Genomic DNA, 72,089 nt, shown 5'->3' on the forward strand with positions numbered 1-72,089 from the left:
CCACCCCACCCCCTGCAGATGGAGAACCACCCTACAAACAGTTGAGAAAAGAATTTGGGTGTATAGATAAGGGACTGATGGCGCTCAGGAAGCTAATTGGCCACAAATCTCATTAGGGGTTGCCTACACTAGGGAAAACACCCTTCCCTTAAAGGTTCAAAGAAACCCAAACAAATGATAAACATACAGTGAGGTCCCCCCTCGTATTTCTTTGTTAAATAACAAATTTCACACAGTTAATCAGTTATAGCGATCAAACAGGTCAAAATTCAAGTGAGTAAGGTTCAAGTGAACGCAATCTTAAATATCACATCAGTCTTTATAAAGTCCAGTTCCATCCAGGATTTATTGGATCACATCTTCCAATAATCAATATGTTTCATGAAGATATATCTTGAGCCATACACATTGAGCCAACACGTGTTTCGTCTTGGGATAATCCTTTTGTCCCCAACGACTTCTTCAGGGCTCTAAATTATGAATACATATTTTATATTAGAAACCAAAATACTCAAACCATATGTTACTTGGTGTTAAATTTTGACATATGTCCTATAGAGAAGAAAAAGACAGTGTACACCAAAGGGTGTGAGAGGAAAAGTGATTTACCTAATTTACAAGCCTTATAACCCCATGCCTAATGACAAAAAACCAAAATATCATCACCTAATGCACCTTCACATTGGTGCTCTATCAATTTAACCTATAACAGTGATCACGGTGCTGACAAACACCAGGAAGTTAGATGCAATGTGATCAGTACGAAGTAAAGAATATAACCTAGTGATTTGTGTACACTCAAGTAAATATGACAAATAAACTTACTTACTCAAATAAACGTGAGTTACTTTAAAGTGTCCTTATTTTGACTATGCAACACATCCGATCGGTATATCTAATGGATCAAAATAACACCCAATACGACCAAATCAGTAAACCAATGCCCGAATTAAAGGTCCCAAATCAGTTCAGAAATTTAGTCCTACTAACCTCGAGTTATAGTAGTTTACGAGTAATTTGAGGTCCGTATATTCCAAGGCTACAAAGAGATATAAGTATTCATTTAATGTGATCCCTAAGAAATACACTTAAGTCAATGCTTATGATTAACACCTGATCAATCCAAATAAAGTCTCTGCAGAATCTTACCTCCTACAGTTCTGAACAGATCACAAGAGGTGTTCCCCTTGTATGGGTACGCTTTCAAGCGAGTGCGCGAGGACGCGTTCCGCTTTGACTGCCAAATAAATACCTTCCCGGCGTTCCTATTGCCGAACGACATAGGAACGTTGTAAAATGGAGTTAGATACGGAAACGAGTACGCGAATACGCGTCTCGTGTCCGCAGTCATGCGAGGTGTTTCCGGAGCGCGAGTTTAGCACGCAAGTAAAAATAGACGATGGACCACAAGCTAATGTTTGCAACTACGTAAATGACAATAGCGTAGTTAGCAAACGAGTAAACTCAACTATTTCACGTGTAACAAACTGCATCCAACAAAGATTGAGACAAAATCGCGGAGGCCAAAAAAACACAAGTTTGTGCATCTGAAGATTAAAACTCAAAACATCATTTAGTTTACTCATAAAGTTGCACTGTTAGGTATATATCCAGGTTAATGAATGGAGCCTATTTTTAATTTTTAAATGCCAATCCATATATAAAGGGGAAGTAATAGAATTATTTTGAAGATGAAAGAGATCTAAGGAAAAGAAAAGAGAGTTACTACTTTGCCGAATTCACTTTGAACAGAGGTTCATCAATGTTTTCACACTATGTAGACATTGGTGCGAGGATTTTGGTTTGAAATGACATAATTAAACATATGAAAGTATTAAAACAGTGAAAAAAAACCAACAAGTTTTTTGTTTAACTCTTTGACAATATGATCCTAAAGTTTATCCAAATGTATCTATTAATGAGAAATGGTGTAGGGAACAAAGTTTATATTGTCAAATTAGACCAAATGGATCTAGAGCTATACACAAATCTCTGTATCTTACGTATCGTCCGTAGTTGGCATGTTCAGTTCTCAATGATCTCCCAAAAAGAACTCTAGCTCCCTGTCAGAGTTGAGGCCTATTTCAACAGCTTTAAGCTTCATTATCCACATTGCCTCTTTTCTACGTAACATTAGTTCACGATTACCTCCCCTATGGTCACGGGGAACATGCTCAAGTCCAAAAAATTCGAAATTCTTATACAATGATTGTGAATTGCATGATAAGATATGTGCAACTAAAGGATATTTTACATCCCCGTTTTTTAGCGAACGGATATGTTCTCCAATCCTTGCCTTCAGTGGGCGTATTGTACTACCCACATAAATGCGAGCACATTTACATTGTATTACATAAATGACATGAGTAGTGTTACAGTTTATCATAGTACAAATTTTGTAGACTTTCCCTTCAAAGGAGAATTCTTTGATCTTATGGCGAGCCCATCTACAGACTCCACAGTTGCCGCATTTAAAGAAACCATTCATCTTTGCAGGTAGCCAGGTTTTAACAGGAGACGCAGTAGTAAAGCTGGGACTCAACATATTCCGTAAAGTGATACCTCTTCGGTAAGTGGTAGGCACCCTTGCTGGTACTAGTTTGCTAATTGATTCATCCTGAGTTAACAAGTGCCAGTGTTTAGCAACAATTTTTCCCATGATTAGAGATGCATCATTAAAATCTGTTATTAAACGTACATTGTTAGATTCCTCTACCAGTTTCTTAGGGTTTATGGTTTTTAGGGTGTCTTCCCTGTTGATTTTTTTACTTCTTAATTGTGCCTTTTTGATCACTTTGTTGGAGTAACCCCGTGCTTTAAATCTTTTACCCATGTCATTTATCTGCAGCAAAAATTCATTGTCAACACTACAATTTCGTCGTGCCCTTACCATTTCACCATAAGGAATAGACGCGATTTGGTGTCGTGGGTGTGCGCTCCCGGCATGCAAAATTGCGTTACAAGCCGTAGTCTTTCTGTAAAGTCTACTTTGGATCTTTTTGTCTGTAATGAACACCTCAACGTCCAGGAAAACAATTCTTTCCGTACTGTACTGATATGTAAATTCCACATTCATGGCGTTTGAGTTTAGGAAAGCACAAAATTCCAATAACTTGTGCTCTCCTCCAGTCCAAATCAAGAAACAGTCATCTATAAATCTGCCCCAATAGAGAATATCTGTTTGCCAACCAATAGATTCAGAGCCCCAAACCCATTTGTGCTCAAACCACCCCATGAATAAATTAGCGTAGGAGGGAGAGAATTTGGAGCCCATAGCAACACCTCGTTTTTGCCTGTACCACCCATTATTAAATAGGAAAAAGTTGTTGTCAATAATCAAGTGAATCATTTCCAATACCATCACAGTGTGCTGCCAGAGGCTTGCTGATCTTTTGGTCAGAAAAAAACGAGTGGCTTCTAGTCCCAATTCATGTTCAATACAAGTGTAGAGGGAAACTACATCCAGTGTTACTAACAACATATTACTGTCCCATTCAATATCATTCAAGATGCTTAGGATGTGGGTAGTGTCTTTGATGAAAGATGGAAGATTGCACACTAATGGTTTTAAAAAACAATCAACAAATTCCGAAAGTCTTTCCGTTGGTCCTTGTATACCTGACACAATTGGTCTTCCAGGTGGAAAAGGCAGTCCTTTATGGACCTTCGGTAGTGTATATAGACATGGATATCTTGGATGCGTCACCTGTAAGTATAAGTATTCATCTCTACTTAGTAGCCCTTCCTGCTGCCATGTGTATAATTTGCTATTTATCACATCCACTAAGTGGGGAATCGGGTTACCTGTAACAATCTCATAGCATGCCAAGTCATTAAGTTGGGACAATATTTCATTGTCATAATCCACCTTATTCATCAGAACCACATTCCCACCCTTGTCAGCTTGTCTAATAATGATTTCTTTTTCTTGTCTAAGTCTTTCAAGTGAAACCAATTCATCAGGACTAAGGTTTTTTGAGAGGTGCCTGAATTTATTTTTTGCCATGTATTTGTCAAAGTCTTGACACACCAGGTCAAAAAATGTGTCAAAAATACCCATACCACATGATTTTGGAGTCCACCGGGATTTATTTTTCAAACCACTCGAAATGCTTTTATTGAAATCCACCTCTAGGTCATTTAATATCCTAGAAAAAATATCTGGATCATCATCCTGTTCTGCTAGGGAGAGTATAAGTGCTGTATCCTGTACTTCCTCAATTGACAGAGTACTAAGTGGAGAAGCTGTTTCCAACAGAGCTCTATTTTCCATTTGATTCATTTGGAAATACCTTTTGATTTTAAGTTTACGGATAAACCTGAACAGGTCAATTTTAGATTTACAAGGGTCCCCAAAGGATTTTGGGCAGAAGTTTAGTCCTTTAGCCAAAAGACTAATATCACTTGTTGTTAATTTCACTTTTGACAAATTGATGACATTAATGATTGAATCTGCCTCGCTTTCTAGTTCTTTTTGTCCCGAGATCTTGTTATGATCCCCCCCTGGTTCCTTGTTTTGACTTCCTGATCCTCGGTTGCCCCTTCTCGTCTTTTTATAGGAGGTGTTCCCTTGTTCTGGATGATTTTGCCCTGTTTCATTCTTATTAACTCTCGTAAAAAAGTTCTACCCTCAGCACAGTCACTATTAAGGGCCGATGTACTTGGACCGCTTTCCCCTTCACTTTCACTAGTGACCGAGGTGCTAATCGATGTTGAATCTGATATATTGGACGTGCTTGCCCTTCTTGGGGCTACATTGGTGTGTACTAGGTGATCATATTTACTTGAGAAGGTGAAGATTCTCCCTGTCAAGTAGTCCTTTTCATCCCGTTTGAGTTTCCGGGCTTTTCTCTGAGTAATCTCTTCCTGATACTTAAGTAAAATTTCCTCCAGGATTTTATAATTTTTTTCAGTTGCTTCTTTGAGATTTAAGTTAACAATTTCCTTTTCTAGAGTTACAATATCTCTTTGTAGCTGTGTCACTTTCCTCTCTGCATTAATGATTAAAATATCCATCAATTTCATTGAGCTAGTAGTCAGCTCATTATCCCACAGAGCTAGCAAATCCATATCCAGGTCATCATATGTGGGAAAGATCTGTGATCTTAAACCACGGGGGATGCGGTTCAATTTCTTATATTGTTTAAGTGTCGCCCCGTCCCACCATTTGGACAGTTCACTCTTTTTCAATCTCTCTAGCCTAATAAATTTGCTCCTTAAACCTTCATTAGATGTATTTAAGCTGCTTCGTGCTGAGCTTTGAACTCTACCCCCCTTGGCTAGGTTTTCAAAAAGTTCTTCAGCTAGTTTATCTCTATCCATGTTGTACAAATGTAATGAAGTCCAGGCCTCTATCCAAGCTGCCCCCCTCAAATTAATTGAGAAAAGAATTTGGGTGTATAGATAAGGGACTGATGGCGCTCAGGAAGCTAATTGGCCACAAATCTCATTAGGGGTTGCCTACACTAGGGAAAACACCCTTCCCTTAAAGGTTCAAAGAAACCCAAACAAATGATAAACATACAGTGAGGTCCCCCCTCGTATTTCTTTGTTAAATAACAAATTTCACACAGTTAATCAGTTATAGCGATCAAACAGGTCAAAATTCAAGAGAGTAAGGTTCAAGTGAACGCAATCTTAAATATCACATCAGTCTTTATAAAGTCCAGTTCCATCCAGGATTTATTGGATCACATCTTCCAATAATCAATATGTTTCATGAAGATACATCTTGAGCCATACACATTGAGCCAACACGTGTTTCGTCTTGGGATAATCCTTTTGTCCCCAACGACTTCTTCAGGGCTCTAAATTATGAATACATATTTTATATTAGAAACCAAAATACTCAAACCATATGTTACTTGGTGTTAAATTTTGACATATGTCCTATAGAGAAGAAAAAGACAGTGTACACCAAAGGGTGTGAGAGGAAAAGTGATTTACCTAATTTACAAGCCTTATAACCCCATGCCTAATGACAAAAAACCAAAATATCATCACCTAATGCACCTTCACATTGGTGCTCTATCAATTTAACCTATAACAGTGATCACGGTGCTGACAAACACCAGGAAGTTAGATGCAATGTGATCAGTACGAAGTAAAGAATATAACCTAGTGATTTGTGTACACTCAAGTAAATATGACAAATAAACTTACTTACTCAAATAAACGTGAGTTACTTTAAAGTGTCCTTATTTTGACTATGCAACACATCCGATCGGTATATCTAATGGATCAAAATAACACCCAATACGACCAAATCAGTAAACCAATGCCCGAATTAAAGGTCCCAAATCAGTTCAGAAATTTAGTCCTACTAACCTCGAGTTATAGTAGTTTACGAGTAATTTGAGGTCCGTATATTCCAAGGCTACAAAGAGATATAAGTATTCATTTAATGTGATCCCTAAGAAATACACTTAAGTCAATGCTTATGATTAACACCTGATCAATCCAAATAAAGTCTCTGCAGAATCTTACCTCCTACAGTTCTGAACAGATCACAAGAGGTGTTCCCCTTGTATGGGTACGCTTTCAAGCGAGTGCGCGAGGACGCGTTCCGCTTTGACTGCCAAATAAATACCTTCCCGGCGTTCCTATTGCCGAACGACACAGGAACGTTGTAAAATGGAGTTAGATACGGAAACGAGTACGCGAATACGCGTCTCGTGTCCGCAGTCATGCGAGGTGTTTCCGGAGCGCGAGTTTAGCACGCAAGTAAAAATAGACGATGGACCACAAGCTAATGTTTGCAACTACGTAAATGACAATAGCGTAGTTAGCAAACGAGTAAACTCAACTATTTCACGTGTAACAAACTGCATCCAACAAAGATTGAGACAAAATCGCGGAGGCCAAAAAAACACAAGTTTGTGCATCTGAAGATTAAAACTCAAAACATCATTTAGTTTACTCATAAAGTTGCACTGTTAGGTATATATCCAGGTTAATGAATGGAGCCTATTTTTAATTTTTAAATGCCAATCCATATATAAAGGGGAAGTAATAGAATTATTTTGAAGATGAAAGAGATCTAAGGAAAAGAAAAGAGAGTTACTACTTTGCCGAATTCACTTTGAACAGAGGTTCATCAATGTTTTCACACTATGTAGACATTGGTGCGAGGATTTTGGTTTGAAATGACATAATTAAACATATGAAAGTATTAAAACAGTGAAAAAAAACCAACAAGTTTTTTGTTTAACTCTTTGACAATATGATCCTAAAGTTTATCCAAATGTATCTATTAATGAGAAATGGTGTAGGGAACAAAGTTTATATTGTCAAATTAGACCAAATGGATCTAGAGCTATACACAAATCTCTGTATTTTACGTATCGTCCGTAGTTGGCATGTTCAGTTCTCAATGATCTCCCAAAAAGAACTCTAGCTCCCTGTCAGAGTTGAGGCCTATTTCAACAGCTTTAAGCTTCATTATCCACATTGCCTCTTTTCTACGTAACATTAGTTCACGATTACCTCCCCTAGGGTCACGGGGAACATGCTCAAGTCCAAAAAATTCGAAATTCTTATACAATGATTGTGAATTGCATGATAAGATATGTGCAACTAAAGGATATTTTACATCCCCGTTTTTTAGCGAACGGATATGTTCTCCAATCCTTGCCTTCAGTGGGCGTATTGTACTACCCACATAAATGCGAGCACATTTACATTGTATTACATAAATGACATGAGTAGTGTTACAGTTTATCATAGTACAAATTTTGTAGACTTTCCCTTCAAAGGAGAATTCTTTGATCTTATGGCGAGCCCATCTACAGACTCCACAGTTGCCGCATTTAAAGAAACCATTCATCTTTGCAGGTAGCCAGGTTTTAACAGGAGACGCAGTAGTAAAGCTGGGACTCAACATATTCCGTAAAGTAATACCTCTTCGGTAAGTGGTAGGCACCCTTGCTGGTACTAGTTTGCTAATTGATTCATCCTGAGTTAACAAGTGCCAGTGTTTAGCAACAATTATTCCCATGATTAGAGATGCATCATTAAAATCTGTTATTAAACGTACATTGTTAGATTCCTCTACCAGTTTCTTAGGGTTTATGGTTTTTAGGGTGTCTTCCCTGTTGATTTTTTTACTTCTTAATTGTGCCTTTTTGATCACTTTGTTGGAGTAACCCCGTGCTTTAAATCTTTTACCCATGTCATTTATCTGCAGCAAAAATTCATTGTCAACACTACAATTTCGTCGTGCCCTTACCATTTCACCATAAGGAATAGACGCGATTTGGTGTCGTGGGTGTGCGCTCCCGGCATGCAAAATTGCGTTACAAGCCGTAGTCTTTCTGTAAAGTCTACTTTGGATCTTTTTGTCTGTAATGAACACCTCAACGTCCAGGAAAACAATTCTTTCCGTACTGTACTGATATGTAAATTCCACATTCATGGCGTTTGAGTTTAGGAAAGCACAAAATTCCAATAACTTGTGCTCTCCTCCAGTCCAAATCAAGAAACAGTCATCTATAAATCTGCCCCAATAGAGAATATCTGTTTGCCAACCAATAGATTCAGAGCCCCAAACCCATTTGTGCTCAAACCACCCCATGAATAAATTAGCGTAGGAGGGAGAGAATTTGGAGCCCATAGCAACACCTCGTTTTTGCCTGTACCACCCATTATTAAATAGGAAAAAGTTGTTGTCAATAATCAAGTGAATCATTTCCAATACCATCACAGTGTGCTGCCAGAGGCTTGCTGATCTTTTGGTCAGAAAAAAACGAGTGGCTTCTAGTCCCAATTCATGTTCAATACAAGTGTAGAGGGAAACTACATCCAGTGTTACTAACAACATATTACTGTCCCATTCAATATCATTCAAGATGCTTAGGATGTGGGTAGTGTCTTTGATGAAAGATGGAAGATTGCACACTAATGGTTTTAAAAAACAATCAACAAATTCCGAAAGTCTTTCCGTTGGTCCTTGTATACCTGACACAATTGGTCTTCCAGGTGGAAAAGGAAGTCCTTTATGGACCTTCAGTAGTGTATATAGACATGGATATCTTGGATGCGTCACCTGTAAGTATAAGTATTCATCTCTACTTAGTAGCCCTTCCTGCTGCCATGTGTATAATTTGCTATTTATCACATCCACTAAGTGGGGAATCGGGTTACCTGTAACAATCTCATAGCATGCCAAGTCATTAAGTTGGGACAATATTTCATTGTCATAATCCACCTTATTCATCAGAACCACATTCCCACCCTTGTCAGCTTGTCTAATAATGATTTCTTTTTCTTGTCTAAGTCTTTCAAGTGAAACCAATTTATCAGGACTAAGGTTTTTTGAGAGGTGCCTGAATTTATTTTTTGCCATGTATTTGTCAAAGTCTTGACACACCAGGTCAAAAAATGTGTCAAATATACCCATACCACATGATTTTGGAGTCCACCGGGATTTATTTTTCAAACCACTCGAAATGCTTTTATTGAAATCCACCTCTAGGTCATTTAATATCCTAGAAAAAATATCTGGATCATCATCCTGTTCTGCTAGGGAGAGTATAAGTGCTGTATCCTGTACTTCCTCAATTGACAGAGTACTAAGTGGAGAAGCTGTTTCCAACAGAGCTCTATTTTCCATTTGATTCATTTGGAAATACCTTTTGATTTTAAGTTTACGGATAAACCTGAACAGGTCAATTTTAGATTTACAAGGGTCCCCAAAGGATTTTGGGCAGAAGTTTAGTCCTTTAGCCAAAAGACTAATATCACTTGTTGTTAATTTCACTTTTGACAAATTGATGACATTAATGATTGAATCTGCCTCGCTTTCTAGTTCTTTTTGTCCCGAGATCTTGTTATGATCCCCCCCGGTTCCTTGTTTTGACTTCCTGATCCTCGGTTGCCCCTTCTCGTCTTTTTATAGGTCCCTTGTTCTGGATGATTTTGCCCTGTTTCATTCTTATTAACTCTCGTAAAAAAGTTCTACCCTCAGCACAGTCACTATTAAGGGCCGATGTACTTGGACCGCTTTCCCCTTCACTTTCACTAGTGACCGAGGTGCTAATCGATGTTGAATCTGATATATTGGACGTGCTTGCCCTTCTTGGGGCTACATTGGTGTGTACTAGGTGATCATATTTACTTGAGAAGGTGAAGATTCTCCCTGTCAAGTAGTCCTTTTCATCCCGTTTGAGTTTCCGGGCTTTTCTCTGAGTAATCTCTTCCTGATACTTAAGTAAAATTTCCTCCAGGATTTTATAATTTTTTTCAGTTGCTTCTTTGAGATTTAAGTTAACAATTTCCTTTTCTAGAGTTACAATATCTCTTTGTAGCTGTGTCACTTTCCTCTCTGCATTAATGATTAAAATATCCATCAATTTCATTGAGCTAGTAGTCAGCTCATTATCCCACAGAGCTAGCAAATCCATATCCAGGTCATCATATGTGGGAAAGATCTGTGATCTTAAACCACGGGGGATGCGGTTCAATTTCTTATATTGTTTAAGTGTCGCCCCGTCCCACCATTTGGACAGTTCACTCTTTTTCAATCTCTCTAGCCTAATAAATTTGCTCCTTAAACCTTCATTAGATGTATTTAAGCTGCTTCGTGCTGAGCTTTGAACTGTACCCCCCTTGGCTAGGTTTTCAAAAAGTTCTTCAGCTAGTTTATCTCTATCCATGTTGTACAAATGTAATGAAGTCCAGGCCTCTATCCAAGCTGCCCCCCTCAAATTAATTGAGAAAAGAATTTGGGTGTATAGATAAGGGACTGATGGCGCTCAGGAAGCTAATTGGCCACAAATCTCATTAGGGGTTGCCTACACTAGGGAAAACACCCTTCCCTTAAAGGTTCAAAGAAACCCAAACAAATGATAAACAAACAGTGAGGTCCCCCCTCATATTTCTTTGTTAAATAACAAATTTCACACAGTTAATCAGTTATAGCGATCAAACAGGTCAAAATTCAAGTGAGTAAGGTTCAAGTGAACGCAATCTTAAATATCACATCAGTCTTTATAAAGTCCAGTTCCATCCAGGATTTATTGGATCACATCTTCCAATAATCAATATGTTTCATGAAGATACATCTTGAGCCATACACATTGAGCCAACACGTGTTTCGTCTTGGGATAATCCTTTTGTCCCCAACGACTTCTTCAGGGCTCTAAATTATGAATACATATTTTATATTAGAAACCAAAATACTCAAACCATATGTTACTTGGTGTTAAATTTTGACATATGTCCTATAGAGAAGAAAAAGACAGTGTACACCAAAGGGTGTGAGAGGAAAAGTGATTTACCTAATTTACAAGCCTTATAACCCCATGCCTAATGACAAAAAACCAAAATATCATCACCTAATGCACCTTCACATTGGTGCTCTATCAATTTAACCTATAACAGTGATCACGGTGCTGACAAACACCAGGAAGTTAGATGCAATGTGATCAGTACGAAGTAAAGAATATAACCTAGTGATTTGTGTACACTCAAGTAAATATGACAAATAAACTTACTTACTCAAATAAACGTGAGTTACTTTAAAGTGTCCTTATTTTGACTATGCAACACATCCGATCGGTATATCTAATGGATCAAAATAACACCCAATACGACCAAATCAGTAAACCAATGCCCGAATTAAAGGTCCCAAATCAGTTCAGAAATTTAGTCCTACTAACCTCGAGTTATAGTAGTTTACGAGTAATTTGAGGTCCGTATATTCCAAGGCTACAAAGAGATATAAGTATTCATTTAATGTGATCCCTAAGAAATACACTTAAGTCAATGCTTATGATTAACACCTGATCAATCCAAATAAAGTCTCTGCCGAATCTTACCTCCTACAGTTCTGAACAGATCACAAGAGGTGTTCCCCTTGTATGGGTACGCTTTCAAGCGAGTGCGCGAGGACGCGTTCCGCTTTGACTGCCAAATAAATACCTTCCCGGCGTTCCTATTGCCGAACGACACAGGAACGTTGTAAAATGGAGTTAGATACGGAAACGAGTACGCGAATACGCGTCTCGTGTCCGCAGTCATGCGAGGTGTTTCCGGAGCGCGAGTTTAGCACGCAAGTAAAAATAGACGATGGACCACAAGCTAATGTTTGCAACTACGTAAATGACAATAGCGTAGTTAGCAAACGAGTAAACTCAACTATTTCACGTGTAACAAACTGCATCCAACAAAGATTGAGACAAAATCGCGGAGGCCAAAAAAACACAAGTTTGTGCATCTGAAGATTAAAACTCAAAACATCATTTAGTTTACTCATAAAGTTGCACTGTTAGGTATATATCCAGGTTAATGAATGGAGCCTATTTTTAATTTTTAAATGCCAATCCATATATAAAGGGGAAGTAATAGAATTATTTTGAAGATGAAAGAGATCTAAGGAAAAGAAAAGAGAGTTACTACTTTGCCGAATTCACTTTGAACAGAGGTTCATCAATGTTTTCACACTATGTAGACATTGGTGCGAGGATTTTGGTTTGAAATGACATAATTAAACATATGAAAGTATTAAAACAGTGAAAAAAAACCAACAAGTTTTTTGTTTAACTCTTTGACAATATGATCCTAAAGTTTATCCAAATGTATCTATTAATGAGAAATGGTGTAGGGAACAAAGTTTATATTGTCAAATTAGACCAAATGGATCTAGAGCTATACACAAATCTCTGTATCTTACGTATCGTCCGTAGTTGGCATGTTCAGTTCTCAATGTTCCCTACACCATTTCTCATTAATAGATACATTTGGATAAACTTTAGGATCATATTGTCAAAGAGTTAAACAAAAAACTTGTTGTTTTTTTTTCACTGTTTTAATACTTTCATATGTTTAATTATGTCATTTCAAACCAAAATCCTCCACCAATGTCTACATAGTGTGAAAACATTGATGAACCTCTGTTCAAAGTGAATTCGGCAAAGTAGTAACTCTCTTTTCTTTTCCTTAGATCTCTTTCATCTTCAAAATAATTCTATTACTTCCCCTTTATATATGGATTGGCATTTAAAAATTAAAAATAGGCTCCATTCATTAACCTGGATATATACCTAACAGTGCAACTTTATGAGTAAACTAAATGATGTTTTGAGTTTTAATCTTCAGATGCACAAACTTGTGTTTTTTTGGCCTCCGCGATTTTGTCTCAATCTTTGTTGGATGCAGTTTGTTACACGTGAAATAGTTGAGTTTACTCGTTTGCTAACTACGCTATTGTCATTTACGTAGTTGCAAACATTAGCTTGTTGTCCATCGTCTATTTTTACTTGCGTGCTAAACTCGCGCTCCGGAAACACCTCGCATGACTGCGGACACGAGACGCGTATTCGCGTACTCGTTTCCGTATCTAACTCCATTTTACAACGTTCCTGTGTCGTTCGGCAATAGGAACGCCGGGAAGGTATTTATTTGGCAGTCAAAGCGGAACGCGTCCTCGCGCACTCGCTTGAAAGCGTACCCATACAAGGGGAACACCTCTTGTGATCTGTTCAGAATTGTAGGAGGTAAGATTCTGCAGAGACTTTATTTGGATTGATCAGGTGTTAATCATAAGCATTGACTTAAGTGTATTTCTTAGGGATCACATTAAATGAATACTTATATCTCTTTGTAGCCTTGGAATATACGGACCTCAAATTACTCGTAAACTACTATAACTCGAGGTTAGTAGGACTAAATTTCTGAACTGATTTGGGACCTTTAATTCGGGCATTAGTTTACTGATTTGGTCGTATTGGGTGTTATTTTGATCCATTAGATATACCGATCGGATGTGTTGCATAGTCAAAATAAGGACACTTTAAAGTAACTCACGTTTATTTGAGTAAGTAAGTTTATTTGTCATATTTACTTGAGTGTACACAAATCACTAGGTTATATTCTTTACTTCGTACTGATCACATTGCATCTAACTTCCTGGTGTTTGTCAGCACCGTGATCACTGTTATAGGTTAAATTGATAGAGCACCAATGTGAAGGTGCATTAGGTGATGATATTTTGGTTTTTTGTCATTAGGCATGGGGTTATAAGGCTTGTAAATTAGGTAAATCACTTTTCCTCTCACACCCTTTGGTGTACACTGTCTTTTTCTTCTCTATAGGACATATGTCAAAATTTAACACCAAGTAACATATGGTTTGAGTATTTTGGTTTCTAATATAAAATATGTATTCATAATTTAGAGCCCTGAAGAAGTCGTTGGGGACAAAAGGATTATCCCAAGACGAAACACGTGTTGGCTCAATGTGTATGGCTCAAGATGTATCTTCATGAAACATATTGATTATTGGAAGATGTGATCCAATAAATCCTGGATGGAACTGGACTTTATAAAGACTGATGTGATATTTAAGATTGCGTTCACTTGAACCTTACTCACTTGAATTTTGACCTGTTTGATCGCTATAACTGATTAACTGTGTGAAATTTGTTATTTAACAAAGAAATACGAGGGGGGACCTCACTGTATGTTTATCACCCTACAAACGGTCCCTGAGATCCAGGACAAAGACAGAGAATGATGCCAAGACCTCCGCCAAGAAATGAGACCGCCCTGAATGTCATCCTTTTGTCCCACCTTGTCACCATGCCAATCCTCAAACTGCCCCAGCTCCACTTCCTATGTCCCTTTGGACAATGCACCTGTGAAACAAATAGACTGGACTCTGCCATGGACATTCCTCCACCATCACCCCTCCCCATTTTACAGCACCCTTCAATATTGAGCACTTGAATAAACACCCTTGAAGCACAAAACAATCTGGAGTCTGTCTGTGATTTTGAAATAGTGTATTAGCAATTACAGTGACAAAATGCTCTTTCAATTGTAATGTCAACATACCTATGTCACACAGCTCTAGTCCATGAGGAAACAAAGCAGATGTCACACAGTGGGACCCACATCTGTGAAATCGTAAGGAGAAAGTGAAAACTCAGTGACCATACACTGGGTGAAAAGGACAGACAGTAGAGAGGTAGTAGTGTTAAATTACATGTAGTAGGCAGGTTTGTCTTCTTACCTGTGTCTCACTGGAAGTATTGCAGGATAACCGAGTTCCTGTTGTCGATGTCCTCTTCTTCTGCTTCCTCGTCTTCACTGTCCACAGGCTCCACAGCTGCCACAACACCTCCATCTGGACCATCCTCCTGCAGAAAGGGCACCTATTGTCGCAAAGCTAAGTTATGAAGCATACAGCAGGCCACGATGATCTGGCATACCTTCTTTGGTGAGTAGAATAGGGAACCACCTGTCAAATGGAGGCACCTGAACCTGGCCTTCAGGAGGCCAAAGGTCCTCTCTATAATCCTCCTAGTTCACCCCTGGGCCTCATTGTAGCGTTCCTCTGCCCTTGTCCTGGGATTCCTCACTGGGGTCCGTAGCCATGACAGGTTGGGGTAACCAGAGTTACCTGAAAAAGGCGAGGGACAACCGTTAGACACACAGTAACCTGTAGGGATATCCCCAGACCCAGACAACTATTCCCACTGATTTGGTTCCAGGTGCTCACCTAATAGCCACACACAGTGCCTCTGGAGTTGCCCCATCACATAAGGGATGCTGCTATTCCGCAGGATGTAAGCGTCAGGCACTGAGCAAGGGAATTTGGCATTCACATGGGAGATGTACTGGTCTGCCAAACACACCATCTGCACATTCATCGAATGATAACTCTTCTGGTTTCTGTACACCTGTTCACTCCTGTGGGGGGGACCAAGGCCACATGTGTCCCATCAATGGCACCTATGATGTTGGGGATATGTCCCAGGGCATAGAAGTCACCTTTCGCAGTAGGCAAATCCTCCACCTAAGGGAAAACGATGTAGCTCTGCATGTGTTTCAGCAGGGCAGACAACACTCTGGACAACACGTTGGAAAACATAGGTTGGTACATCCCTGATGCTATGGCCACTGTTGTTTGAAATGACCCACTTGCAAGGAAATGGAGTACTGACAGCACCTGCACTTGAGGGGGAATTCCTGTGGGATGGCGGATAGCTGACATCAGGTCTGGCTCCAACTGGGCACACAGTTACAGAATTGTGGCACGATCCAGCCTGTAGGTGATGATTACATGTCTTTCCTCCATTGTTGACAGGTCCACCAGCGGTCTGTACACCGGAGGATGCTGCCATCTCCTTACATGTCCCAGCGGACGGTGCCTATGAAGGACAACAGGGAGCACAGAGTCAACCAACTCAGAGGTACGTACACGCAGCTTACACAGAACACGATTCATAATCCGAAATTAGCATGTATGAGTGTTGAGGCAAGGCCTAGTTATGTGTGACGCAGTTAAAAATAGAGCCATGTGGGCCCCTGAAATGGCAGCTGCCTGACCTGTAAAGTGGGACAATGGGATATGAGGTAACTGCGCTGGCGTTGTACTCCGTCGCGGTAGGCGGTTGAAGACCGCAGCGCAATTCTGCATTGGTTAACATTGGACCCTATGGGTCCCAGGAGCCAATGACGATGTACGCCGGCGGTGACGGTACGCACCGCCGCGGATGTAACCGCCATTTTCTATCTGTTCAATCACTCGATACCTGATCTTCGACAGGAGAAGACCTACACTGCAAGTGCTGCTGTGACCTCAGTCTTGAAGAGACAATGGCTTGTGCGTCTGGGGAAAGGGCCCCTGCCTTCACATCAGAGGAGTTGGAGAAACTCGTGGATGGGGTCCTCCCCCAGTACACACTACTCTACGGTCCTCCAGACAAACAGGTAAGTACACTGGGAGCATGCTGTATGGGCTATGCCTCTGTGGAGGTGGGTGGATGAAAGATAGGGGGGGGGAGAATGAGGCGTGCATGAAACGACGTTGAGTGCATGTGCCACATGGCAAGGGTAGGGATGCGGGCCAATGACTGTGACAGTGCAGTTGGTAATAACTTCTCTTTTTCCCCATGTACAATTCCTGTAGGTCAGCGCCCACCAGAAGAAGGATATTTGGCGTGCCATCGCCAAGGACGTCCGGACCCTGGGGGTCTATCACAGACGGAGCACCCACTGCCGTAAGAGATGGGAGGACATTAGCCGCTGGAGCAAGAAGACGGAGGAGGCCCAGCTGGGGATGGCCTCCCAACGTGGGAGGGGTGCCCGTTGCACCATGACCCCCCTGATGTTCAGGATCCTGGCTGTGGCATACCCAGAGTTGGATGGGCGCTTGAAGGCATCACAGCAGCAACAAGGGGATGAGTGCACTCTCATTCTGCTGATTCAGCACGCAGTGGAGGTGTCTGGGTGGGGGAGGTGGGCTGTGGGTTCCCCTAGGCCAGGGCGAGTGTTCTAGTTAGGTCCTCTTTTTCAGGCAGGCCCTTTGTCACCCCACCCCACCTGGGTACAGTGCCAACTACACCTAGTCAGGCTCCTGTGACATCCATGTGTGCAGATGTTGGCCATAGACTTGTAGGCCATGTCCCAGGGATTGAATAGTGGACCCCAAGTGCGCGGTGTAGTGCAGGGGGCTTCTGTGTCTGTTGTGTCCACCAACGGTAGCGGTAATGCATGCACTCAACATGTCTTTCTTCTGTCGTCCCCCCCCTTTTTGTGGTCTCCCTGTTCTTGTGTGCATTAGCATCATCAGGCGTAGGAGCAGTGGCACCGGAGCAGGAGGGAGCTGCATCCCACATGGCCCTGGAGGGCAACACTACGGAGTCGGATTTCACCAGTGGGACGGAGGGCGAGGGGAGCTCCACTGCGGAGACAGGAGCTGAGACCAGTGATACAGACTCGTCCTCTGATGGGAGCTCCCTTGTTGTGGCGGCAACATCTGTGCCCCCACCATCTACAGGTACAGCCGCCAGCCCACCTTCCAGCACCGCCCTCCCAGCAGCTCCTCAGCCTTTGCCCCGTGCCTGCTCACCCAGGAGGGTGGGTATCTCCTTCTCCCCAGGCACGTCATGGCCTGCCCCAGTCACCCCTGCTGCCCTCAGTGAGGAGGCCATTGACCTCCTCAGGTCCCTCACTGTTGGGCAGTCTACCATTTTGAATGCCATCCAGGGTGTAGAGAGGCAGTTGCAACAAACCAATGCATTCCTGGAGGGCATTCATTCTGGTCAGGCAGCCCTTCAGCGAGCTTTTCAGACTCTGGCCTCAGCACTGATGGCAGCCATTGTCTCTGTCTCTAGCCTCCCCCCTCCAACTTCCTCCACCCAGATCCACACTCCTGTACCTGAGCCTACCCCAAGCACACCATCAGACCAGCATGCACACACCCCAACACACAAAGGAAGCTCAGGCAAACATAAGCACCACACATCCCACAGGCACTCACGCAAACATCACACACATGCAGACATACCAACATCCACTGCCACCACTGTGTCCCCCTCCTCCTCATTTCCCTCCTCTCTCCCAGTTTCGTCACCACTCACACCTGCATGCACTACATCTACAGCCCCTACTTCCATCACCAGCACATCCCGCTCACGTGCATTCACCACCCCCACTACCATTCACACATCCCCTGTGTCCTCTCCCAGTGTGTCTGTGACGCCACCTCCCAAGGTACACAAACGCCGGCACACACCCACCCAACATCCATCCACCTCACGACAGCCTCCAGCACATGCACCTTCACCCAAAATCACCAAACGTACACCTCCTACAACCACAACCTCTTCCTCCACTCCCAAACCCCCTCCAGCTACCCATCCCAGTGTTCCCAAGAAACTTTTCCTGTCCACCCTTGACCTCTTTCCCTCACCTCCCCCACCCCGTCAGTCTCCTAGGGTCCGACTCTCTAGGTCCCAACCTAGCACCTCAGCCACGACATCGGCGGGATCAGTGGTGCCAGTAGTCACCGGATTCTGGAGTGCACAGGGCAGCCAGTGTGGGAAGGAGCCACAGCACGGACAGTCCCCCACCTGTCAAGCATCAAAAGTTGGTCAGTGCCCGGCGGGAGAGGGGGAAGACACCAGCCACCAAAGCCGTTCCCAGGGGTATAGGTGGGAGTGTGGAGTCAGCTGCGACACCTTCCAAGGTGGGGAAGGGACACAAGAAACCCAGCAAGTCTTGGAAGATCGGCACGGCGGAGAAGACCACCATCAGCCCCACAGCCCAGGAGGCGACCGCCATCAGCCCCGATGCCCAGGAGGCGACCGCCATCAGCCCCGTTGCCCAGGAGGCGACCGCCATCAGCCCCGCTGCCCAGTAGGTGACTGCCAGCACCAGCCCCGCTGGCCCAGACAGGACCGCCAGCACCAGCCCCGCTGGCCCAGACAGGACCGCCAGTACCAGCCCCACTGGCCAGGAGGCGACCGCCAGCAGCAGCCCCGCAGGCCCAGACAGGACCGCCAGCAGCTGAGTCGCTGCCAAGGACACCGCTGCCACAAGCACAGCTGCCAAGGACACCGCCGCCACAAGCACCGCTGCAAAGGACACCGCCGCCACAAGCACCACTGCAAAGGACACTGCCGCCACAAGCACCGCTGCCAAGGACACCGCCGCAACAAGCACCGCTGGCCCATGAGCGCCAAGAGCACTGGCGCTACTGAGTCCGCCACGAGCAGGATGAAGCACTCTGGGCACAAAGCCCCCTCCAGAACCAGTGGAGATTTACATACACTACCTCAGTCCTTGGCAGGATGAAGCACTCTGGGCACAAAGCCCCCTCCAGAACCAGTGGAGAAAGGCATCCACTACCTCAGCCCTTGACAGGATGAAGCACTCTGGGCACAAAGCCCCCTCCAGAACCAGTGGAGAAAGGCATCCACTACCTCAGTCCTTGGCAGGATGAAGCACTCTGGGCACCAAGCCCCCTCCAGAACCAGTGGAGACTGTTATCTACTTGAGAGACTGTGGCTTTGCACTCCCCAGGATTGAACAGTGGGCAAACCACCCACTGTAGAGACTTGAGAGACTGTGGCTTTGCACTCCCCAGGATTGAACACTGGGCATGTGGCCCCCTCGTGGATTTGGCATCATGCACTCATCCGGCTGAGGTGTCCCCCTTTCCCTTCCCCCTGAGGTGCCTGTTTTATTTCTATCTGATGCCCTGCAGTGTTCCCTCCGTCATGTTTGGGAACCTTGTGTGGGCCTCGATCATTAAGTGTGGGCCCAGTGTTCCACGGACTTAAATGGAGCAATACCTGGACTTCTATTCTTGGTGTATATATTTGTTAATAGTGTATATATATTTTTGCGTACTGGATTTTAATAGATTACAATGGTTACACTCATTTCCTTTTGTCTTTGCATTCTTCCGGTGGGGTTGGGGGTGTAACTGTGATGCATCAATATGTATTAGTGTGTGTGTTGTCGTAGGTGAGGGTGGGGGTGTTCCTTGTTGCTTGTGTGTCCCCCTGTTTTTTCCCTCCCCTCTCCCCTGTGTCATAGGTGCAGTACTCACCATGGTCTTTGCCGCCGGCGTTCGTGCTCCTGGTAGAGGAGCAAGAAGATAAGGCTGGGAAAATGTGAAGCTCTGGTTCCATGGCGTCCTGGTTCCTCGTAGGGTGTGTAGAGGTGAGCGTTTTCCCTTCGAAGTCCTGTTTCCGCCATGTTTTTGTTCGCAGTGAATCTGCCCCGGAAAAGGTGGCTGATTGGTAGGTAGTGATACTGTGGGCGTTACATTGTCCTCCGCATGTCTGTTGGCGGTGACCACCGCGCTGTTTGTTTGTACCGCCGTGGAGGTCGGAGTGTCAAAGTGGCTGTCTTTGTTGGCGGTTTCCGCCACGGTTGTAATTCCATTTTTTTTGCCGCCGGCCTGTTGGCGGTCTTACCGCCGCTTTAACACCGACCGCCAGGGTTGTAATGAGGGCCTAAGTATACTTGTAAAAAGAGAAAAGTGGGCTCTATAGATCTATATACATTTACTTTTGTACTACTCAATAGGTTATACAATGCAATTCACTAATCTCACACTTCCCCTATAAAGTGGTTATACTGGGCCCTCACCCAATGTTCCGACTGATTGCTCCAACTCTAATTAAACAATTTTTCAATAAAAGCCGTCGCTAATACTTAGGAATGACCCTGTGTTTACAGAATATGAGACACTCTCACATCGAGTTCGCATACCTTCCTTCAAGGTCCCATTGACACGGGTAGTTGTTGTTAGGGGGGTGGCCCTGCCTGGCCTCCTTCGGGCTACGACGGGCGTGGACGGGCCTGCCCTTGGCCAGGGCTTTGCCCAGGCGCGGCCTGTGCGCGTCCCGCGATGCGGGAGACTGGCAGCGCTTTTGAAACACTCAGGGCAATGTCCAGCTCTGCCCCCTGGCCTCCTCAGTGGTTCCTGGGACTTGGAGTCCCTCCCAGCAGCAGCACAAGCGTCCCACGATGCGGGAGACCGGCAGCGCTTTTGAAGTGTTCAGGGCAATGTCCAGCTCCGCCCCATGCCGTCCTCGGTGGTTCCTGGGACTTGGAGTCCCTCCCAGTGGCAGCACAAGCGTCCCGTGATGCTGGAGACCGGCAGCACGCTTGAAGCGCTCAGGGCAATGTCCAGCTCCGCCCCCTGGCCTCCTCGGTAGTTCCTGGGACTTGGAGTCCCTCCCAGTGGCAGCACAAGCGTCCCGCAATGCGGGAGACCGGCAGCACATTAGAAGCGCTCAGGGCAATGTCCAGCTCCGCCCCCTGGCCTGCTCGGTGGTTCCTGGGACTTGGAGTCCCTCCCAGCAGCAGCACAAGCGTCCCGCGATGCAGGAGACCGGCAGCGCTTTTGAAGCGCTCAGGGCAATGTCCAGCTCCGCCCCCTGGCCTCCTCAGTGGTTCCTGGGACTTGGAGTTCCTCCCAGCGGCAGCACAAGCGTCCCCTGAATGTGAATGTGAAATGGCCCTAACACAGCAGATCACTTTGATGCTGTGCATCAATAATATAGATTTCACTTGGGGCAAGATGTATCAAAAGATTTTGCTTTGCAAACGGTGCAAATCGGTACATTTCACCGTCTGCAAATAGAAAATAGCCTTTAAAAATTAATGAAAGGCATTGCAGGCCCATTTTAGGGAACCACAATTTTTTGCGATTCTCTAAAATTGCAACTCCAAACAGGGAATCGCAATTTGCGATTCCCTAAATAGGAAATCACATATAGGGAATTTCTATTTGCAATTCCCAATGCACATGGAACAAGCATTTCCTAAATACAACCTGGGCATTTAGGAAATGCTATTACCATAAACTCCAAGTTGATGGTAGCCACGTGCAATTTTCAAAAAGCATTCAATCATCATCCAACACTTTATTCGGTTTAAAAATTTGAACCATAAAAACATATAAATATGTATTACATTACTTAGCAATCACAATAATTTTGGAAAAAGCCACTAAAAATGCACTTTCAAAGTACCATGGTTTCACACATCCGCCAGGGCATGTGTCCCCTTTATTTGTGCTTAGTTTTTTTGGGGGGGGGGTGCATCAAAGGGGGCTATAGGTCCCGGCACCCTGGTTTTGCATCTCCTAATTTGAGATTTCCTAACAGGAAATCGCAAATTAGGAGATGCAAAACCATTAGCACCTATGGGCCATATGTACGAACACTTTTTCCAATAGACACAGAATGGGTAAAAACCTTTGCTACATCTGACCCTATGTGCCTTTAGGCCCATAGGAATGAATGGAGTCACAATCTCTAATAGCAATTCCCTAATAACAATTGTGATTCTGTAGGAATTGCTATTAGGGAATAGTTATTTTGTTACATAGCATTTTACATTCCCTAAATAAAGATTTCTTAAAATTCGCTATTTAAGGAATGCAAAATGTGATTTTGATACATCTGGCACTTGGTCTGGTATGATAAGGTATACCAGCCTTGCAGTGAAGAAAACAGGCACGTGTCCAATGACACCTTCCTCTGGTCATACTACGGGAAGAGATCATATTGCGACAAACCATCCGTCCTGCCAAAAGTTTGCAGTGAATTTCCTTCAATCCAGCTCATTAGTTAGCACACATACGTGGCAGATAGATTTGTTGGTTATACATCTTAATCGCATACTAACATAGTACAGAATGCATGCAGAAAAAAACAATACCGAAGTACACAATAATATCTACAACAGCAAACATGCAGAAAACAAACAAGTTGGTGAAACAAGCATTGTATGTTTTCTCTATAGCAGAACCCTTAATAGTTAGGTGCAAGTAATCTGCCATTCTGAGACGTGTGGTATAGAATCTGCGCATCTGTGCAAAGGCTGAGTACATTGTAAGAGAGTCACAGTCCTTTAATTGTACCAAATAATTTGTACACAAAACAGGAGTGTTATCAAACATCCAAATGGTAGTGATATGATACTTTCCATTTATGTAAGGTATATGTGTTACAAATTAGTTCATACCATTCCACACGAGTTATGTGTATGCAACGAGTTGAATGAAAACTGCACATGGGTGGACAAATTTTGCATGCACCAACCAGGCAATGCAAGGGTCTCTGGCTGATGGTAAAGCAGTACACTCCAAGTTTAGCACCAGGGATAGCATGCAGACAATATACTTTCTGGTTTAAGGCTCAGGCATGCTGCAAGGTTGTATGCAACAAAATATAACACTTAATTAGGAAGTGCCTCTGGTACAATATGTGATATAATGGTTTGCAGCTCCCATTGAAATTGAATGATTGCTCATGTCTGAACCTGCCCCTGTCAGAAAAATGATACAGCATGTCTGAGTACCAATAGAGCTGAAGATGTAAGTTTCACACAGAATATACTTTTTTAGACAAATCGTTCACACCATCGTCTACGAGGGAAAAGGTACAACCTGGAGGAGCTTCGTTATCAAGCTTGCGTGAGCAAAACACAGGTTTATTTGGAAAATAAGTTCTACACTATTGTAACAGCGCATGCACCAGAAATGAAAATGAGCCATGTTTATTCATAGTTGGACCTAAAAAAATTCTGTGAAATTCGTGTAATTATTGAAGATTTGCATATGAAATTAACTGAGGTAAGTTTGGAAGAAGACTCCCATAACTGACAAAATGATGTTGTTATCATCTAGTGTAGTAACACAGTACATACTGCATGTCTATAGTTCCCTCAAAGAAAATGTGTCTTCATTTGTATTCCGCAACTGGCTATAGTGCCAGTGTGAACTGTTGGCTTAACTTTATCTCTTCTGTTTTGCCAGCAAACCTTGTCCAGAAAGCTTGTTGAACTGGCAGCACATTTCTCCTCCTTTCCAAAATAATTAAATTTGATATCCCTTCAGTTATAAAATAATACCGGTTATAAGAGTTTTATTCAAACACTCTAGACCAAGAACTGTGCTTTTAACATAATATAGTTTTAGTTGGACCCTACTCATCTTTGAGTGATGCACTGCTAACATTTTGATTTCGTAGAAAATACTGCAAAAAATATGATCTGCTAAAGAAGCAAATGAATGATCATGTTTGAAAACGTCCTTACCTTACAGGGATTCAGATTATGTCGACTTTTGATCTTTCGAATTACAATCAAAGGGGATTTTGTTTTTCTGAGAAATTGTCTTGGTTTGTGTATGGTGTTTTGCCTGATGTTATGGAGGTATGCACACTTCCACTTATGTACTGCTTCAAGATGGCGTTTCTGTGCCAGATTGGGAGGGAGCAGTGGTTGTATATCTCTTGATACACGTTCTTCTTTGGGTATGTTTTGCCCTTTCAGGTGATATCATGAAAACTGAAAAATGACTACCCTTTCAGAGCTCTCCTAAATGTAGTACATATCTACAATGGAAGTGTGTACCCACTCTCTGTGAAATACTTTATTAAAATTGCTCTGACCATTTTTTCTTTTCCTCTCATTTTCACCCAAAAGCTTTACCTATGTATTCAATATTTTCAACCTGTTGAGGAACTGAATGAAAATTTCATTTTTCATCTGAAAGCACTGACAACGATCACTTATCTTACTTCCAATGTACTTGAGCACTTCTTTGTCTCTTTAAAAAAAAAAATGTTATTAATTTCATTGTTAAACAATAGGTATAACTAAGAGGGCCGACTATACAATTAACAATAGAAAAGAAAAATACAAAGAAAATCAAAAAGGTCTGCAAGCACAATTCCCTCTGCCCCCCCAGCCCTGCAATAGCATTCAGGCAGTACATGGAACTGCATACCTTACTCAATGTCCCACAGTCTCCTGTGCAGTCTTCAGCACAGAAATGTTCTAGTTCCGTTATCTAGCAAAGAAACTACTGGGCTGATAAGTTCCAGTTTGATACCTCGATTGTCGGCCCACACCTGCCATATTTTGGGTTGTTTGTGAGGGCAACTTTTTGCTTTATAAAATGCCACCTCCAACCCCATACAATAATCCATACCACTCTTCCATACTGCCAAGAGGGGGAGGGAGCTTGTAGCTTTCCACTCCTCCTTCATTGCCTGTGTGTGACAGAGACCTGTTGCTCATGTGAGAAAAGGGTAACCTCCGTTTAACCACGACTCCCCTGAGATGTTGCACTCTTGAGTCCATGCGCAAAGGCTGCCACAAATCACCTTTTACTGTTGGGTTTTTGGTGAGGCACTGCTTGTGAGCCATGAGGGTTGGGCTGACAGTTGCGATTTGTTGTAGGATTGGCCTAGTCACCTACAAACAAAAGTGCTGTCATCCCTAAACCAGCAGTCTTGCCTACAGCAAGAGTCCGACTACGACACTAAGAGAGATAAGCAATATTTATTGCTGCTCAAATCATTGGTAAGATGTAATAGGGTGAGTTACTGATCCATTGGGATTGACCAGGTGAGTTCTTCACCCAAACAGGCCACCACACCCCACGCCAGTACCGCTGTAGAGCTGAGCAGCTCCACACCGTATGTATGAACATGCCCTCCTCTGTGCCACACTTAAAGCCAGTCTGGGATGCCACAAAACTCATGAGCCAGAGCCTATGCCGCGTGAAATAGATTCTGTGTAGATATTTATGCTGAATTAGCCACAGACGAGCCGCTATTGCAGATCCCTGCTGTGCCCCCAGTGCCTCTGTCTAGTCCTCATTTTATGGGTCCCCACATCAGTTCCCATGCGGCCCTGAGAGCCTGGGACGCGTCGGGTTGATTGGATACGTGTTTGGTATATTTGTGCAACTTTATGGTTGCCCAGGTCTGCCATCAACAGTTTGCCCTTTAGGGAATTAAACTCTGAGAGAGCGTCTAAGTCTACCATATAAGGGGCCAGGGCATGGCAGAGTTGAAGGTATCAGTGTAACTGACTGCGGTGAAGCTGATATTTTGCTTGTAGATCCTGATAGGACTTTAGAACTGGCCCATTCGTCACGTCTCTGGGTGTGGAGATCCCATTGGTGGAAGCCCTCCAAGGTGGACACTTGTGACAATTGACTTCCTCTCCACAAGGGTGTCTATTCCGTCAGTCTGTTCCACCACCCCATCTAGCAGAGAGAGCAGCACCACAATGTAAAGACCAACTTCGTCAATGGAGGAAGGGTCCTCTTAGTACCCCTCCATATAAATAGGAAAGGATATGTACCTTACCCATGACCCATTTCTCCAATGCATATGCCGGGTCGATTGGAGAACCATACTGCCAGTTATTTAGTATTAAGAGGTGTGATGCACAATAATATGACTCTATGTTTCCGCTGCTGTACCTCAACAGTAGATGGACTGGAAGCATTTCTTTAATGCTATGCGCGGAGTCCCTCCATCCCAAAGAAAGGCAGTAGGGATAGCATTCACGCAACGAAACCATCCCTTCGGGATAGCACACAGGAAGTTCTGCAACAGGTACAGCTACCGCAGCAGCAAGACTATCTTAAAAATGGTGGACTGACCAATCAGGGACAGTGGCAGGACAGACTAGTCTTCCTGCAAGCAAGCCAGTACAGGTTTCAAAATATGGGCTCAAGCTACGGTCTCATTGGGCGACACAAACACTCCAAGACATTTAAATCTGTTGATTGCCACCCTCAGTCCAGAAGCCCATTCTAGAGTCTGGGTACCGCCTACTACTGGAAATACCATAGATTTACATAGGTTAATTTATAAGCCTAAGGTTTCTCCGATCTGTAACATATCAGATTTAGCCGGGGAAGAAAGAAAGAAGAGGACATTGTCAGCATATAACGTTATTCTATCTGATAGTCTCATCCCCACTCAAATCCTTCTAGTTGGGGGTCCCTCCTTATCCACACCGCCAGAGGTTCTATAGCAAGAGCAAACAGTAAGGAGGGGCAGCTCTGTTGTGTCCCCCTCTTTACTGGGAACAAGTCTGATCGTGCACCAGCCAAATGGACTAACATATTTAAATCAGAGTATCATAACTTCAGGTAAGAGAGGAAGCGAGGGCCAAAGTTGAGTCAGCTGACAAAAGTGAAAAGGTAGTCCCAGCTAACAGAATCAAAGGCCTTATCTATGTCAGCTAAGAGGACTGCCACATGGCCCCCCCAATCTGTCCACCAGTGCATTGTGAAGGGTGGTGCGGCCAGGCAAGAATCCCACTTGTTCTGGATGAAATAAGTCATGGATAATGTGTATCAGCCGGTCAGCAAGTGCCTTAGCCATAATCTTCACCTCTAGATTGAGAAATGATATTGGTTGGTATGAGAAATATTCCTCTAGGGAGCCTACCAAGCTTGGGGAATACTACTATCTCCGCATGATGGCAATCAGGCGGGAGCGCTGTAGCATTGGCCGTGGAGTGGATCGCCTCTAACATGTGGTCTTGCTGTTTAGGCGTTTATAAAATTCACACAGAAATCTGTTGGACCCCGGGCTTTCCCGTTGTTCAGTCCTGCTAGGGCTGAGCAGTGAGGTAATGAAACTTATGGGGCTCCCCTGCAAAGTACATAACGGGACCCCCTCCTAAACTCACTCAGGAGCTTGCAGGCCAGGGTACTCGGCTGAGGGCACCCCTGGGGCTCAGGACCCTGTCAGAAACCACAACTGAGTAATCCTGACTAATTACATTTACCCAGTACTTATGTTTGAAGTTAGACTTCTTAATTACTCAAGAAACGTGTCCACATGGCTGCCACAAATAAACTTTGGTGCGATCTAGCTGTGCAATCTTATTCCTTGAATTTTCAGTGGGGCTCAGGTGAAAGAATCTTGACAGCGCACAACGTTCTAAAATGCCCACTTCACCTGGAAGCTCGGCCTGACTAGACTCTGCACGATTCCCATGTGGGTTTAGGGCCTCAGAGAGGGTAAGCGACATTTCTGTCGGTAGTCAGAGTGTTCGTTGACCATTGGAAATAGTACAAGCTCTCTCCCAGATCAGCTGTGTATTCAAGTAAGGAAGTAGCGGTTGTCGTAAGCCTTCTGAAGGGCATGCGCAGCATGTATTGTTTCAAGAGAGGTTTCTCACATGCACTTACTGGAGACTCCGCGGCGGTCATTTTGACTTTCCCGCTGGGCAGGCGGGCGACCGCCAAAAGGCCGCCCGCCCACCCAGCGGGAAAGCCCCAGCAACGATGAAGCCTGCTCCGAATGGAGCCGGCGGAGTTGCTGGTGTGCGACGGGTGCAGTGGCACCCGTCGCGATTTTCAGTGTCTGCTTTGCAGACACTGAAAATCCTAATGGGGCCCTGTTAGGGGGCCTCTGCAGTGCCCATGCCAGTGTCATGGGCACTGCAGGGGCCCCCAGGGGCCCCACGACACCCGTTCCCGCCAGCCTCACAGGCTGGCAGAAAGGGGGTCGGAATCGCTGTGGAGGATTCCCTGGGGCAGGGGAAAACCGGCGGGAAACCACTGGTTTCCCTTTTCTGACCGCGGCTTTACCGCCGCGGTCAGAATTGCCCCTGAAGCACCGCCAGCCTATTGCCAGTGCTTCCTCCGTCCCGGCCCTGGCGGTCCATGACCGCCAGGGTCGGAATGACCCCCTCTGTGTCTAGAGTCTCCGGTATTGAGAACTTTTAGGAGGGCATGCATGGCGAGTAGTGGTTCAAACGTGGTGCTCGCACAAGCTTAGTTCCAACTCGTTCTGTAAAGTTCCTAGTATTCAAGGAGATTGCCTAAGGCAAGTGCAAGTATGTAGTTATCTCAGTTATTCAAAGTTTCCTTCTCCCTCTCCAGTTTTTCCTAACTTTAGACTGAGAAGATTAAGAAACGTTCCTACTTACCGATTCGTCATCAGACTTCAGCTTGGAGGTTGCATTTCCTAGTGATTCTCCACTCATGCAAGTAGTCTGAAAATAATACTGTATATATATATATATATATATATATATATATATATATATATAAAAATATAAGTGAGGAGTATTTAATAAAAGAATAGTATCATACAAAGGCTATAAATTACAAAAGCTACAAGACTAAGACAGCTAATTAAGAACACAGAAGAGAAGCTAAAGTCTCATCCATTAATGGTACATTATATACAGTACAAATAAATATATTTAGACTAATAAATGTGAAAGAGTAATGTACTGAGTTTAATTAATGCATTTCTTACAGCTCAGCCATCAAATCAAACACCAGAATGGCAAGAAGTTGAAGATCTTGGATTGGCAGTCTCTTCTTACCTATCCCAAACCCCTTTCCCGCTTGGAACTAATTGAACCTTTGGTAGTAATCTTAGAGGTTTAAGGAGCTCTGAGCAGGGCATTGGGAATTACTGTCATTCTATCTCCTGAGAGGAATATAGGGTTCGTGACAGAGTGAAATGCCCACTTTGGCCACTCTCCTGAGCAGAATGGCGGAGGACTATGATTTCAAGAGGTTGGGAGAGATTAAGGGGACAATACAAAAATAATTAGTTATAGTAAGGGAAGAGAACCAAAACCTTAAAAAGGACATATTAGATTTTCAAAAAGAAATGTCTGAATTAACTGCCAAATTGAGAGGGATAATGACAGGAATGAATTATGTTCCTTCTACTCCTATAAATGAGGCTTTAGCCTCAACATCTAATCTTTCACAGAGAATTACCACGCAAATAGTTCACTCCTTGATTTCCTTGGCCCCACCAGAACGATTTAGCAGTGATTCTCAGCAGCCCAGATTTTTCTAACTCTATGTTCTCTCCATTTCATGTGTAGATCTTCAATTTTCCCTGATTCACAGTCTCTGTCACGGTTTCGGGCGAGTCTGATCAGGACTTTGGTTGGGACACCCCTTGAGGTCACCGAATATCCTAAAGAGGTAGTACACTGGGGCAGAGGAGCAGCTAAAGGCATACACGGAAAGGACAGCTATGGATAGGCACAGGAAACAGGAAAGTAAAAGCAGAGCAACCCTTGTGTGAACAAACAGGAAACGGATTACCAGTGGACAAACACGCTGGGGTTGTACACAGAGTAAGGCGCAGAACCTCCCACAGTGACAGGGAATCTCAATGCCTCTGTGCAGTTTGCTCTTACAGATAGTCACCCTGCCAGCCCCATAGAAAGGAGGCAGCAGAAGTGATTCTGTCTCTGGACCCTAGAGCACAAACAAGGATAGTACTTACATACACAGGACACGCTCTTGTGGGTCCAGCTGGAAACACAGTGGCGATTCCTGAGAAAACAGCAATAGCACACTGTCACTGTTAGGCACGAGATACAACGTATAACACTGGACAAGGATGGGGGCTGGAATTGCCTCCTGGAAACCAGGAGCCAACCCCAGTGCACAGGAGGACATGTATACACTGGTGAAGACTGATAGAACACTTACGAGACACAAAGAACCAAGAACAAACAGAAACAGAAGGGAACAAACAAAGAGGCAGAGGCAAGAACTAGGAACAGGCTCAGGCTGAAGCAAAGGCGGGTCTAGGACTTGAAAACAGGGCGCAAACTTCTGTCTGGGACAGACAGAGACAGGACTGGGAAACTGAGAACAGGCTCTGGCTGGAACAGGCAAGGACAGGACTGGAATACAGGGAGTAGGAAATGAGCAGTAAACAGGACTGGGAAACAGAGAGAAGGTTCAGGCTGAAACAAGGCAGGAGCAGGGCAGAGAAACAGGGAGCAGGCTTTGGAAGAAACAAACAGGTACAAGGCTAAGAAGTAGGGAGCAGACTCTGGCTGGAACCATCAGGAGCAGGGCAGAGAAACAGGAAACAGGATCAGGCTGGAACAGAACAGGAACAAAACTGGAACACCATCCGACAAGGGGTCTGTAACACAAAGGAATTGAAGTCCGATGCATGACAGGGAGCTTGAGGAAATGGCTGCTCATAAGCAGTTCCAAGCTGGGCTGCACAGGAGAGGTTTCAGGTGTGTGTGATTTCGGACCCTTGCAAGTCCTGGAGGAGAGGATCCAGTGAAAAGGAGCAACTGGACTTCTCCCATTGAAAACAATGGGAAACAGAATCCGGGTTTTCCTGACTACCAAGCTGTGCATTATGGGATTTGCAGTCCCAAGAAACAAATGTAGTCCTACACAAGTGTACCATGGAGAAAAGAGAAACAAACAGGAGTCAGCAAGGGACTCTAGATAGGTGTTCAAGGTGATTCCCAGGCTTCTGACAGTCCCCTTACAGCGCCCCCTGGAAATGGGACGACCGAGTCGTAACAGTCTCGGGTAGCATTTATTTTATCGTATCTTAGTGGAGATGCTGCCATCTGGTCTATGCCCCTGGTCTCCAGAGATGATTCGATTCTTTAGGATTTCATTGAGTGTACAAGGAATTCCTTTCGATAGAAGGAAGATATCACAGGCTACTGATAGTGAGCTGTTGGAGTTAAGACAAGGGTAATAAAGATCTTGTAGCTTATCTAGTGCAATTCAATAAATTAATTGTTGAAACCAATTGGTCGAAAGGTAAAAGAGGAGCATTCTTTTATCGAGGATTGACGGATAAGCTAACGGATGCCTTGGCTCAAATTCCAAATCATCCTACGTAGATCTCAGAATTATTTGATTTGACCTTAGAGATTGACCATTGACATACACTGAAAAGGTGATAGATGAAGAGACATCCGTCCACACATTCCTCGATTTGATCAAATGGGAAGAGACAGCTCCAAGACTCAAAAATAATCAATCAGGAGTGAAACCCATGGAAATTGGGACAATTCTAGTACCGCTTACGAAAGGGGAAAAGGATAACTGGAGGCAAAATTATTAATCCATGTACTGTGGAGCAAACGGTCATTTTGTGAAGGCATACCCTGAGAAAAATAAAATGTGCAGAAGGAAAACTTGCAGCACCACCAGTAGGAGGGGTTGGACTGGTGTGTGCAAAAGAAAATCAATCCCAAAAAGTCAGCAACTGGCGAACACCTTACAGTCTTCAATGCCTCATCTAACTGTGAGAGAGAGCCTCTTTTTGACATGGTTATCCCCCCTCTTTTTGCCTGATGTTGAGGTGTACAGTTGCAGCTCAGGGAGAGCTGCTTTGCTCGGTTTCTGACCTTCACTGACCAGTACCTGGGGTATTGGCACGACCTGGCCACTGGAGGGGCAGTGCCACCAAACTTGGCACACTTGCGTGGTTTGTCCAGGCAGTCTTCGGTGTGTCGTCGGGTCCAGCGGCCACTTCCAGTTCGGGCGATATCGGCCGGTCAGTCAAGTGACCCTCACTGGCTTGTTGGTCTTTGTTGGTTTGACGAGTGGTGCAGTAGGTTCTATGCATTAACATAGAAGGAAAACATCTGAAGGATTATCTACAAAAATATCTGGCCAATGGTTTTATTAGGCCTTCCCAGTCTCCGGTGTCATCACCCCTTTTCTTTTTCAGAAAGAAGGAGAGCTAAGGGCTTGTATTGATTATTGAGCCATCAGTAGTGCTACCATCAAGAACTGATATCCTTTGCCACTGATTTCAGTATTGCTCAATCAAGTAAAAGGAGCCAGGACCATATAAAACTTGATTTGAAAGGAGCATATCATTTGATCAGAGTCAGAAAAGGTGATGAATGGAAGACCATTTAGAACAGATATGGACTTTTAGAGTATCAATTTATTCCTTTAGATTTATTTAATGCACCAGCGGCCTTACAATACTTCATAAATTATATATTGAGTGATTTTATTCACCAATGTGCCTTTGTGCATATTGATGATATCCTCATTACTCAACATTTGGAAAAAGAATATAGAGAACACGTGAGAGGAGTTTTGCAGAAGCTCATGGAAAACAGCTTATACATCAAGCTAGAGAAATGTGCTTTTAATGTTCATTCAGTCTAATTTATAGGATTCATACTATCTCCTGATGGAGTCGCTATGGTCAAATTCAAGGTGAAGGTAGTTACAGAATGGCTATCTCCCACCTCTGTGAAGGATACCCAGAGTTTTATGGGTTTTGCAAATTTATACAGGAGATTCATAAAGAATTTGTCCTTAAGAATATCTCCATTTACCAAGTTGTTTAAAATAGGAGTCATGTTTGCATGGACAGACAAAGCTGAAGAAGCCTTTAAATCTCTGAAGAAATAATTTACCTCTGCACCAATCTTGCTCCATCCAGATCCCTCAGAGCCATTCTATGTAGAAACCGATGCTTCTGATCAGGCCATTGGTGGGGTGGTGTCACAGAGACACAAGGAAAATGGACAGCTCCCTCCAGTGGCATACTGTTCAAGGAAGTTAACATCTTCAGAAAATAATCACACTATCACAGAGAAGGAGCTATTGGCTATCAAGGTTGCATTTTACGAATGGAGGGATTATTTAATGGAGGCAAGACATAACCTCACAGTGTTCATGGATCATGAAAATCTACAGTTCATGAAATCGGCAAAAACCTTTACTCCAAGGCAATTACATTGGCCTCTGTGTTTTGTGGATTATGACTTCATGATCACCTATCGTCATGGAAGTAAGAATGGGAAGACAGATGCATTGTCCCGAATCAATTCAGAGGTAGAAAAGAATCCAGTCAAAGCGCAAAATATTATTCCTGACTCCAAGGTAGTAGGGGTGGTGGAAAAATGATCAGAGAAAAGATTACTTTAACAGAGATCCAAGAGTGGGTACAAAAAGAATCAATCAGAGAAGTTTGAAATCAATTACCCTACCATAATTGGGCCTTATACATACCAACTGGAAAATTACAAGAGAAGATTATAACTGAATGTCTTGACATCCATTAGCTGGCCATAAAGGAATACAGAAAACAAAAGAATTGATCAAACGTCAATTTTGGTGGCCATATGTGCTTACCTGTGAGATTTATGCTATGGGAAATTCTGATAGACAAGCTCCACAAGGGCTCGTACAGCCTATACACATTCCTCTTCGTCCGTGGCACACAATAAACATAGATTTGATAGTTAACCTTCCTTCTAATAAGGGTTTGAACACTATTCAGGTCTTTGTAGACTTATTCACCAAAATGACCCATTTTATAGCTTTTTGCAAAACAGTTGGCCCAACACTTTTCAAAACATAGTGAAGCTACATGGCATTCCAAAGGTGGTTATTTCAGACCGAGGTTCCCAATTCTTATCTCACTTCTGGAAGGCCTTTGCTAAAGGGTTAAATATAGAAAATCAATATTCCACCAGTTACCATTGTGAAAATGATGGGCAGACTGAAAGAGCTAATTATGAATTGGAACAATAATTTTCTTTTAGATCAGGAGGTTGATTGGCCATATCTTTTATGGGCAGTTGATTTGCACATAACAATTATAAAAATGTGTCCCCAGGTTATTCTCCTTTTTTCTTGAACTATGGGAGCCATTCAATTTTTTTGGTTAACTCAGATGAAATTGCAGTACCTGAAGTCAAAGATTTAGTTCAGCTTTTAACCGCAATACATGAATCTGCAGTGGAAAATTTAGCATTAGCTAAAATGAGTCATAAATACCATGCTGACAAGACCCAAAGCGTGGGCCCAGATTGCCAAGTGGGAGATAGAGTTTGGCTAAGTTCTAAACACCTAAAAGTCAGGAAAATGGAAATTCCAGCCTAGGTTTGTAGATCCTTATCAAATTAAGAAAATTATCAGTTCTGTGACCTACCAATTGGGAATGCCTAAAAAATGAAAATTCGCCCAGTCTTCTATGTATCACTTCCAAAAAAGGTAGCCCCAAATTTGAGGCAACAACTACCACCCAAACCTAACGAGGTGGAAAGAAATCAAGAGTTTGAAGTGAAAGAAATCCTTAACTCCAAGCAAAAGAGAGGTCAGCTCTATTATCTAGGGGATTGGAAGGGTTATGGTCCAGAAGAGAGGTCTCGGGAATTGCATTATAATGCCCACGCCCCAAGATTGGTGCAAACCTTATATAAGAAACATTCTGACAATCCGCTGCCCAGAGAGATGCCCTTGTGGGGGGAGTACTGTCAGAAACCACAACTTGAGTAATCCAGACTTATTACATTTACCCCGTACTTATGTTTCAAGTTGGTGTTCTTTATTACACAAGAAAAAGGCCTACATGGCTGCGACAAATAAACTGTGGTGAGCGGTCTAGCTGTTCAGTCTCATCCTTGGAATTTTCAGTGGGGCTCAGGTGAATGAATCTTGACACCGCGCAATGTTCTAAAATGTGCCCTTCTTCTGGAATCTCAGCCTGAGTAGACACTTGCGATTCCCACATAGATTTAGGGCCTCAGAGAGGCTAAGCAGCGTTTTCCATAAGGAAGTAGTGGTTGTCATAAGCCTTCGGAAGGGCATGCACAGCGTGTAGTGTTTCAAGAGAGGTTTTGCACATGTGCTTATTGGAGACTCTGGTCCTAATTATAACATTGGCGGCAAATGATGCCTACCGCCACTGCGATGGCTGCCAACATACCGTCGCCGTGGCTACCAACCGTCCACCAAACTATGACCGTAGCCGGAATTCTGCCAGAAGGCTGGTGGAATTCCGTCTATGGTCATGGTGGCGGACGGCGGTAAGGTGGCACTGCTTCCAGCAGCAGCACCATGCCAGCAAAATGCCGCTGACCGTATCATGAGCCATGATACGGCCTGGCGGTGTTCTGCTGGCAGACTCTGCTGCTGGCAGCAGCGCCGCATCCCGTCTCCTGCCGGAGGACCCCCTGCAAGCAGGTAAGTCGGGATCTCCAACAGGGCAGGGGGTGGGGTGTTGTGTGTGTGTGTGTGTGACTGTGTTTGTGTGCGTGCATTCAGGTGTGAGGCGTGTGTAATGCATGTGTGCGTGAATGGGTGTGAGTGTACGTGTATGTCGTGTCATGTGATTGCATGTTTGCTAGTATGTCTGTGAGTGTTGCTGTGTGTGTGTATTATGTATGCATGCATGTGTGAATGTGCGTATGCATGTGTGTATGTGTGTCTTTTGCAGTGTGTGTATGTGTGTTTATGTTGGGGGGATGAGAGGGGGAGGGTGGGAGAGGGCTCTGGGGAGGTGGGCGGGTGAGACCCCTATCAGTGCCAGGTAAGGAATTGCCTGGCACTGATAATGCCTACTGCCATGGTTTTTGTGGTGGTACAGAAGCTACAGAAACCATGGCGCTGGGCGGGGTCATAATGCCATGGGCAGTCTAATGACGGCCACTGGGCTGGAGTCTCCAACGGGAGCCGGCATTGCTGCCACAAGCAGGGTGCCGCTTTAAATAGCAGCTCCCTGCTTGCAGGAGCAATGTTTTCATCTGTTTCCCTGCACACGTATTTGTGTGCAGGGAAACAGATGAAAACTTCACTTTCTGCAAATGATAGCTGCTTGACAGCTCTCACTTGCAGAAAGTGAAGTGTTTGATCCGGTTTGGTGACAGGTGTCAAAGCTCCTGCCAAGTCAGAGCAAACAATTATATCCCAGAGGTAGGTTCCCCGGAGCAAAGCAGGAGCAGGCCCTGTGGGGTGATGGTGGTCCCCAAACTATCACTGACTCCTTGAGGGGGGATCGTGCAGCCTACCTTCAAAGAGTATTGCCCTGGGAAGGTGATGGTCCCTGTGGCTGCAGGAGGGCTGAGTGCCCCCCTAGCATAGCCCCGGGGAGGTGGTGGTCCCCGGGGCTGCAGGGGGGTCCACGTGGCACTGCATTCTATTTCATTAAAGCCCCTGGGAGGTGGTGGTCCCCTGGGCTCCGGGGGGGGGGTCCAGGAAGCAAACCATTACAATTGTTTAAAGCTCTGGGGAGCTGGCAGTCCTTAGGGCTGGGGCGAGCAGTGCCCACACTCTATATGTTTGAAGCCTGGGGAGGTGGCAGTCCCCAGAGCTGCGGGGGGGCAGGTTTCCCCCCCTGCATTCTATTGTGTATGTGCCCTGGGGAGGTGGTGGTCTCCAGGGCTGCAGGGGGTGGTGGGGCACCGCCCTCCTGAATTGAAATGGCAATGCTCCCGGGACGTGGCCCACTCAGGTGCTTCAGAATTAACAATTGCTTGTTTTTTTTTAAATGTTCGATGGATCTGCCTTGACTCATGGCAAAAATAAAAGAAAAAATGCTTTTTAGCTCTCAGGTGGGGTCGCAACACGATATCCGAACAATTCGCAGAGCCTTTACATCCCTATATTTACAAATTTAGATTTTCTTTAATTTCTCACAAACTACTGAACAAATTTACGCCAAATAACACAAAGCACTCTCCTGGACTAAGAGCTACTTTTCTGTAAAATTTGGTTTAATTCCGTTCAGTGGTTCAAGCGCTATTGCTGTTCAAAATCCCTATGGGAATTAACATGTGAACACTTTTTGACCCCACTTTTTCATTGCCCACCCTTAACGGATGCCCCCAAAACTTTCCAAACAGCAACTGATGTGACAGTTGAATTTTGCTGGAAAATTTTGTGAAGATTCGTTAAGCGGCACTAAAGAAATAGGCAAGTCAAAAACTGCTTTTTGCATATAAACTAGGTCCTAACTATAACTATAACTGCCGATCGCCAGTAGGTTTTATATATATATATATATATATATATTCATAGGTCTGAACTAGAACTACCTACTGCCAGTAGGTAAGACATATATATGTATATATATGCATCAACGTATCCTCATATATCGAAAGGAAAAGCTTGGACACCTTTAGTGAATTGCGAACACTCTACACAGCATCTTCAGTGGCTGAGGCCAATTCAGATCTGTCTTTGAGAGAACCTGAAGAGAGCGATGCTTCAGACGGTAATTTATCTGATATGTCAGATACTACTCTTGCAAAAGGCTTAGGGGCTAACAAGAATGTAAATAGGTCCAATTTTTTAAAGCAGTTTTGTCTTTTAAACCAGGGAAGGACAGACCACGGAAGGAACCATTTCCGCAGAGAGGCAGAGGACGAGGACTGTAAGGCAGAGGAAGAGGAACCACGCAGTGAAGATACGAAGATGGAAAACAAGATCTCAGGGCAGTGGGAGTGACAACAAGGGCCCGAAAGACAACCGAATGACTGTGGTGAATCTTTCCAGTAGAATATTGACTGATAAGGAAAGTAGGCTCTTAGCCTTGGGTCCATCTTTCTGTCCCAACAGTGACTTGGATTATTTTCAAACAAGGATTGATCTATTTCACTTTGTATGGAGAATGATGTTTAAAAATGGTACCAAACTAAAGTGACAGAGGATGCATATACATCTGAGAAACAGATGGTCAGTAGTGTGTGTATTTCTGATATAGAAATGTTACATACAGTATCCACCCTACATGATGGCATAGAGGCACATGATGACCCCTTGTTGAATTTAGATGTTCTGGGAACTGAGATAGATACATCGTGCCAGAGCCCATTCAGACCAAAATCAACGTTCTTACCAACAATATGCAGTGATGCCATGGAGGTTTTTGAGAAAGATGTGGTCAAACAGCTCAAAAAAATGAGATACAAACGAAGAAATAGGAAGCATGAGAATTTCTCAACCTCTTAGAAACTGGCCTTAGAAAATTTGAAGAAAGACACCAGTATTGTGATCCGACAAGCTGATGAAGGGGGCAATGTGGTAATTCTTGATAAATGTCAATACTTGAAGGAAGGGGTAAGACAGTTATGCAAAAGCTCAGAAGGCAGATGTAAAGTTAGCTAATGTCAAATATTATGAGCTTTTATTGGAATGAATAGAAAGAGATTTACTGGAATGGGAGGAACATCAGTTTCTAAATTGTGAACAACCCAAGATATCAGTGCTATATTTTTTACCAAAACTGCTTAAGGATAGGAAATCCCCTCCAGGTAGACCAATTGTGTCAGCAATAGGCTCTCTACTTGAAAACACCTCAAGATATATTGATCATTATCTTTGACCATTCGTAAAGAGTTTGCCATCATATGTGAAGGACACCACACCATTTTTGATGATTGTTGAGGGTCTGAGATGGGAGGACTACTACCTACTTTTGACACTTGATGTTACAAGTGTCTATACTTGCATACAACATGATTTAGGATTGGCAGTGGTTAGACACTACATGAGAGCAAGATCAATCTCATTTTTGTTGCATACTGAAATGATCTGTGATATGATTAGATACTGTCTCAATAATAATCTTTTCTTATTTGACAATCAAATATACAAGCAACTACAAGGGACGGCGATGGGCACCTGCTTCGCCCCCAGCTATCCACATTTATTCATGGGCTGGTGGGAGGAGCGGGTGTTTGTTGCCGTTGCAGATTTTGAGGATAAAGTGGTGTTGTGGTGCCATTATATTAACAATATGTTTGTAATTTGGAGAGGTGATGAGAATTAAATTTGTGGCTGCCCGAAATGAATACAACTTGTTGAGTGAGCAACACAGCAAGAAACAAAGTACATTTTTGGATGTAGAGGTAGTAGTCAACAAGGACATTTTGAGCACCAGATTACATAGAAAAGCTACAACAGGTAACAGTCTATTAAATGCAAAGAGTACACACCCACCAAAGCTGATAATGAGTATCCCCTATGGAGAACTATTGACGTACATGCAGCACGTGGGAGGACTACCAACACAAGAATGAGATAATGTGCAATAGATTTAGGGTGAGGGGATATAGCAATGATGTCATCATGCAGGCAAAAAGAAAGGTGGATAACACTTTGAGAGAAGACCTATTGTACAGAACACATGAGCATCGAGAAGAGGAGGATAAATTAAGATTCATTACAACATATTCTAATCAAGCCTATACCGTGAGACAAATTCTTACAAAGAGCTGGCATATTCTGCAGACAGATACAAATTTAGACACATATATTCCGGATATGCCGCTGGTCACCTTTTGAAAGGGTAGAGCTTGGAGAGACAATTTAAGTCAAAACTTGGTAACAAGTTCAAACAACACAGAGAGAGCCCCAGGGAGTCAGTTTCGATTCTATTGTTGTACACAATGTAAAGCATGTAAATACAGTGTCAGCTGCACAAATGTCAGATTGGGTAATGGTCACAAAGACCAATAGATTAAGGGACACTTTAACTGCAATACTGACTTCTGTGTATACTGTTTGAGATGCCCATGTAACAAGATATATGCGGGAAGTACAATTCATAGGGCTAAAAAGAAAGTAACGGAACACATGAGAGCAATTTGCAACTATGATCGCAATTATCCAGTAGCGAGGCATTTCCAGGAATTACATGAAGGGAATGAGAATTTGCTTAGCTTTGTGGTAATTGATCAGATAAATCCCAGTGAGCATGGAGGAGACAGACAGAAAATGTTACGCATACTGGAGTCAAAGTATATAATCAATTTTACGACCCTGACCTCCCTTGGATTGAACTCCAGTGAAGAGATGGGTGCCCATCTGGGTTAGAAGAAAAGGAAAATAAATTAAAGCTAGTCAAGCTTCTGTAGGATTTTGGTGTAGATACAATATGTACCTTACATGATAGGGGTGTTGTTCGGTGGTATTTACAAAAGGTCAAACATAGACATTGGGGCGGAGAGAGCAATGTTCCTCTTAAACAGGTTGTCGGGCGGTATAAGAGTAATGATGGGAAGCAATTTATCAACGGAAAACGGAGAGATGAGTATGTATTAGCCCACATGGGCAGGATGAAATTAATATGTAAATACAAAATGTTTCTATAAATCAACTGAGGAGATACATTAATATGAGTGTTGTAAAAAAAACATTAATTAATTAATCTAGAATGCGAATATGAGATGGTATAACCAAAAAGTGTATGTATATATTTACGTAATCATGAGGGTATATATAAGTATTGGGAATTATTTTATTATATGATCCCCTAATAGTGTTTGCGCAGTATATATGCATTCCATTTCTAAATAACGAACCGTGAAATAACAATGAACCTTGTAGGTTTGATATACATACAAATGTAAACAATTGGAGACAGACTTATGTATATTGTTGTATTAGTTGTACAATGCATCAGCGCAAATTTATTGGTGCCTAGAAGTATTTGGAATCATGTTATAATGTGACTTCCTAACAGAGTCTGTATGGTACGAATGCTCCCCATTGTTGAGAAATGACCTGAAAAACAATAACGAAACTTGTAGGTTCTACATTCTGTCATGGCGGTCGCTTTTCAGTGTAGTATACTTGTATCAGGATGTTAGTCGGTTTTTCTTTCTCTGTGTCCTTCAGTATTTAATATGTAAATTTTATGGCCATCCCATCCGTGATCAAGGCTATGGCTGAAATGCATTGGGAGGAAGACTCTTGTGGATTGTAAAGAAAAGAGTGTTGGCAATTCACTAAAGGTGCCCCAACCTTTCCGTTCGATATATGAGGATAGGTTGATGCATATATTTGGATTTCCGGATCCATGCTTGTACCGCCGCACTGTAAGCCTCGGTATTCCGGGACAATTGTAACTTGGAAATATATATATATATATATATATATATATATATATGTGATTGTGAAGACATTTTGAAGAAAATCAATAGAATCAGGGAGTAGCTTGCAGCTCTCCTTGAGAACGAAAAACAGAGAAACAGAGGAGACGACGACAGAGGAAGAGAAAGAGTAATCAATGAGAAAAGAAAAGGAGAAGGCAAAGGAGCATCCACCCAAATGGGAACCAATGTGAAGTTTGCACACCAGGGTCAATGATGGGTATGGAACGTAACAGCGTAATTAATTCAACACCCACATTGCTTTTTGCCATGGAAGAGGAGGTATTGAATTTAGGCCTTTCCTCTTGTCCTACTAATAGCACAACCCAGAATTGATTTGTTCAAGTTGGTACGTACGTTGAAATTGAAAAAAACATTTTTGACCAATCGCAGACAAAGGACACAAGTGGTAATTGCAAAGTCTCAGCCATGGTGAACATGGATTTACAAATAAGTGATGTAGATACATTTGTTATCCTACAAGAATTGTAGAGTGTGTGAGACTGAAGGTGTGGAACATATCAAGAAGTTCCTGGAGGATCTGTGTGTTATTCTTGACAGTGGGGCAAAGAGTCCTTTCAAACCTCAATTCACTTTTTTCCTTTTGTCTAATCATGATATGATTGATGCCTTCCATGAAATGACAATAAGAGACTTAAAGAAATTAAGACGGAGGAGATATAATCACACCAGGAATTTATCTTTTTCGCATTTCAAAGCCATCAATAATTTGACCAACAAAAAGGACCTTATGACAAATGATTGACATGCATATTAAGGAAGCGACACGACAACTCAATACACCTGAATGTTATGAGAGGATCACACATGAGGAGTATTTGTAGATGGTTATCACCTTCAGGGATATGTTAGTGGGCTGGACGGAACAGGGTCTCCTTGAACCAAAGGAATATGAATATATTTATTGTGATCGACCTAAGTTTCCGACTTTATGTTCACTCCCCAAAATGAATGAAGACACAGTGAATTTTCCAAGAAGACCAATTCTATCCTCTGTAGTTTTTTGGAGACTTGCTCCAGATACATAGATCATTTTATCAAACCTTTCGTATCAAATTTACCTTTGTATGTGAAGGACACTAAAGATTTTTTTTAAAAAGATCCACAATGTCAGCTGGGATGAGAACCTTTTGTTGATCGCTTTGGATGTGTCCTCCTTATATACTAGCATTTACCATGATGATGGCTTACGAGCCATGAAACACTTTTTGAGAGCCAGACCCATACATTTGTTAGCACACACAAACATGCTTCTCCTCATGGCACAATTTTGTTTCGAACATAATGTATTTATGTTTAACAATGTTCTATACAAACAGATACAAAGGACTGCAGTGTGCACCTGTTTCACCACCAGCTACGCTGGCTCACTCATGGGCTGGTGGGACCATTGCTGATGAGACTCAGAAAGGATTTGAACATGTGGTATTGCGACTGCGTTACATTGGCGATCTTATTATAATTTGGGATGTCAACAGAGAGGAAGCTGAATCATTCATTGAAAGTTTTAATAATAATTTGTACAATCTTGTGTTTTCTGCAACCATTAACCATGAGGAAATTACATTCTTGGATGTTCAGGTAAAGGTTGGTGGTAATGAATTATAAACTAATCTTTTTCGCAAACCTTCAGCAGGCAATACAATCTTACATGCCTGGAGTGATCACCCCAAAACCTTTGAAATTGATTATTCCCTCAGGACAACTCCTCCGTGCTTGCAGGAACTGCAGCACTGATGAGTCCTTCTCCATTGAACAAGACAACATGATTACCAGATTTCGCAGGAGAGGTTAACTGGAACATGTGTTACAACGAGCTATCGTGGGAGGAAGGGAGAAAAACAGGGAGTCCTTATTATTTGATAATGATACATCAACTGGTGATAAAGGCAGTGATCAGATTAGATTTATCACTACATTCAATGAAGCATCTAAAGAAATAAAAAATATCATGAACAAGAATTGGCAGTTGCTCAAATGTGATCCTATCATACAAAATGAGATTTGCGATATGCCTTACATTACTTATGGGAAGGTGAAGTCATTGAAGGAATCTTTGGTGCGTAGTGAATTCACTGATCTCTGTTGTAATGAACAAAAGATTACCACAGCACACCACTAAGCAATATAATCAAAGTAAACAGGATATGTATCCCTGGTAGAACATGAAATCGAATGTAGAATGCATAAATGTCCCACGTTCATTGAGGAAAGTGTCTTTATTTGAAGGCGCAGTCCGCCCCAAAACAGATAGTAAGTTCTCCGAAATACAGCCTCATACACCCACACACAGACCCACTCAGACACTCACACACCCACTCACAGACCCACAGAGACACTCACATCCCCACTCATAGACCCACTCAGACAATCCCACACCCACTGACAGACCCACTCATACACTCATGCACCCACTGACAGACCCACCCAGACACTCACACACTGACTCACAGACCCACTCAGACAGTTATACCCAGAATCACAAAGCCACTAATATACCTATGCACCCACTCAGTACAGTGACAGAGGCATCTAGATACCCATTAACATTAATGCTCTGGTGTACTGAATTATTAAAGCCAAAGTAAAATATAAATTTGGCGGCGTGCATTGAATGTGTGCTTTTCTCTTGCATATTTGCAATGGATTTGCAAATTTTGAAAACGCTGAAAAAAATGGTAAAATAATTAACTAGTGTTTGGGAAATAGGGTGGCTCTAAGAAGAGCTTTCATGTTTATTGTTTAGAGGATCATAACTTATAATACCAAAACTAAAGGGGGATATAAATCCAGGGAGCATTATATGGTCCAGTGCGTCAAGCTCCCTACATAAACCAATAGGTAAACTGAGATGCACTGTTTAAAAGAAGAGATTCTGTTCTACCACTTAGGGTAGGGATCTTCTTAGTAACCACATGCATTAGCCTAGCAAGAACAATAGCCATCACTCACCGTAAGTTGACATGGTTAATCATTGGGCCATGCTCCTCATCATTTTTTGGTAGAGAATTAGAGCATTATACTCTGTTGTTTACCATTTTCTGTTTTTAATCTTGGCATAGGCGTCAGGTCACATTAAAGATAGTCATCTTGGGCACCTTTAGCCAATTTTAACATTTTTTGTTCCAGCCCCTCTCACATCCACGTACCACTAGCATTTTCCTTAAAATGATCTCTGGCAAAGAGCCCTCTACTAGGGCTCGTCAGGCATTGCATTGCAGCCATGATGAGGAAAAAATATCACTAATTCTACAAAGGTATTTTCATTAAGATTTCCAGTCCTACCCAGATTAGTGTGCCCAGGTCATTACCACCACAGTGAGCAATCATGAGGTGGTTGGCAATCTCTAATGCTTTTTACCAAAGGCAGCAATTGATGCCATTTTAAACCTCTCTGGCCAAACCATTTTATCTCCACAATTGGCAAACCCAGGTCCTGTTCCATGCCACTCTTTCTTGAACACTCACTTGCACAAAACACAAAGCTGTGCCCTATGAACCACACCCAGCATTGTGAAGAGAAGGATGACTACCTCACAGAAGAAGGATGCACAAGAATGAGATTTTTCAATAGCGAAAGGCAGTTGATAGGAAGGGAGTACTTGTCTAAAAAACAAGGATAAATCCCATTGGACAATTTGCATATGCAGATATGAAAATTAGGTTGTGATTATTGAAACTAAGAAAGTATGCATGTGATTGGATATGTCTGAAATAAAAAAAGTTATGTATTTTTTTATGTGGTTACATTTGCTAAGAGTCAAGTGCACCTGCTGAATTTCAGTTGCACAGCAATGTGCAGTTTCTAAAAAATAAGTTGCACTTTTGACCTAGTGGTTCTACTGCGTTGCTATAGGAACCTTGCAAAGGAGTGTTGGGGGTAGGCTATTAAATGTATATTACTACATTGAAGTAAAATTAAAAGTCTTTTCAGTTTTTATACCAGAATGTTTCAGTGTTTCTCTAATGAGGAGTTCTATTTGAAGTGTAGTATAACCATAAAGTTTTAAAATAATTAAGCTAGGTATGTTTTTGGATCCCTGTAAATAATCACAAATTCACAGAAAGGTTAAACAGGTGTCCTCGCTGAGGGTTGCAATGAATTTGTGAATAATGAGAGCTAGCCTACCATTTAGTGTTACTCAGAGAAGTGAAGAAAGGGTTAAGGAACAATAGCCATTCAATACTGCAGTAAAGAAAGATAACAATGGAAGGCATCTTTTGATTTGCTACCTTTTGCAGTATTATAGAGTGAAAAAGTGAAAAGGTTGCCATTAATGGTTGCTTGGTGTGAGAATGGCATGCCATTCTTACGCTGAGTTTTAATGTTTTCTGAGAGATTTGAAAAGTATCTACTAGGAGCAAAAAAACAAAGATTTTGACCAACAAACTCATTTTACAGATGTTTCAAAAATAGAAAATTGTAAAAAAAGACAATTTGAAATGTAAATGTATATGTCAGGTTTGCAATTATTTATGTGAAATACAGAGATCTGTGAGTGGTTGTGTATCTCTTATTGTTTATTTAAGAGAAATATGTGTGATGTGCATATGTATAGAACAATATTTTTATAAATATTCCCACAGATATATGTGATGTACTTATGAACAGAAAGATTGTTGTTTAAATATTGACATTTGTAGATTCCGTAAAGCCATTGTAAATGAAAATTGGGAGTCCCAGAATAAACTATAAAAGTTGTCAGCTATGTAGTATATACTTTATAGTCATGGAGTAGGTATGTAAGAGAAGTAGGACTTTAAAAATGGGTCAGGTGTAGTACTGCACAGCCTGAGCATGTATATTTATATGTCAGCTGCACTTGGTATTAGAAAACTTGCTTGACAAGCCTTAAACTGATTTCTAATGCAGAAAAGTCACTCCTCACCTATATTGTAGGTATGCCATGAGTCATGGTGCTATGTGATCAAAACCTGAGACGTGTCCTTGACAGTTTCACTAAGTTAGATGTGCATTGGCATATCCCTATGCCCAATTACATATGCAGAGTCCCACTGTTAGAAATGGGGTCTTTGGTTGGCAGTCAGGTTACCCCCTGCCCAAGCAAGGACCCTCACTCTAGTCAAGGTAAGTCACACACAATCCAAATTATCCTGTGCACACCCTCTGGTAGCTTGGCACTGAGAAGTCAGGCTTAACTTAGAAGGCAATGTGTAAAGTATTTGTGCAATAAATCATACAATAACACAATATAGTACCACAAAAATACACCACACAGTGTTTAGAAAAATATATAATATTTATCTGGGTATTTGTAGGTCAAAACGATAAAAGATGCAATAAGAAATTGTAGAGATATCACTGAAAAGTGATATGAAGTGTCTTAAGTCTTTAAAAAGCAAACAAAGGGGGTCATTCTGACTCCCGCCGGCCGCGGTAACCGCAGTGCCGCGGGAGCCGCCAGAATACCGCTGCGCGGTCAGAAGACCGCTGCGGTTATTCTGTGTTTCCCGCTGGGCTGGCGGGCGACCGCCAGAAGGCCGCCCGCCAGCCCAGCGGGAAACCCCTTCCCACGAGGAAGCCGGCTCCGAATGGAGCCGGCGGAGTGGGAAGGGTGCGACGGGTGCAGTAGCACCCGTCGCGATTTTCAGTGTCTGCATGGCAGACACTGAAAATCTTTGTGGGGCCCTGGCATGGGCACTGCAGGGGCCCCCAGGGGCCCCACGACACCCCTCACCGCCATCCTGTTCCTGGCGGTCAAAACCGCTAGGAACAGGATGGCGGTGAGGGGGTCGGAATCCCCATGGCGGAGGATTCCACAGGGCAGCGGAAAACCGGCGGGAGACCGCCGGTTTTCCGTCTCTGACCGCGGCCATACCGCCGCGGTCAGAATGCCCTTGGGAGCACCGCCAGCCTGTTGGCGGTGCTCCCGCGGTCCCCGACCGCCAGGGTCAGAATGACCGCCAAAGTCTCTTTCAAGCACAAAGTACCTGGTTTGGAGTGGAAAATCTCTGCAGAGGGCCGCAGAGGAGGAGATGCGTGGAAAAATGGTGTGTGCGTCGGTTTCGCTCCTTCACACACGGACTTGCGTCGTTATTTTTCACGCGGGGAAGACGTGCGTCATTGTCCAGCGCGCAGACAGTCTCCTTCTGTGGGTCACGGGATTACCAGATGTCCCAGGGTCTGTGCGTGGAATCCTGGGCTTGTTATCCGGCTGCGTGTCGTTCCGGTGGGCTGTGTGTGGAATTTTCTCCCTCACGGCAGGCGTTGCGTCGATTTGCTCTCTGGAAGTCGGCCGGCGTTTTCCAGGCGGGCCATGCGTCGAAGTTCCGGTCGCACCGCAGGCGTCGCGTCGATCTTTTCCTTGCGGGGTCGAGCGGCGTCTTTCCGGATCGGCGTGCAGTGAATTTTTCACCGCGAGGGCAAGCTGTGCGTCGAATTTTTCGGCGCACAAGGAGTTTAGTTGAAAGATGGAAGCCTTTTTGGTCCTGAGACTTCAGGAAACAGGAGGGAAGCTCCAGCCAAGCCCTTGGAGAGCACTTCTGCAGCAAGGCAAGAGTTCAGCAAGGCAGCAGGCCAACAGCAAGGCAGCAGTCCTTTGTAGAAAGCAGTCAGGTGAGTCCTTTGAGCAGCTAGGCAGTTCTTCTTGGCAGGATACAGGTTCTGGTTCAGGTTTCTTCTCCAGCAAGTTTCTGAGGTGGTAGGGCAGAGGCCCTGTTTTATACCCAAATGTGCCTTTGAAGTGGGGAAGCCTTCAAAGATTGGCTTAGAAGTGCACCAGGTCCCCTTTCAGTTCAATCCTGTCTGCCAGGGTCCCAGTAGGGGGTGTGGCAGTCCTTTGTGTCAAAGCAGGCCCTCTACCCTCCCAGCCCAGGAAGACCCATTCAAAATGCAGATGTATGCAAGGGAGGCTGAGTACCCTGTGTTTGGGGTGTGTCTGAGTGAATGCACAAGGAGCTGTCAACTAAACCCAGCCAGACGTGGATTGTAAGGCACAGAAAGTGCAAAGAAATGTTCACTTTCTAAAAGTGGCATTTCTAGAATAGTAATATTAAATCCAACTTCACCAGTCAGCAGGATTTTGTATTACCATTCTGGCCATACTAAATATGACCTTCCTGCTCCTTTCAGATCAGCAGCTACCACTTCAATATTGTATGAGGGCAGCCCCAATGTTAGCCTATGAAGGGAGCAGGCCTCACAGTAGTGTAAAAACGAATTTAGGAGTTTTACACTACCAGGACATGTAAACTACACAGGTACATGTCCTACCTTTTACCCACACAGCACCCTGCTCTAGGGGTTACCTAGGGCACACATTAGAGGTGACTTATGTGTAGAAAAAGGGGAGTTTTAGGCTTGGCAAGTACTTTTAAATGCCAAGTCGAATTGGCAGTGAAACTGCACACACAGGCCTTGCAATGGCAGGCCTGGGACAAGGTAAAGGGGCTACTTGAGTGGGTGGCAGAACCAGTGCTGCAGGCCCACTAGTAGCATTTAATCTACAGGCCCTAGGCACATACAGTGCACATTACTAGGGACTTATAAGTAGATTAAATAGTCCAATTGGGTATGATCCAAAGTTACCATGTTAAAGGGAGAGAGCATATGCACTTTAGCACTGGTTAGCAGTGGTAAAGTGCGCAGAGTCTAAAAGCCAGCAAAAACAGAGTCCAAAATGTGGAGGGAGGCAGGCAAAAAGTTAGGGGTGACCACCCCAAGGCATGTCAGGTCTAACACCCACTCATAGTGCAACTCATATACCTAATTATAAGAGGATTGAAGCACTCCAACAGGCAGTCACGCAATGAAAGAGCAAGCAACTCATACATTGATGCACACATCCACACAGCAGCTATGCATACTACAGTATCAGAACCAGTTGCTAACTGATACACTCACTCACATTTGAAGGCAACTACTGAGATAAACTAGCCTCCCAGCCATAAAAGTACTCTTTTAAATGAGGGTCGGACCTACTACTCCTGAACCTGAGAGTATACGTTTAAACATCAGCTCTACTTGGCAGTAGAAAACCTACTTCACAAGCCTTGAACTGACCTCTTACTACAGAAATGTCACCTCTCATCTAGGCTGTAGGTAGGCCATGAGCCATAGTGCTATGTAATAAAGTATAACCATTCATAATAACAGTTAAGTGATTAAAAATATAATTTAAGAATATCTAAAGAAAAGCTAAATGTATTGATTTGTTTTCTCATTACAGATATTCACTTACACTCAAAAGGATAAAATCACAATGGTATCAAAAACTATAACAGGAAAGCAAAAGAGAAAAGTTTATCATCACCTGACAAGCAAGAAAGAAAAGGGACAAAAAGCTTGCAAGAAAACACAAACGTTTCTGAAAAGAGTATGTGGAAAACTGGAAAATGAACAAAAACAAGTAAACAAATAAATAGAAAGGAGGAAAAGTGCATGATATTAAGAGTAAAACATTGAAGAACAAAGCAGGTACTTTAACCAAAACACAGACGCAGTTTAAGGAAATGAAAGTTAGAATGTTTTGTTGTAGGGTAATTCAGAATCTCATAAAAAGTATGAAGAAGATAATTAATCAAACAAAATAAATATTATGAAATTGTAGTTTATGAGGCTTTTGCTCTGAAGAGGAAATTATTTGTTTTGATTCAGAATAGAATGAGAACACTGGATAAAATAGTGTTGAGTATGAAGAAGAGAAGTCAAAGGAAACGATTTGTAAATAGAAGTAATTTCTGCAAAATTTTCAGTTTTCATTTGAAACATACTTCCAGTACAGTCTTATTTTAATGAGGAAATCTACTTCCAAGAGAACACATTAGTGCATGCAGTTGAAACAGCTGGGATATTATGAGATGAAGAATGGTAGTCCTATTCCAAAAGAGGAGATGGTAGGCTACAAAGGTAGAGGAAATTATACTTAAAGAGGTACAGGGAAGGCGTAGGAAGGCACCTGTATATAAATGGAACTGTGGCAATATATGCAGTATATAGCAAGAATCAATTGATTTATTGAGAAGGTTTCTTTGTACATTTCCTTGCAAAAGTTTGAAGAGGAAAATAGGTGTATTACAAGGATTAGATCCATGCAAAGTAAGGAAGTACACCAATTTACAAGGACATTCACTAGCATGTTTGTCAAAAAAAGTGTGCCACAGCACCTTTCATCATTTTAGAATGTTAGCCGTACACCACTCGAGAATGCAAGCTTTTGTTAGAAGGCTTTACTATGTAAAACCTCCTTCTCTATATTTAGGAGACATGAATAGAGTTATTTTGCATGGTATGGTTGCAGGTGTACAAAGAATTTATGACGAGGTTCAGTTGTGATTCTTTGGTTCTGAATAAGAGTGTATGGAAAATGAGGAATTTCAATGTCTGGGTTTAGATAAACAAGACCTAGTAATTAATGTTGATAACTTTACAGAAGAAATCAGGAAGTTTAACACAGTTTCTTCTGAGAGGCCAAACTATATTTGTATATGTTGTCGATACACTCACAACAAAAGTCAAACTCGTAAATGTGATCTATACTCAAGAACCAAAGAAGAAAACAGAGATAAGTGGGAATGCTCTTGCTGCTTCTCTGTTTGTAGAGGAATGCTTTGATTTGGGCTTAAAGCAAATAATTTGTAAGTACTGCTATGATATGTTAGAGGATAATAAAAGGCCAGCTGGAGCATTACATACCAAGTTAGAAATAGTTCCAATACTACAAGAGCTTCAAGAATTAAATGTTTATGAATCAATCCTTATACAATATGTACATCCTTTCAAAGCTATTGCCATGTAGAACAGAAAACATGTAAATTACCTCCCATAGAACTTCAGAAAGGTCTTAAGGGTAGTGTACTTGCCATTAGATTTCAAAAAGAATATTGAAACTACAGGGCGACAGAGAGATTTTGAAGATGCACTCATTATTTTAGTAAATGGTGATCCCACAAAGAGCAAAAAGATATGGATGAATTAGTAAATGTGAATAATGTAACAAAAGTAACATAATAACTGCTAGAAAACGATATTCATTACAAATATATAGATGTTCTTCAAGACATAACACATATAGAAGATGAAACATTACTGTCAAGTAGCTAAATAGGAAAGGTGGACCAATCAAGATCAGAAGACATTTATGAACACTACAGAATCCATCCTCTTCATTCTAAAGAAGGTATTGGTGATGCAATTTACCTTTCCCAAATGAAGCAAGCTAAAGGAGCTCCCATGAGTGTCTGGGGCAACATTTTAGAAGCTTGCTGTTTCTCACAACTGTTTCCCACTAGAGAAGGTGGGTGATATGATGACAGTCCTGTACGTATACCAGCAGCTGAGTACCTCTCAATGAGATTATATTCTGAAGTTCCTAGATTTTGCCAGTGTATTCTATATACATTTTGGGGGTCATTCTGACCCTGGCGGTCATGGACCGCCAGGGCCAACGACCGCGGAAGCACCGCCAACAGGCTGGCGGTGCTTCCATGGGCATTCTGACCGCGGCGGTACAGCCGCGGTCAGAAACGGGATACCGGCGGTGTCCAGCCGGTTTCCCGCTGCCCCAGGGAATCCTCCACGGCGGCGCTGCAAGCAGCGCCGCCATGGGGATTCCGACCCCCTTCCCGCCAGCCTGGTTCTGGCGGTTTTCACCGCCAGAACCTGGCTGGCGGGAACGGATGTCGTGGGGCCCCTTGGGGCCCCTGCAGTGCCCATGCCATTGGCATGGGCACTGCAGGGGCCCCCTAACAGGGCCCCACATAGATTTTCAGTGTCTGCGTGGCAGACACTGAAAATCGCGACGGGTGCAACTGCACCCGTCGCACCCCTTCCACTCCACCGGCTCCATTCGGAGCCGGCATCCTCGTGGAAGGGGGTTTCCCGCTGGGCGGGCGGGCGGCCTTCTGGCGGTCGCCCGCCAGCCCAGCTGGAAACTCAGAATGACCGCCGCGGTCATTTGACCGCGGTGGGGTCATTCGGCGACTCCCGCCGGGCGTGCGGTTACCGCCGCCGGCGGGAGTCGTAATGACCCCCTTTATCTTCTGTTTAAAAGTTACTTAACTAGATTTTCATATGCTGTTGACCATATACTGAAGACAGGAGTAAATCTTCAAAACCTTTTTGCAAAGGAGTTTGTTGAAAAAGTTCATGAAAAGGATGAAAAGTTAGAGTACAGCTTGATAAATTTCATGACGTGTCAACGTGGCACCGAGTATTGGTACTATTGTCACGGTGAGCTGAAATCTATGTTAAGAAATGTAGGTACACCTACTTGGTTCAAGACACTCAGTTGTGCTGAGCATGCATGGGATGATCTGCTTCAGTTTTTGAATGATACAAACCCCAATATTAAAGATATTTAACTGAAGAAAGCAGGAGAACTCTGTTCCTTGGATCCCGCTAATGTTTGTAGACACTTTAACCATTGATTTCAAGCAATGATGTGTTTTATCTGCAACAGGTCATACCCTCCTCTTGGTGAAGTAACTGATTTCTTTTGGCGTAAAGAGTATCACGCAAGAGGTGCTCCTCATATTCACATGCTGTTATGGATTAAAGATGCAACTTAATTTGAAACAGACATTGATGAATCTGTCCTATCATTAATTGAACAGTATGCTGCATGCACCATTCCAAAAGCTATTGGTGAAAAAGTTTGCGGCAACAAGTCCTGCAGTTCCAAAATCACAGATGTGGTAAGTAGTGTACACAATAATATAGAAACAAACATACATTTTATACCAGATGCCGTTTTGGATTCCCTCAACCTGTGATTTAGAAGGAAGAGTGAACAGTTTTCTGTCTGCAGTGAGACATACATTAACGTGAAAGTCATAAAAAAATAATTATAACTTGAAAAGAACAGAGGCTTCAAAGTACATTAATAATTATGATCCAGTCATTTTAAAGATGTGGAGTGCAAATATGGACATACAGTTCGTAGCAGATAACTATATTACTGTTGCTCGGTACGTAACATCGTATATTACAAATTCTGAGAAGACAGAGATGAAGGAGATGTGAGAGGAGATTTCTGCAGAGAAGAGTCTTAATAAGATATTGTATAGTTTTGGCTTGAAATTGCTTTCTCACAGGGAAATTGGAACTTATGAATGTGCAGATAGGTTGAGGTTATCTAGTTTGTTCTCGATGTCTAGAGGTATTATTTTGGCAAGACTCAGCCTTGCCAACACTCAAAACAGAGTGTTGAAGTATTTCCCAGAAATGCACTGCCCAGCAGAGATTCACCTGGATAGTACAGAGATTGTAAAAACAAATGTGTTGAATACCTAATATCCCAAAAGAAGTCCACACCTTGAAGTTATGTGTCTTTATGAAATTCTGCATCACTCTAGATACAGAAACCATGTAGGCAAATATTATGTAGTTGATTGCGACGGTTGTTTGGTTTAGCATGCAAAAGGTAACTTAAAAAAACATGGAACACTTATTTGTCATACTAATGAGAAAAATGAATTTTTCTACTTAACACTTCTCCAGCTGTTCAAACCTTGGCATTCTGAAGCAGAGTTACTGGGACAATATGACGGCTGTGGAGACTCTTTCAATGCTGTAAAAGACAGCATTGAGTGTCCAATATTTCCCAACTACCTGAAAATGTTAAATGAAAAAAACCAAGAAGAGGAAACAATTGCTACTGAGATAGCAAAGGATAGTTCACAAAGCAGTCAGAGTTAAGGACCTCTCAGTCAAGATCCTCTTAGATAGGCAATAATTGAAAATTAAGCCACTATAGCAACCAATGAGGTGGAGACAGCAATGCAACAAGCAAGAGAATAAATGTTGACTTGCAACAACTGAATGTTGAGCAGAAAGAAATATATATGGAAGTCAAAGAAAACATAGCGCATTGATTCCTCCACGAAAAAATCAATGTAAGTGTATAAGTTTTAACCACAACATCAAAAGAATTATATTACATTGCCTACTTATGCTACCTGTTGAACATAATAATGAACTGTAATACCAAAAGTTCTCTGGGGAAACTTGTCACAAAGCTTCCACAGTCTTGAAGAAACTAAAACTTTTAATCATCGAGGAAGCGAGTATGGTCTCACACGTAATGCTCGCCTTTGTGCATTTGAGGATGCAACAGACATTAAAGGCAGAGTATGATGTACTTTTGTGAGGAAAGTATTTAATAATTTTTGGTGATTTATTGCAACTTACCCCTGTGAAAAGACACCCTATGTTTAAGTCACTGTTACATGTAGAAACTTGTCATTCTTTAGGGAACATTGAAAATGTAAATATTTGGGGCCATATTTATACTTTTTAATGCAAAACTGCGCCTGCGCAGTTTTGTGTCAAAACATTTACCGCCGGCTAACGCCATTTTGGTGCGCCGTGCGGGCGTCATATTTATACTTTGATGCACGACGGCGCAATCAACAGGTGGGAGTCATTATTTTTGACGCACACCGCGGCGTCAAGTCGTAAAGGAAAACTACGTTAACGCAGTGGAAATGACTGTGGGTCGATTTACGACACCGCAACCCGGATAGGCACAGTTTTTTGACGCAATAGCGTCAAAAAAACCAGCGAACACTGCAAGTGCACCAGAGGAGAGCCAAAATGGATTCCAGATGCCACTACAGACCCCAGGAAGATGACAGCAGTCCTCCAGGAACCAGCCAGGACGATCCATACAAGAGCCAGGACACTTATAGAAAGAAAAGAAAGTGTTGCTTCAGTGCAGAGGAGCAGGAAATCCTGGTTAAAGAGGTGACGGAACACCAGCACCAACTGTTTATCACCTCAAAGTTGCCAATCAGTAGGAGAGAGGCCATATGGCAACAAATTGTTGACAAGATTAACAGTGTGGCTGAAGTACGCAGAACAGTCACTGAGTGTAAGAAACGCTGGCATGACTGCAAACGCAGGACCAAGGAAAAGATGGCCAGGAACAGGAAAGCAGCACTGAGACTGGAGGTGGGAGTCCAGCACACCAGGAGGCCCTGGACCACATGGAGGAGATGGTCGCAGCCGTCATCCCTGAGGAGATTGTCACAGGGATTCAAGGACAGGACAGCGCAGACTACCAAGAGACAACGCACATGCAGGGTAAGTCACATGGGGAATTATAATGCAATAATGTTGACTGTAAGCAGGGGGGGAAATACCTACTATACATTGCATGTAAGTCATCATATACATGGAGTGACATTGGTAAAGGGGCACCGCAGGGGGGCATGGCCTGCACAAACAGAATCTGGGGCACAACATTACACTACACCAACAACAGTCCCATGGGGGCATGCTGGCATGCCAACAATGGAGCAAAGGGAAAGCCTCGACAGGAGGGAAGGCCACTACGTCAAACTTACATCCTGGCACTCGTCAGCCAACATACCTCCTACATTAACTAGGGCCCTATTAGCAATCCTCTGGCCAAACCGGCAACTGCAATGTAACTGCAACAACAGTTGCCACTACCATCTCTGATCTGTGTGCAGCTTAAGTAGCCAATGGCAGAAACCTCCCCATGGAACATACATACCTAAATTAGGGGGTGAGGATGACATCTGCAACAATCTCCTGAAACAAGACAAAGGCCCCAGTACACTCAAATGTCAATGCCCATAGGTGTCACAAACATCGGCCAATGTAAACAACAACAGGAGTGACACAGCACTAAGGACACACCCATGCTGCATATGTCAGGGTCCATCCCGTGCCTGGCAAACAAGGCAACATCACAAATGTCATACAGCTCAGACAACAGCATTGAGGAGGGGACACATGGAACTGGTCACTGAAATACACCTGCACAGTCAGAGGACGAAATAGGACACTGATACGACTATCAGGGCAATCCAATGTAACACACATTACCCAAAATCAGCAGGACACATTAACAATATCAACATCCATATCACATCATAACATTGCCATGCATAAGATATGCTACATGTCAATTACAATTAAGTCGATGTGAACGATCAGGGATTGGCGCAGGTCCTGAGAGTTAAGTGTGCTGCCAGGGCCATCAGAACACCCACAGCCAGTGAAAGGTCTCACCATGAGAATGGATATATACGGAGGGTCGAGTAGGACAAAAAGGTGGCTATTCTCTATTTGGCATAAATCAACACCTAGAGGCGATGAGGCTGACAAGTTGGATAACTCAATAACATACATGTGACACACAGGTCACATAGGCCTGAAACAATGCCCATCTGAAGGACTGCAGATATTAATACCAAACAAGATCACAAAGTGAATTCATCAAAAGGCAGGCACGTCACATCAAAGTTACCACAACACAGACACACTAATTGTACCCTGTTTCATTGCAGAGGAAGATGGATCTCCTGCCGATATGCCTGTCCCAGATTTCCCTGATGACATGGATGACGAGCCGATAAACATTCCCCAGGAGACCATCCAAAAGGTCCTTGAAACCCTCCAGACCCCACCTTCAGTCACAAGGAGGAGCACAGAACAAGCAGCCATCGCAGAGGATCCACCCAATTGCAAGACCTGCCAGCTCCAATACAGCTGAGGACTCAGACGACACTGGCACCAGCTTTGAGAGAGCTGTAGTTGGAGTACAGCGGGAGCTGGCCAAGGAGGTGCGGGTGGGGATGCAAACTATGGCAGCCAGCCTTGAGGGGGTGCGTTCGTGCATGATGTCATCTGCAGATCAGGCAGCAGCTATGCAATCCCTAACATCCATACTGCAAGGACTACAAGAAACTGTCAAGGAATTCACCACTGCAGTAAGGGAGTTGCCACAACACCTCGCACCCCAAGCCTTCCACTGCATGCACGAATGCAACCATGACTCCCTCAGGGCCGACCTGGCTGCCTACCATCGTGATGTGGCTGCTATTCTCAAAAACCAGCAGACCCTCCTTGCTGCAGTACTGCCCTTAAGACCTTCACAGGGAGCAGCGAGCGGGATGTCTGACTCCACGTCTTCTAACACTGAGGTGTGTGTTGCCCCTTCACAACCAACAGCAACAACGACAAAGCAGGCAACACACACATCAGAAGAAGAAGACATGGAACAGATCACATTCACACGGAAGAGTACCCGGAAGCACTAGTTCCTGCACCATGGCCTACTTTGACCAAGGTCCTACGTTTTTTCAAATGCCAGTCTTACAACAACTATACTCAATGACTGTTCTGCTAACCACTGTATAACTTGTCAGCATGCCCAGTTAATGTCTCTCTCCTACTAATTGGCAAATCCTGTCCCTCTGCACTGTCTGTAACATCACCCCAGCATGTCAGTAGCATTATCTACACCCCTTCTGTAGGATCACCATGTAAGATTTCACTAGAACGGACTCAGCAAACATGGACAATGTACATATTGCATTACAGCACCTATCATTTAATAGCACTTGCACACCAAATATGTCTCTGTGTAATTTGACACATCAACTGTGCAGTAGATAACACAAATGTGCCTGTGTGACAATCATGTAGCTTGTCAATACAACTGTCCTGACATCATGTAGTCAGATCCATCTGCACAGTGGCCAGGATTGCATCATAGCCTGCCCATCCTGAGAAGAATAACTGATGAAGTGAGAAACCACATACCATCATGCTGTGTTGGACAGAATAATGCTTCCTCAAGAGATATCAAAGTCAACTAATAGTGGCTGATAAATGTTGTCACCATGCAATACTAACACATTGAACTGTGCAGTCTAATCTAAGCAAACACTACAAAACACAGCATCAATCAATCTTTCAGAGTTAACATCCAAATAGGTAATCATGCTGAATTTTGACACAAATGATCTATGTCAGTTATGAAGACAAGAAGACAAGAGTGTTAACAAGACCTCATCTTCGAAGATGTCCCTGAACATCACACTGCAGTCCGACCTAAAACTGTCCCCACAATACCAAGTCTGGAAGCACACTTTGTGACGTAAAAAACATACTCATCGACAAAAATCCTTTGTGATCCATGTCAACTCAGATTGGTGGTTCTAACAAATGGTGGAGTCTTACCAAGGTAGCACTGGGGTAGCTGCCATTTTACACCTCAGTTTGTATTTGTTTGTAGCATAGGACACAAATGTCATAGAACAACAATCATCTACACTGATGCCAAGGCCATGATCAAGTAGCAGTTAACACATAATGTAAAGGGTTATCTATATATTTATTCAAAACTAATCACACCAGAGGCAACTAAGGGAAAAGTAACACCTACCCTAATCTAACCTGACTACTCATTACCCACAACTGTCCCTAACTAACCTAAGCTAAACTTACTCTTCACATATAACGAATCGATCTAAACATCAACCCCCCACCCACCATTACGAGACAGGACACATGGAGGACAACACATACTAACCTACACACATACTATACTATCCTAAACAATCATATATTTTTTTGTTAATTTTTTTGATATTTTTATATCTATATTTTTTTTTTTTCAAACACACAGGAACCCCAACATTGCCCCCCACCCACCCACCCACACACTTAATAAGGAAAAGTAGAAAGAATCAGGACCTCCCACCCACCTCCCTAACACCAACTAAACTAACAACCTATACTAACCTAACACTAATCCCCCAAACCCACTAATCATGATAACAAGGAAAGAGGAGGGAGGGGCGGGAATTATGTCCATAGAAAAAATTATTCCTAGAGGTTGGACCTCCGGAGGGTCCGCCTGATAGACTTGACCCGCTTCTTGATGTAGCTGACATCCTGGCTAAGATTGTTCACCTTCCTTAGAACTTTGTCCATCTTACGTTCCAAAGCCAGCAATGCCGCAGGGTCGATTTGTGGTGCTGGTGCCGTTTGTGTCCCGGCCGTGGAGCCCACTGGACTGTCCTGCAGCTGTCACACTGCTGGGGCCTGGGTGTGCTGCAGATATAGGGACAACTGTCCCCGCTGTGGCTGGGGCCACCTGGGGAGAACCAGTGGTTGTGGTGGTGGTGGCTGTAGTAGGCAACCTTGGGCCACCCTGTGGTGAAGCCCATCATGCTCCGGAGGCCCGATCAGACTGGTAGTTACGGGCCATCCTTCGGAACCCCGACTGCACCTGCAGGATGTGTCTGTACCTCATGGCCCGCCTCTCAAATTCATGCTTCTGGGCGGGTGTCATGCTTGCAGCTGTGAAGACAAAGGGCAACTATTTACCATAGGAACTGCATTGTGTGGAATAGCACAAGTGGTCAATCTGACAATACATCTACTGTACTTGTAACCGCTCATATCACCATACAGATCATTTAAAGTCTCAGAGGAAGTACATGGAAAGCCTGCCTACAAAGGTCATCTCACACATAGCACATACAAAATCTACATGATGGGTAACAACTGGCAATAACTTGTCATCAAAGTACTGACAGTTGCAGCTAACAATCATGCTGCACCTCCTCCGCCTATTGCCTGGACTACATATGTCAGTGTATGTGATAACAATCACAAACTTCAAGGTCTGCGATTTGTAATGGGATTTGCTAGTATAGTACTCATGTGCCATACCTGAGTGTGTACACTAGGTTCAAAACAATTTTTCAAATAGTCACAAGTATGTGTAACATACTGGTTGCTTCAGTCCTAGGTACCCCATTCACAAACCCATGCCTGTGTTTGAGGGGGGGAGGAAGGGGAGAACAACAAACAATTCCAAAATACATGCACACCCAGGACTGTATAGAAAGCTCAACATGTTTTTGGCTCCACACACACACCACCAGTAAGGGCTATCAACAAATTGGAGTCAGCTAAACCTTGTCCTATCCAAGGCCCACACATGTCAAAATGTACTGGCCTAGGTCAACATCACATACTTCCAGTGAGGCATAATTTTCAACAGACACAGAGGAGCAAGAACACCCATGATCATGAATAGCATGCACACCTAGGCCGTTGCACTCTAGTTCCACACACTTTTAGTACAACTTGTGGAAGTACATGCTCCCAGAAGGTCCAACCTACAGTGTACTCAGTACATCGGTAAATAGGGAAGCAGCAGTCTTCAGAAAAGCCATTTGCAGAAGCTATCTGGGAGAATGTCAGTCTGACATGCAGACTCAGTCCGAGGCGAGTCCCAGTGCAACTCTTATTGTAACTAGTGTATTCCACATGACTCACCCCAGTTCTCATAGCGGGCCCTACAGGAATGGCCTACAAACCCAAGATCAGACAAATGGATAAGCATTGGTCAACTCAAAATATTCTAATAACTGAAATCCCACTGATGGAACAAGACTAATGATTGGGCAGCGCATCACACCTTGCAATGTGTTCAACACACAGGAGTCCATCACACATCACCAGCAAACACAAAACAGAACACACATGTCAACACTCACTGTAGGAGTTGGGGTCCTCAAAACGAGCCACCTCTCCCACTGTGTACGGTGCACGGTGCAGGTCCACCTGTAAAGCATGGAAGGAAGAATATGCTCAGAATCAGTGCTGTGACAAACAATTTCAAATAAAAATACAATGTGTAAGCTGACATGGATAATGAAACACTTTCAGACATGCTCATACTGCATGGAATAATTCCTGGGCAACATTTACATAGGATGGGTCTCCTTCTACAGTTACACACACTTCTACACACATGCAGTGGCCCTGACTGTCATGTGGTGGCAAACATGCACCTCCATTAGTGTGCAGCAACAATATAGGTGTGTATTCATCTCATCATGTGCATCCAAGAGAGACATCCAAAGGCTGGTTACTTGAGGACTGCATGACCTGTCAAACAGCCTATGTGGTCATGACACATTAGTGACAGATAGGTACATGGTACAGAGGGGCAGGGACTTTGGCAATACCTCATCTTTCATAAATTGATGTGTCCCAACAATGGTGATTGGCACCAAACATAGATTTTTGTACCCTAGTCCATACCTTTGGACTGCCATCCCTAATCGGATTTTGGCACAAGAAAGAAAAAATACCTGTCTAAGATGTTAGCTGAGGGCACCTGACTCCTTTCCAAATATGGTTCATGTTCAGATCTGGCATGTATCAATAAAATAGGAAGGAGCACATTAATCCCGAACAGGCATAGCACTTCAGGGAACACTTTCCTTACACACTCACCAGACACACATGAGACATATGTCTGGGCCACATTGATATCATCAATTGATGTGAAGGCAGCACTCATTTTCTGCATCATGTAGGGTTTCCAATGTCAGTCTAGCTATAGCGTCAACATATGTAGGTATGATGTTAGTACATCCATACTTCACTGGCAATTGTGACCTGCAGAGTCCTGATTGCCTCATTAATGTTTTGCTTGTCTGACACAAAGGCGGCACTACATTACATTCAGCAACAAGCAACCTGTAAGTGTGCAAAACATGAGCTGCCTGACTGCTAGCATTTGTCATCCTTCACATAGTGCATCAATTACCCTGTATGTTTCCTCAGCATTACACACAGTCAGCTACTTATCTGGCAGATTGTATACCAATCATCTCATGTCACTACACAGCTTGTAATTGTGCACATTTACATGATCTGTACTCACCAACATGGCCACCAATCATGATTCCCAGGTGGTCCAGCAGATCTTGCTCCCTGGAGATCAGGTCAGCCCAGCGGTGCTTCAGTTGATGCACATTGCATTGGCTCCCATACAGACGCACCAAGTAATGGCGCACCTTCCCCCACCTGACCTTTCGGGCCTCAGTGTGATACCCCTGTATCACCCTACCCCCAGCCTCCAGCATCAGTGGGAGGAAATGGCACACCAGCCATATGAACCCCCCCAATTCCTCCTCACCCATCCTGGAAAGATGTGGCCTACCAGACATTTATGCACAGAAAAGGGGAAAATGTAGTGGTAAAAAAAGAAGAAAGGGGAAAATGGGGAAAGTTGGAGTGAGGAAATACAAAGTAAACTTAACAAATAGAAGAGCCCAACTATCCCCTATATAACAGTACCCACAACAGACTCCCACAGACAATAAATACAACACTGGACTGGACAAATTTAAACAACACACACTCAGACAGTATTCTACAACAATATATTAATGACAAAACAACAAGTAAGATGGCACTCTGGACACAAAAGCACAAATTCACAGGACAACACTTTGCACACAGCCACACAGTCTAGAATAATCAGAGACTGCAAAGTGAAAGTGAAAGTACACCCACTGTACAGAATCTGTAAACAGGATATCCTATTACATCACATCCTGCATAACATGGCCGGCGTTTTTTTCCATTATGTGTCATATTTTCACGCATACAGCTTGTGCGTCATATTTTTTGACGCACAGGAATGCAAAGAATGCTGAGTCAAATTATTTTTAATAATTGGTAAATAATATTTGTTTGCAGCATAATTTACACTTCCAGAGGTGAAAATTAAGCCGCATCCAAATATTATTTACCAATTATTAAAAATAATTTGACTCAGCATTATTTGCACTCCTGTGTGTCAAAAAATATGACGCACAAGCTGTATGAGTGAAAATATGACGCATAATGACAAATATGTATTTCATATGTCCTAATGAGTCATGGAATTTTTCATTACCAAACGGTGCTAAATGATAAATACTGGGGTTAGCGAAAGCAAATGTGCCTTACAGGATGTATAGAAGGTATTCACAATGCAATAGTAATGATTGGCCAAAATGGATATTACTCATAATTGCGCACACATGTAGGTAATTGCTGATTGCGACTGTCCAAATATGAAAGAGCTAACAGGATGTCTTTATTAGCTAATTTGTGAGCACATGTATCAAGCTATTCCAAATAGCAAAATGGCCATTTAGGTAATGCAATTGTCGCCTAAACAATTTTTGGGGGTAAACATGTGCTAATTACGAGTTAACGTAGCTAAAATATGTTTCACTATAGACATGTAGGGCACACATGCCCCTTAAGCATGTGTGTGCTTCACGTGTCCGTAAAAAGTGTTTAATTGGGGTGCAGCAGAGGGGGACTTAGGCCCCCAGCACCCTGGGGTTTGCTGTTCCTGACTTGCAAATTAATCAACGGTTTTCCCAATTTCAGTAATGCTAAACCATTGGCAGCAGGCCCATAGATGCAAATTGAGTATGATTCTCTTTTTGCAAATCTGTAATACCATTTGCCCATTTGAAGTTTGCCCTATTACTTCTTTAGAGAATTCTGACATACCATTTTGCATTGATTTAATAGCAAATTCTCAAAGTTCCTTATGTCATAATTGCAAATTGTTTTTTGATGTATGTGGCCCTTTATGCATTACCTGGTTTAGTGGCATGTTTCAATCTTCATGCTAGGTTACAATTGGGACACTACTGTGATAGGCTGCTTGCAACCACTTTGTTGATTGGATGGTACATGTACATGTGTGTGGTCCAATGTTGATCCTGTATCAACTGTTAAGGTGTATGTTGTCACTGTTACGTCCAGGTCTCATCATGAGTTAGTGGCAACTAATCGTGTATCTAATGAGTATCCTTTGGAGCTAAATGTGAGTAAAGTCATTGAGAACATGGTAACCTACACGTGGATGGTCCCACCCTGTCACTGAAGACGTGTAATGAGACTTTCAACTGGGCAACCTTGGTGTGCTGAGTGAGAGAATGTCTCAGGTGTCTGGATCCGGCATGTGTCATTGCAACATTTGTACTCAAGTTGGCCTCTGTGGATGGAAATGCATCTGGGAACATCATAGCCTCTGTGCAGAATAATATGGCTGGTATTCACCACACACGAGCCATCTCTATTATTTGAACAATGTTACTCAGCGTGTGAACTGTCAGGGTCCTCATATGTGTCGACTTTTCATGGACATTATCTGAGGTTGCTGGTTCTGCTGGAGGCCACGTACACCATCAAAGGCAATGGCCCAGGTACACTGTCAGACCTTGTAGTTTAGGCATTAATGAGGCCCAGACAACGGATGGGCCATGATTTAGCTATTCAAGGGCACTGTAACAAATATGATACAAATAAAAGTCAGATGATGCAATACAATGTATTTGTGTATACATTGATGAGGCAACTGACAAATTAGCCTCTGAGGAAAGAGAGGTTTTGAACAGCAAGTGTGGTCCATATGTGGCCACTGGGTATCTTTAGGGTGACCCACGGACAGGTGCCAGTCAGGCTGACAGGATGCTGGGTCAATCAGGATCCAGCTCTTTAACAATTGACATGATCAGTGGTCTGACTAAGACTGGTCAGAGGGAGCAGTAGGCAGTTGACATGTCACACTGTGTATGTCCTGTGTTGTTTTGAAGGTGACACATGAACCCAGATACAGTGTTACACGGCAACATTAGTAGCAATGCTTAACGGTGTAATTGCCAAAATGACAACATCTATGCTGTAGGAGGCATCAGCAGGGACGGTGCATGTAAATTTGGGTGGTGTGCATGGAGGTGATCACAGGTGTGGCCTCCATCAGTGTCTCACAAGTCCTGTCAGATGAGATTTGCTTTCAAATGGCCTACAGTACCTTTCACACGGGAAGCAATCTACAGGTGATACCAGGCCTTCAAAACTCCAAGCCAGTGTATTCTTTGAGCTGACTTCCATGCAGTGAGATAGTACTATGACAATGGTATACCATAGGAAAGGGTGTGGCACACTGGATGACTCTTGTGAGTGTGTGTGTGTAGATGAGGGAATATCAGGGTACACATATTAGTATTCCAGGGACCTCTTCAGACAGGTGGGGTGTGACCAGGCGCATGGGTGTGTCAGATTTTTAGAAAAGGGCTAACATGTAGATGGGATGTGATGTGCTGGATGCTTTTCATATGTGTGGCACTTGTCCTGTGTATGTTCTGCTTATGTGTAACTCTAGTGACAGATGGTCTTTGAAAAGATTGTATGTAGTTGGAATTACTGCTGCCAAGAGTCTGGTCATACATTCCTGTTCCTGATGCAAAAGCATGTCAACTGCCTGATGTATGAGGCCTGTTTTCCCCTAGTTGAGTGATGGTGTTTTAGTTGTGTGACATATGCTGTGATGAACCACGTTTCCAACATGTATGTGTGTAATAGGTGTGGTCCTCAGCTATTGCCCTTCAAAGGTGAACTGTACAGGATGTCAGTCATTTACATTGTGTGTGTATGTGACCGTTGTATGATAGGCATCACATTTGTAGTGGTATTTTCTGTGTCCTGATTGTTATATCATCAATGCTCCATGAGGCGACACTCTTCTTCTGATATTTAGAGCTAAAGGTGTGCAGAAATGATTAGCAAGACCATGATGTGGTGTTTCTTATCAGTGTTTATTTACAATAGTTCATTAAGTGGTGATGGTGATAATATTTGTAAAACAAATTCACAATGTGTTGGCGCCTATGCACTCCAGCAGCCGTGTTTGGTTGTTCCCCCTCATGTTGCAGGGCAGCATCCTCCTCTTCCTCGTCTTCAGGCATGTATGGGTCTGGTTCCAGGAGGGGCTACCACCAGTGATGTCGAGGCAGCGGAACCTTGACTTGAGGATGCCGAAGGTCCGCTCGACAATGCTGCGTGTCCTCTTATGGGCCTCATTGTATGCACGCTCTGCAGCAGTACTTGGGTTGCCAAATGGTGTCATGATCCATGGCTGGATACCATACCCCTGATCAGCTGAAAGAGAAAAAGAATGGGATCATGTTGATGTAGCTGGAACTATTGAAGAGACCTTTAATGGCAGTAGTTGTCTTGTGTTGTCTGTGACTCTTTTGTGTACTGATGTGACATCCTATACTTGTAGGCTATACCATCTGCATTGTGTTGTTTCCTTGGCTGAGCAAGTGTTTGTCTGCTAACCGTTTGTCAACAGTATGTTTTGGGATTTTCAGTACAGTGTGCCCTCCCTAGCATTGTGACTTGTGATACAGGTGTCCTTGTGTCTTCACTTGGGGTGAGATGATAGTTCAATGTAGAGTTTAAATTGAAAGTGTTGTTAACACGTTCATATCAACGTACCCTGTACATCCCATACCTTTAGACTTATGCAATGTATTAATGTAAAGGTCATTGGGACACTTACAATTTGCAAGGTGGCATTTCGGCAACCACACTCATTAATGTCTTCACATTAGGCTGTACAGTAAATTCCGATGTGTGACAGGTTCAATGGTGACTTAAGAGACATGGCTAGTGATGTAAGGACCTCAGTGTGTTCCTGTCTAGATGTCGCTGTTGTGGTGTATGTGTTGTGTGTCCTAGAGGGTTGCTGTGCAGTGTATCTATAAGTAGGTTTTTGTACTTACCAACAAGTAGTCCATTGCTATACCGTCCATCCTGGAAGTGTTTGTTGATGGTGCTGTGACGGAAGATTTATGAGTCATGTACACTCCCAGGATATTTAGCCACGAGGTTGGTGAACATTCCTTGGTGATCAACAATGGCCTGCACGTTGATGGAATGTGTGTGCTTCCTGTTGCGGTAGAGGTGTTCAGTTGCAGCAGGTGGGACAAGGCGTACATGTGTGCAGTCGATTGCACCAAGGACGTGTGGGAAGCCACTGATTGCGTAGAACCCCTGTTTAGTTTCCTGCTGCTTCTGCAGTGTGTTAGGGAAGCAGATGTGGCGGGTGTCAGGCGAATGATGGCATCCAGTACTTTGGGCAGAAATGCGGAGAATGATGGTTGTGATATTCTGCCTACCAGGGCACCAGTTGTTTGAAAAGAGCCACTTGCCCGCATGTGAAGTACGGCAAGCAGCTTTGTTTCTGTTGGGATGGTGTGGGGTGTCACCAAAGTGGGGGCCAACTGCTGTTCAATGTTGCGCAGCAGCTGCTGAATGGCCTGCCAGTTCAACCGGTACCTCTGTATGATGTTGTGTTCCCTGAGGCCCTGAAGGGTTGTTCTTGGGCGGAATATCCTCTCCTGCCTTCTGCGCTGCCTTTGGGGTCCCTGCTGATGTTGTTGTAGCTGGTGTTGTTGCTGCTGGGCTCTGCGTCTGCGTGCACGCTGGATTAGAATGACCTCCATGTCTCCCTGTTGCTGCTCTGCTGCTCTGCTGTTTGTTCTCTGTGTTCTGATTAAATACAGGTGTGTTTGCCCCATTTTAACGCCTGCCCTGTCCCAAGCGTTAATTTTTGACGCAAATCGGGCTGTGCGTAATTTTCTGGCTCTGCCTCCCGGCCATGCGTCATTTTTGCCCGAAAGCATAAATACGACGCACGGCCGTTTAAGCCATTTTTTGGACGGGAACGCCTAACTTGCATATCATTAACGCAGGGCGGGTTGCTGCATCCAAAAAATGACGCACACAGCGGAGTTTTGTCGTCCGCGGGCTCGGGCGTCAAAGTTTAAATACGGGGCAACGTTTGCGCTGATTGTGCGTCAAAATTTTTGACGCACAGTCGGCGCAAACGGAGTATAAATATGCCCCTTGGTTTACTTTCCAATACAAATAACTCATTAGAAACATGCGTCGATCATCTGATATGCAATATGGAAATATTCTGAAGAATATTAGAGTAGAAATACTGTCAAAAGTAGTAAAACATGACTTGCAAACTCGACTTATAAAGAACATATTTTCTTGCAAAAATCTGCAGCACAGCTAATGTTTGAATTTATTCAACAACAAAAATCCATTGTGTGTCTAATGCCTGCTCTTCAAGAGTATGCTTTTTACAATTAACAATTGCTACAACTTGAGAAAGAACAAATATTGGAATTGACATCAATTGATAAAATGGAACACCAAGGAATGACAATTCTATTCACTGAAAAACTACAATGAAAACTAAATTCTTTGGAGAAGTCTGTTTCTAAAACTGTGGGATTAGAAAAGTGTTTATATATTCGTGAGAACTGCAGGGTGATTTTGTAGCGTAATTTAAATGTTGACAAAGGATTAGCTAATGGACCCATTGGTAAAACAATTGATTTAATTTTGTATTCAAACAGAAATGAGGTTGAGTACTTAGCAATTAAATTTGATGAACTTAAAGTTATAAAACAGATAGCAAGGTCTGTTGCAAGTTACTTGCTTGTAAAAGATGTATGTTTCCAGAAAGCATTTTTCAATGCCCCTAGCATATGCTGTAACAATACATATGGCTCAAGGTTTAAGTGTAGATGCAGCATTTATTAACATTGGTAGCACCGTATTCAAGGAAGGTATGCATATGTAGCATTGTCACAGGTTAGAACTTTGTCCAGGTTGTATCTGATAGAGTTTGATGACAGGAAAGTAAATGCTGATTCCAGTTGTGTGATAGAGTATAATCATTTGCAAAGCCTGTATGCTCCTCATTTAGGACAGTACCCAGTTTACAAAAATCTTAGATTCTTACTGAAACTAAAGACATCAAAGGATCCTAGTGACATTTCTGAGAAAAAGAGGAAAAAAGAGAAGAAACAGGGGTTGGAGAAAAAAGTAGCAACAATACTAATTAAATTGTTGGTTACCAGTGCTCAAACCTCTTTGGAGTCAACCGCTATGTCAATGTAGTTCTTAATGCACTACACTCTTTACCTCCTCTGGTTCATGCAATTAAACAGAAAAAGGGTAAAAGGTTGTGCTCTGCACTCCTTACGTTGTTAGAACGCTTGTGCAGTGATAGAACAAAAAAATATTCTGCATCTTAAATTAGAAATCTCGCAGACCTGATATTGGATCTGTACACTCAGAACACTCAAGTAGATACTCTGGAATATTTGATGGTCCTACTTTGTATCTAAGAAGAAGAGATGGTAGCTATTGATAAGCTATTTGGACTAAGTTACTCATTGCAGCATGATTGTGAAAATGTTTCCTTTTCTTCAAAAACAGAAATAGGTTCAGAACAATGTATCTACTTAACTCTACCAGACTGTAAAACTGTCAGTTTTTAGAAATTGTTTAAAGATGCATCACAAAATAACACCTGCACAGAATGTAACTCAGATCTTCTATCAACTTTGAACATAAGAAGAAGTGGCAAGTATATCATCTTAATGCTACAGTGATGCAATGCAGATGGAAGTAAACTCAAATTACAAATGTTAAAGCTGCGCACATCCCTATTTCTGATAAAACATACACCTGTATAGCCATTAGTTTTCATGAAGGAGTAAATGTTACATCTGGACACTAAACCATCTACTTAAACAAAATACAGCTGGGTGGACAGAGTGTAAGATGGCAGCCTTACATTCCAGCAGAGATTACTCTATAAACTACAAACTTCCTGCTTTCTCTTTCTTGAACCAAAATTTTAAGGAGTATTGCTACCAAACAAATGGAATAATACACTTCTGGGACTTCTAAAACAAGTTAAAACATCATACGGCCTACCAAGGGTGATGTATTCATAATGAGTTCTAAATCTTGAAATGTACGTACTCTTGCAAGAAAACAACAGAAATGCCACTAAATTGCAATCACAAACTACAAACCAGGACAAAGATCTACTGAAGAGAAAAAGAAACACTGGTAAACGTATGTTTCAAGAACAGCTGGAAAAATGTGAAAATAATTACACCACTAATATACTGTACTCCTGTTTAATGGATCACCAGATTTAATGACACCATGCCGCCTACCAAGGGTAATGTCTTTGTATGCCTTTTCACCTACCACTATCATTCATACACATGAATTGTATTATAAAACTATACTATACATCATATTATTTAACAAGTATAGGCACAACAGTTAGGTAAATATTTGTAGTGAATATGATGCATAGTACTTTTAATTTGAAATAGTGTGCTATGTACATATAGGGTTCTTTTTACAGTCCATGTGACTGGTTCCCCCCACTGTTCAATGATGGGTATCTATGGACACATCATTTATAGTGTAAAACTATAGAAGGTGAAAACAGTGTGAAAGGGAAGTTAAAATGCTTAAATAATATGCATACTTGATATACAATGCTGTAAATTTCTTGTATTTTATTATTAACAATGTTTCTTATATTATAGATCATGAAAGTGGAATAGAGAAAGGTATAACATGTTTTCTTTCTTTTTGGCAGGCTATTGGGCCTATTTATTGTGATACTGTAGATAACTAATTATATCTTTCGTCATTCATAACCTATATATAAATACTCCCACATAAGGTATACTGACACACTAATATACACTAAGGAAAACACTTATATATCCAGATGCATATTTTTGTATACACTAACTCACCAAATGAAACCCTCATCTACACACTAAAACCCTCAGACACACACTTATGCATAGACAGACACACCCAGACACACACTGACTGATATGCTGACACACCCAGACAAAGACTAATGCACACACTGACATACCCAGGCGAACACTGATGCATACACTGACACACCTAGGTACACACTCATGGATACACTGATGCACCGACGCACACACCAATCCATACACTGACACACCCACACACTGATTCATATAGTAACTTACACAGTTGCACACTAATGTACACACTAACACACCCAGACATGCACTGCTACATACTGACACACCCAAACAGACACTGATGCTTACACTGACATACCCAGACAAAAAAAGATTCATACACTAACACACTAAGGCACACACTCATTCATAGACTGATATACCCAGGCAAATGCTAATGCAGACACTGAGACATCCAGGTAAACACTAATATATATACTACTACACCTAATTACACACTGATGCATACACTAAGACACACAGACACACATTGACATAAAGGCTAACACATCCAAGTGCACACTGATAAATACACTAAAACATGCACACACACACACACACACACACACACACACACTGATACATACTAACACACCCATACAGACACTGATGCATACAGTATACTAACACACACAGACACACACTAATGCAACCACTGACACACCTGGAGAGAAAATAATGCACCCAGTGACCTAGCCAGGCAAACACTGACACACACACTAACATACCAGATACACACTCATCCATACACTGAAACACCCAAGCACTGAACCACATGTACAGTAACACACCCAAACACAGTGATGCATACACTGATATACCCAAAAACACACTGATACATACACTAACACACACAGACACACGCTGATGAATACACTAACAGACCGAAGTACACACAGTGCTCACAATAGCACAGATAGACACACACTAATACACACTGACACACCCAGACAGACACTAATGCATACGCTAACATACCCAGTCAATGACTGATGTATACACTAACACACCCAGACAAACACTAATACATACACAAACACACACTGACACACCCAGACACACACTAATACGTACACTAACACACCCAGACCCAGACCCAGACTGCTGCATATACTGACACTCCTAGGTATACTTACATATCCAGGCGTGCAGTGAGGCATTCACTGACATACCCCAGCACACACTAATGCATACACTGATACACCCAACCATGCACTGTTGCATACACTCACACCCCTGGCACACTCTAATACATACGCTGACACATCCAGGCATACACTCATGCATACACTGACACACACAGGTGTCCACTAATACATGCACTGAGACACCTATTCATGTATACACTGGCACGCCCACTCACTCTGTCATTCATACACTGACACACCCAGGCACACACTGATGCATATGTGCACTCAGTTACACACTGAAGGATACACTAACACACATAGCCACACACACTCATGCATACACTAACTCATCCAGACACATACTCATGCATAC

This window comes from Pleurodeles waltl, chromosome 1_2 (genome assembly GCF_031143425.1).
Source record: "Pleurodeles waltl isolate 20211129_DDA chromosome 1_2, aPleWal1.hap1.20221129, whole genome shotgun sequence".
In the NCBI taxonomy this organism is placed as follows: domain Eukaryota; kingdom Metazoa; phylum Chordata; class Amphibia; order Caudata; family Salamandridae; genus Pleurodeles; species Pleurodeles waltl.